At 39.9% G+C, this 72,089-nt stretch overlaps 2 protein-coding genes and 1 pseudogene across 2 annotated transcripts; 1 reads left to right on the top strand and 2 right to left on the bottom strand.

Moving 5' to 3' along the window:
• Positions 1-19,725: 19,725 nt before the first annotated feature.
• On the bottom strand, positions 19,726-21,098 carry LOC148865271 (dynamin-related protein 4C pseudogene; annotated as a pseudogene).
• Positions 21,099-33,477: 12,379 nt separating this feature from the next.
• LOC148865270 (obscurin-like protein) lies at positions 33,478-38,070 on the top strand. Its single transcript, XM_088980639.1, has 6 exons — positions 33,478-34,320; positions 34,455-36,459; positions 36,599-36,749; positions 36,847-36,994; positions 37,068-37,313; positions 37,696-38,070. Exons 2-6 carry the CDS (start codon positions 34,809-34,811, stop codon positions 37,969-37,971), a joined length of 2,472 nt encoding a protein of 823 aa, XP_088836765.1. The 5' UTR covers positions 33,478-34,320; positions 34,455-34,808; the 3' UTR covers positions 37,972-38,070.
• Positions 38,071-68,540: 30,470 nt separating this feature from the next.
• Positions 68,541-71,304, bottom strand: LOC148865269 (uncharacterized). The gene is made up of 3 exons (XM_088976373.1): positions 71,125-71,304; positions 69,126-69,368; positions 68,541-69,020 (listed from the first exon to the last, which is right to left on the bottom strand). Exons 1-3 carry the CDS (start codon positions 71,302-71,304, stop codon positions 68,541-68,543), a joined length of 903 nt encoding a protein of 300 aa, XP_088832499.1.
• Positions 71,305-72,089: the final 785 nt, after the last annotated feature.

Raw genomic sequence — 72,089 nt, 5'->3', positions numbered from 1 at the left:
TCATCAGCCACCTTGGGTTTTCCCTTGAGGGCGGCGACGTAACATTTGCGAGACTCAAGCTGGTCAGGTGCCGACCTACTATGGCGTTGTACGGGGAGGGGTTGCGACCACCAAGAAGTCATGGTTGAGCCTCACTATGCTAGGCCAGGTGTCGACTTCCACAGGTACTGTCACCCTTCCTAGGGGCCGAACTTCCTCTCCGTTGAAGCCTACTAGGGGAGTGTTCGTGGGCTTTAGGTCGCTCTCCTGAAGCTGGAGTTTGTCGAAGGCCACTTTGAAGAGGATATCCGCCGAGCTGCCTGAATCGACAATCACTCGCTTGACTTCAAATTCATTAATCTTCACCTTTATGACGAGCGCGTTGTCATGGGGGTAGTGGACCCCACGTGCATCATCCTTTGTGAAGAAGATGGGGTCTTTCGTCCTTGGCCGTTTTGGAGGGTTCTGCCCTTCCCTACCGGTCTCGTGATCTGATGCGCGAGTTGCTGCTGAGGTGCAGCCCACCACAATCGAACCACCGACTATAACATGGATGATCCCCCAAACTGGTCTCTCTTCAGGGGGCTGCTTCTGTGGTTGTTCCGCTTGCCTGCTGGACTCCGGGGCATATCTACTTTGCTCCCCTTGTTGACCTACTTTTTTATTATTATTATTATGTACAAAATTTCTCAATTATCCGCGACAAATGAGTTCTTCTATCTCATCGCGGAGGTTTTTACAACTTTTGGTACTATGACCGTGATCTTTATGAAAGCTACAATACAAATTTTTATTCCTAGTGTTAGGGTCGGCCTTCAGCCGAGGTGGCCACTTCACGTATGGAGCGTCCTTGATCGCCACGAGGATCTCGATCCACTTTGTGTTGAGGGGCGTGTAGTCCCTTTCTGTTGCTGGAGCTCGAAAGGGCTGGACTAGCCTTGCCCCCCGAGCTGTGTCATTCTTCTTCCTGTTGTCACCTTGAGATGGGGGCTCTGGCTCCCTCTTTCTTTTTTCTAGGGCCTGCTCGCCCTTCTGGTTGATTTCCTCCTCTATCCCTATGAACCGATTTGCGAGCTTAAGAAACTCGGTCACGGTTTTGGGTTGGTTGACAACTACGTGCTACTTGAACTCTTTGTGGGTGATACCTCGCTTGGCTTCTGTGAGGCGAACAGAGGGATCTAGGTCGGGTATCTACAAACAAGCATCATTGAACCGCTTGATGTAGCTTCGGATAGACTCTCCTTCCTTTTGCACTATGCTGAGGAGGCTCTCCTGAGTTCGTAGGCACCTTTTGCTAGTGACGAAGTGAGCGGTGAAAACTTGCACGAACTGCGCCCAACTTCTTATTGAGCCGGATGCGAGGTTTCGGTACAAGGTGCGGGCTACTCCTTTGAAGGTTGTGGAAAAGGCCATGCATATGCATGACTCGCTGGCTCTTGCCAGGTGCATCTGGGACTGAAAGACATCCACATGGTCATTTGGATCGAAAGACCCATCATACTTATCCAGAGGAGGGAGCTTGAAGTCCCTTGGCATGGGGACAGCAAGGAGTTCTGGAGCTTGAAATCCCTTAGCCCGAACTAAAGGACTATGGGTAGACGAGCTGCCCAGTGTACTATGGGCTTACCGAACTACTAGAAAGACTGCCACGGGTGAAACTCCCTTCAACCTCACCTATGGCACGGAGGCAGTAATCCCAATCGAGATCGAGGTACCCACGCTACGCCTAGAGGCATACGGTGAATAAACAAATGATGACGAGCTATGCACCAACCTTGATCTAGTAGAAGAGGTACGAGACCTCGCATACGTCCAGACCACGACCTACCAACAGAAAGTGGCTCAGTACTACAATGCCCAGGTCAAGAAGCGGAACTTCCGCGTTGGAGACCTGGTTCTTCACAAAGTTATGGTGCCTGAGCCCAGGGTTGGTACGCTCGGACCAAATTGGGAAAGACCTTACCGAGTAAAGTGGGTGCTCGGGGAAGGTACATACGAGCTCGAGACCTTAGAAAGAAAACAGGTATGTCGAGCATGGAACGTTGGCAATCTGAGACGATATTATCTGTGATCGTCTAACTAGAGAGTGGACTGCGAATCATCTCCAAAAATCTAAGGACTAAAGGCATCGAGCTAGTAAAAGACTTCGGTATTGTATAAGCCCCAGTCACCTCTTCGGCATGGGCAAGATCAAAGAGGGTGGACTATAAGTCGCCCCCAAGGCCTAAGGGCCAAAGTATCAAATTGGCAAACTTGTTGCCCTATAAGTCCCAGTCGCCTCTTCAGCATGGGCACCCAAGACCCAGTTGCCTCCTTGGCATGGGCACATAAGTCCTATCTGCCTCTTCAGCGTAGGAGAAGCACTACTAACGCCCAAAGTGTAGATAGCTCGGGTGTAAGCCCTACGATATGTAACTCACTTCAGCATAAATTAATAGGTTGGATCCATTGGGAACAACTGACATTTAAGTGAAGAGCTCATGCACGGAGAGGTTGGGTATATACCCTACGGCATCACTCACCTCAGCCTTCATTATCTAAGTTGCCCCTACCGAAAGTTTAAGAAGATAGTTCGGGGTAACAAACACTTAGGCAAATTTTTATCATCTTTACTGGTTATCCTACTTGGTAGCTCGACAATTTGGGTAACCTATATATTGAATTGTGTAGATCAGGGCTCACTCACACTTAGAACTACTCTACACACAAGTCACTTAAAAACACCGTATTTCATTCATGAAAGAAAAAAGTAAGTACAAAAATCTTGTCAAGACCCGAGCTCAGTGGCTTCGGGTGTACATTCAAGATTCAACGAAAGAAGAGAAGCAAAAGAAAGAAGCTATCACGCAAGAGGACTAACAGCCATATCTGAAGGATCCACTACTTCGACCTCATTGTCGCTCTCCTCCTCTGACGAGTTGGGCTCCTCGTCTGCTGCCTTGGCCACCTCGGAGGGTAAGCCCGACATCGTAATGGCACCGGGTTCGAGATTGGGGAACTTCTACCGAATCAGGTACCTACACAGCTTGAACCCAGAGCGATAGAAGCTAGAGCCGTACTCAATTTGCAGAGTGCGAAACTCTAGGGACATCTTGAAGCGCTCCACGACCTGTTTTCCTTCCTCTATCCACGCCTCCTGGACGATGGTCTCAAGGATTTGAGTTCGCTCCTGAACCAGGGCCTCGAGGTATTCGACCTCTCGCTGGAGTCGTGCCTTCTCTTCAGTCAGCGCGGGGATCTACCCTTCCTGGACCAAGATCAGCTGCTTCTGGCCCTCAGCTCCCTTCTTGACTTAGAGCACTTCGCCCCGAACTAGGTCCAGCTCGTGGTGAAGCTTCCACATTTCCGCCTTGGCATCCTGAGCATCCTTGGAACGAATCGCAAATTGCCAAGCCAGTGCATGGATAGCAGAGTTGGCCAAGCAAAAGAAGACCAAGGTTAGTAAAAAAAAAAAAACAGGGAGACAGAATGATAGGCAGGACACTTACCACCATATAGTGGCTAGCAGCTAGTCCCAAGAGCCAAGTGGAAGGCATGTCAGCCCATTTCGCAACCTCGTAATGAAAGACGGCATCCCGGCTCTTGCGCACCGCAAGCATGTGGTCCATTATGCTCTCCTGTACGCTTGCAGGAATGCTCTCCGGTTCGACGTCTGCCTCCTCAGACGTGGACAAGCCTCCCGACTCCTGGGAGCGAGCTTCCCCCTCGCGGTCCTCGCCCATGACCACTTCGGGAGCCGCTACTCGGGCCTCTTCCATGGGGGGCTCAATGGAGATCGGCTCCATGGTTAGGGCCTCAATTGGTTCAGAAGGCCCGACTTCCTAGTGAAGTCTCTTTGCAGCCTTCCGCTTCTTCCCCTTTTGGGAGCTTCTCAGGAGGCTCTCCACATCAACCTCTGGCCTTATAACTACAAAAAACTACGACCGTTAGCCAAAACGTTTAAAAGATATTTAAATAAGTACCCAAAAAAGAAACCTCCCGAGAGGGCTCAAACCAGCTCGCACCATCGCCTCCTTAGCCAATAATCTTTTCATCTTGAGGCTGAGGTCCCTCCAAGAATTAATCGCCGCCTTGGTCTCTGCATCCAAGTTCACCCCGGGGTCCTAAGTAGCCACCCTCTAGTGGGTTGGAAAAGACCACCCTTCCAGGTTACGGGCGATAAGATATCGTCTTTTCCAAGCCAGAACCTTGTTCGGGCAACCGAGCAGGATTTTGAATTCGGGCCTGGGAGAGATGTAGTAGCTCTGTCTTACATCCCTGTGCAGACAGGCTGAGTTTCGCTTGATCGCGCAGATCGAGCTGAAGATGTCGAGGGTTAAAGGTCGGTTATAGGCGTGGAACAAAGAAATGTACTAACGATGTTTCGAATAGAGTTTAGATGAAGCTGGTCAATAGTAATGCTATAAAACCTAACTGTTTCTACTATGAAAGGGTGAAGTGGGAAGCGCAGCCCTACCGCGAGCTGCTCCTCAAAAACAACGAGCTCATGGTGATCATGAGCCCAAGGTTATTGACCTAACGGTAGGCTAAAAACCAAGCTATCGGGGAGACAATAGCGGGACACTAAGTATAATAATCTGTCTGAAGATAGTTTGGAAGGACCGAAGTCATCGGGATCCCGACCTCGAGAAGAAGACGGGGCCTCTGATCTGGAGGACGGAGCCTCTTCCTGAGCTTCGGTCTCCCTGAGCCGAGATGGCTCGACTTCAGGGTTAGAGGTTCCCTCTAAAGGCAGAAGAGGGGAGGCACCCTGCCACGAGCTGACTTCCCCGGCAAGAGTAGCAGCCCCTTCCACCTCGCTAACACTATCTAAGAGCCTATCTACACTAGAACTCAGCATGATTGAAAAGCAGGAAAAACTAAAGAACAAGGACTCATCGAAAAGAAAGGGTGGAGTGGGAAACAGAAAGAAGATTGAGCTGGAAGGCTTCGATGCGACCTCAAGAGAGCTCAATCACAGAGATCACAACGAGAAGAATGAGTCACGAGCCCCCACTATATATAGTCGCAATGTTTGAAAACTAATGGTCGAGATTGAATTGATCTGACGGCTCCTATAAAACCGGCTACGCGATCTCTGAGGCCCAAATCGGTTTAGCGTGCCTTTTGACGTCCACGGAATTTATAGACCCCGTGATGTCCGCGCATATACAGACGTGATTTGGGTTTTTTTCTGGTTGAGCCACGTGGTCGAATAAGTCCGACCGATGACTCATCTGACTGGCTGCTTGAACTTCGGACCAAATCCACTTGGCTCGTCATGAACTCCCCACACCAGGTCAAGACCCCTGGCCCGAGGAGTGGGGGGGAATTGATGAAGGGTGATTTGGCCCGACCTCGTAATGGGGAGACACGTGGACGTGACTCGACACAAGTGACAACTCGACACAATCAGATCGGCAGGTGGACGTGACTCGACACGAGTGACCGATCGGCGTGATCAGTTTGCTACAGAGCGAGCTCAGGTACCCTGATACCCCGAACCGAAGCTACTTTGAGTTACCAGATCGCGACCAAGATAGAAATGAAGTTCGTTACACATCAAGCCCAGATAAGTGAACCACCTCAGGATCAACCTACCTCAGTGCAAGATCACCTCGGTACTAAGGCACTTCGGCATTCAGAGCAGATCAGGTCTATGGAACACGAGCTCAGGCAGCTCGCTGCTAGGCAGCTCGCCACTAAGTAGCCCGACACTTCACAGGCAGCTCACTATCCAGTTAGGTTGACCTTCACATGATAACCCCGAGGATCTCACCCCCGGATCCCGCACTTTTTGGGATCACGCCTCGTAACGGCTAGCACTATCTCCTCGTCCTATTCGGGCGGTAGTGATAAGCCTTATCAGTTAAGCAGTGTTATCTCCTGTTAATCCGAAAACGGACCTCATCATGGCAAGGATCCCAGAATCACTCCGAAGAACCCGCAAGGACTCCAATATATAAAGACCCCAATCCTCGAAGGGCGAAGGTACACGTAATCTCTGCTCTCTAGCTCTCTCACTTTCTTAAAGCTCTCATCAGCTCGCAACCATATATTGACTTACGCATTGGAGTGATCTCACCAAGCAAGCCCCCCGGGTTCTTTGATTCCCCTTGTGCAGATCAATAAGTCTATTGTTTACTACAAGCCAAGTCATCCCCAGCAGGGAATAGTCGGATTGCGACGCATCACAAACAAACACTGTTTGAAGTGATATATAGGCGCCCACCACCTCTAATTACATCATATACTCATGAGTCCAGCAAAATGCATCAAGTTGATTGCGACTTACGCTAGGGATCGTGTTTTGCAACTTTGAAAGGAGAATTTGCATGGAGCTCACAGGCCCGGACAACAAGAGATAAACATCGATCTAAACGAGTTTTTTCTATGGGACATGGAAGAGTTCAAGACTGTCCGTGCCCCGGAAGAGGAAAAGGTCACCATCACCAGCATGTATCTTACCGATGATGCGAAGGAGAACCCGGATGGTGCCGGACAGACGACCTAGAATCCAAAGCTCAAAAAGGAGTGTATATGGTCGATCGTGAAATATGATGATATGTGGGTCCGGTCGTCAAAGCAATGAGTCTGATGCAAAGTCAAAGCAGGGGGTGATGTCTGGCGAGCATATGGGTAGGGTTAGTAGGTACAAGGCCGGCCCTCGAATAGGCCACCCGCCGGGCAGTGATATTTGTGTTATGGGGTTCAAAGCGAGGGTGCCGATCAGAAGTAGCAAAAAAGGACTCTGTTTTCGATGAATTTCTGAGAATAGTTGAAAAGTGGGTGAAATTAGTCTGTTATCGAGCTGGGTGAGAAACAAAGATACCGGCAAGCACGGAGCAGTCGTCCAAAGGGGTTCCGTAGAGTGGTCTAACCCCGGGGTCAATCCCTGTAGCTTTCTCCATGCCCGACAGAGAAAACTTGGTGCGAATCGGGCTGATAAAATCCACTGCTCGTCTAACTAATGTACTGAAGTAATTCCATGCAAATATGGCTGTCCGGAGAATCCGTAACCCCTTTACGAAAGTTCTTTTCTCATCGCATCCACACGAGTGGTTGTGATTCTTCACCGAAGCTAGAGGAGTTCGAGAAAGAGCCGAGACAAGAATCGGCACCGAAGATCAAACTCTTGTTCCCTCCCCGCCCTCCAAAGGTGCCTGGGGAACGGGCCAGACGGAGCAGAGACACGGGAATAGGAACCCCCCAACGGAGGGAACAACAGACGGCCATCAGGTCATTAGCGCTCCCTTGTTAACAAGCACAGTACCCGAGGGTCCCTCCCTCCATTCCCTGTCCTTCCCAGTTAGGAGTGAACTTTCCATGCACCGGGCCTTTACTTGATAGGGAAGATTTTTTTGATAACGTACTCCCACTTCTCTTTACTTTTTTTTGTATGCTCTCGCACAATTCGTGCCTGAGTTTAAGTGAATCCAGTGCCTACGCAAGGGTAACACCCATGGACAGAGAGAAGGTTGCAGAAGTGCTTCTAGATCTCATGGAATAAGGCAAAATTTAGAACAACACTTTCCATCTCTTGCTTTCATAAATAAATTTAGGAGATGAAATCCCGATTACATTACCGCAGGCCAAAATTTTATTTTGGAGAGCAAGCCAGAGAAAAGGAGCATTCAGATAATACCTTTCATCCTAATCTCATCTACTGAAAAAGGGGGGCCTCTTGATCACCTAAAGAGATTTTTAGGCAGAATTGTCATAATTATTACCGTGAGGATTGAGCTGTCAGCTTCCTGGCGAGATGCCTACGGTTAAAAACCACCGACATGTCAAGATCCAAATTCGAATTGGTTCCTGGTCCTGGTCAGAGACCACAGTGTTCGCGCCGGCGGTCCAACAAAGAGGCGAAGTAGTGAGTGGTATCTTTCTTTTCATTACGAACGACACGCTTTGCCTGCTCCCTCCCCGTGTCCCTGCACTGAGGTCACCTTAGGTCCGTCCTTCATTATCTCTTTTTTCACAAGGAATGATCCACCCAAAGGGCCTCCGCATTTGGAAGAGAGTATATATGAACGAGCTTACAGCGACCCGGGGAAGGGTGACTCGACTAGTAGGTGTAGTGCGATCCAAAGGTCAATTCGTTAAGGGACTCTTTTAACGTAACGAAATCTATACCAAAAAGTGAAGCCTGGAATGGAATGAGCTGATCCCTTTAATGAATCCCCTTTAGGGCAAGCGAGCAAGCAACGGCCCGATTCACGTAAAGGGAACGCGAAAGCCGTTGCGCTAACTAAAGCCTACGGTTTTCTTGCTCCCTTTGCTAGTTCTTTCGAGCCAACGAAGGAGGGCTATTTTTCTCTAGCCGTGAGAGCCTAGACCAGTAGTCAAGGCGAACAGCCCCCCTTGCAACTATGATAGAAAGCCGTTTGTTTGTTGCTTAACCGTTCGCCTTTCTTCTGAACCCTTATGGTAGGGAACCCTTTGAATCAAAGTAGGTCGCGACTATTGTATTGTAATCGGTCGGGGACTTCTACGACAGCTCCGCTTCCTCGTTTTGCTTCTGGCTAAGCTTCGAAGCGTGTGGAATGGCCGAGAGCGGACCTTTTTGGATATATAATCCAAGTCGAGAGTGGAGTTACGGGAACAGCCGTCTGATGGAAAACAACTTTCACGTTCTGTTCAGAGAGAACATTTTTCGTTGAGAACTCCTCGTTCCCTATAGTGTGAATTCCCCAGCGCCGAATTAACAACTTGTGGGGCCCATCTATTCCATCTCTAGAGCCCTGAAGAAAACCCTCCTCCCCTTCGGACTCCATATCTCTTTTGACTCTATATATGTGGGCACCTAATATCTACGAGGGTTCACACACCCCGCTTACAACATTCCTTTCTATTACGCCTAAAATATCTATTTCTGCAAATATGTCACGTGTTTCTTTTTATGGTTCCTACGTGACACTCTCGCGTCATACGGCTCCGTCCCGGAGTCAGGACCTCCCCTTTCCTTTGACCAACAGGTCCTCGAACCAACTGTCCTCGCATGGAGGTTCCTTTTCATTCATTCATTGATTCAAGGTAGCTTTAGCTTGCTTCCAGGTCCAAGCGCTAGCGGTAGAAGCTAGTCGCCAGAAACAAACTTCCGGGCTGGGAAGTAGCGAAGAAAACGTAAGGATCGGTATCCAGCTGAAAAACGTGAGCGTGCTAGCGCGATACGGCTTTTCAGCCGCATCTTGCGCGGAAGCTACGGCTTGAGCGCAACGGCTTGAGCGCAAGGCGCGAAAGAATGCAAAGAAAGCCCCTAACCTAGGTTGGGCGCTAGCGCGGCCTTATGTTTTCTCGCTTGTTGGCTTCGCCGTATCTTTCTTGCGCGGAAGCTACCTACTTCTAACTAAAGGCGAACAACCGGCATTGCAAGCAAATAGAGAGCCCCCGCCCGTTTAAGTCGTTGCGAGCCAGAAAGCGTACCCGCAGTTTGAGTCGCGAAAGGGTCGGGGCACAGTTGAATGTAGATATCATGAACGCGAGGTGCAGGATACTAGGCCGAGAAACCCGGGCAACCACTCCCCTGTGTGCCGATCGCTAGCGCATCCAGGGCCATGGCGCCCAGCTCAGCTGGAGAGGCCAAGCCTGATTTGAGAAGTGCTAATTCGGTTTGGATAGACTTCATTCTTTTTTGTATAAGTTGGCTTAGAGAAATACAAAGACAGAAGGAAGGTCAAGGTCAGCTAGTTTGGTGCCGAAGTGTAACAAGTGTTCTCTCTGCCGCGCCATCAAGTGCCATCCGTCGTGCCTATAACAGCCACTTCAGTGTCCAAGTGTGTGTCATGGGTGGGCTATGCATGTACTTTTGCATGGGGGATTGCCAATGCACTATTGTAATATTGTAGTATGCTTTTTCACATTTTTGATGTTTCATAATGTCACTCCCCCGAAAGCTTACGTACTCTTTGAGGGGAGGTAGGTAGTTGAGTGAGCTCATAAGCGTGTAAAGGTTAAGCACGAGATCCCCTCGACACTGTACTGTGTGCTTGTGCTTACCACAGATTAATGCAATACAAGTTGCCTCTTGTCTAATTTGTGTGCCTTCTTGTTGCCTTTTGTGTGTTGTTGCTTGCATTTATAGGCTTTCTCGACCCCATCGAGCGCCGCACGGGGCCTCATCGAGTAGCCCCGTGACAGTTGGTATCAGAGCAGGAGCTCCTACACACACTCTGGACCTTGTCTTCGTCCCTACATCAACACAATGAAGAGCAACCGTGGCATCACCGATGACACACCACATGGGCGGCCTCAAGCCCACGACACTGAGGAAGCTCCACTTGACGAACCTACCAAGTCACAAGCCCCAAAGGGCCGTATAACCAAAGCTAGCAAGCACGACAAATCAGTCGACCAACTAGCTACCGTGGACATGCGCCTCCTATGTTGCGAAGTGATAGTGGGAGAAACCCGAGATCGGGTTGATGAACTCCACCTCAACCTAGAGACGGTTGAGAATGCAGTGGTAGAACTAGAAGGACGTTTCAATGGTGCCTTCAGAGACATGCACACCACCATACAGAATTCGAGAGCTGGGCCTTCCCAAAGCAGCCTACAGGGCTTGCTAGACAAATTTCAAGCGCAATTGGATGAGATGAGAGATGAGATGACTCTCCTAAAGAGGGCAGTGGCCAATGCACCTAGCACTCCCTCCACCCTAGCTTCCATGAACATCAAGATTCGAGAGCCAACACCTTACTCGGGTCCTCGGGATGCTAGGGAGCTTGACAACTTCTTGTGGCAACTGGAGCAATATTTCTCTGCCACTGGCATCATTGACAACCAAACTCAGGTACGTACAGCTGCTATGTATTTGACTAATATCGCAATGTTATGGTGGCATAGGTGTTGCCAAGACATTGAACGTGGAACCCGCACTATCGACACCTGGGTTGGATTCAAGCGTGAGATCAAGCAGCAATTCTACCTAGAAAATGTTGAGTACCTGGCGCGCCGGAGAATGAAGAATCTCAGACATCAAGAATCACTACATGACTATGTCAAGGAGTTTTCGGCCTTGACATTGGAGATCACTGACATGTCAGACAAGGATCTTCTGTTCAATTTTATGGATGGTCTCAAGCCATGGTCCGAGCTCGAACTCTAGCGACGCGGGGTTGAGGACCTCGCCACTGTCATGGTCGTAGCTGAGTAGCTTGTTGATCTAAGAACACCTAAGGAAGATGTGCAAAGACCATCCAGCCCACGTACCACGACTTTGAGTGGGGGTGATGAACAATCAACCTCTACAAAGGAGAAGCTAGTGCCTGCGGATAAGCCCTATAATTACCAACAAGGGAAGAAGCCACAAGGGGGCCCAAGCCATCAGGGCCACCAAGCCACTAGGAGACCTCCTCCTGCGCCTTGTTACCTTTGCAACGGGAAGCATTGGACGAGTGACTGTCCAACCCGAAAGAAAATAACTGCCCTCATTGCCAAACTAAGTGATAGTGAAGAGAGCGATGAGGAGAAACCCACCGTGGCGCCAAGAGTAGGCGCCCTCCAACTCATCAACGCCATGGTCAAGAAAGAGGCCACATCCAAGCGGCCCACCAAAGCCCACAAGGGGCTGAGTTATGTAGATATCACCCTCGGCGGGAGGCCGACCCAACCCTTGGTGGACACTGGGGCCACCTACAACTTCATTTCGCTTGCAGAGGCCAAGCGACTCGGCTTGACCACCACCAAACAAACGGGGTGGGTCAAGGCTGTCAACTCCGGGGCCAAAGCAGTAGAGGGCACGGCCCGTGGAGTAGAACTCCGAGTCAGACCATGGAAAGGACCCATCAATCTATCAGTGGTTCCCTTGGATGATTTTCAGGTTGTTCTTGGAGTGGAGTTCCTCAAGCAAGCGGAAGCAGCACTTATGCCACACATCAACAGCTTGCTTATTCTGGACGAACACTCCCCTTGCATGGTTCCTGTCTCATCAGCCATGCATATACTCGGGAAACAGCTTTCAGCCTTACAGTTGTACCAAGAAACCAGCAACCATGAAGACAGCGCCACGCCAACAAGGAAAAACCCCTGTCAAGTACCTCACCTCGACACTGGAACTGGTTGGGAAGTCGTCACCAGGAAGAAGTCACCCCCAAGACAGTTCCATTTTCAGCGCCAACGCCAATGCCAGCGCCCAAGTCTGCACCAATATCGGCATCAGCATCAGCTTCAACACCAACGACATCAACGGAAGCTGACTTTGCAGCAGAAGCCGCAAGCGCCTGCAACTGATGGGACCAACAAAAAACCCAAGGCCGTGTCAAACCTAGACCGCATCTACTACCACAACCAACGGGGAGAGCGAGTGCCACCCAAGCCATTTAGGGACCACCTTTACATCATCCCTCATGCTAAATCCAGTAGTAGCGTTGTGAGTCAACCTTGGGGAAAAATAAATGGGAACCAACACCCTAACAATCCAAAATATCATTTTGACCTAGCCCTGGCCACAAGCCTTCCAAACACCAAGCTAGAGCAACCAAAATCCTACCTTGAAGCAGCCAGGCAAGGACTAACTGTAGAGACTAGCCATAGGCTTTCCTGCCATCCAAAACACATTGAAGACTTCCACCCATCATCATGCCCGGGCCTTGGAAAAGATGAACTTCATGGAGCAGCCGAAGAACCTTCCTTCATCAACAGCGGCAGATTGGAGCCTCAAGTAAAAGCTAGTCTTCGAGGGCGAAGACTGAATTGAGTGGGGGAGATTGTAACAAGTGTTCTCTCTACCGCGCCATCAAGTGCCATCCGTTGTGCCTATAACAGCCACTTCAATGTCCAAGTGTGTGTCATGGGTGGGCTATGCATGTACTTTTGTATGGGGGATTGCCAATGGCACTATTGTAATATTATAGTATGCTTTTTCACCTTTTTGATGTTTCCTAATGTCACTCCCCCAAAAGCTTAACGTACTCTTTGAGGGGAGGTAGGTAGTCGAGTGAGCTCATAAGCGTGTAAAGGTTAAGCACGAGATCCCCTCGACACTGTACAGTGTGCTTGTGCTTACCACAGATTAACGCAATACAAGTTGCCTTTGTCTAATTTGTGTGCCTTCTTGTTGCCTTTTGTGTGTTGTTGCTTGCATTTGTAACCTTTCTCGACCCCATCGAGCGCCGCACGGGGCCTCATCGAGTAGTCCCGTGACAGAAGTGCACTTGGGAAAAAAGAGAAGCTTGTTTTAAGAAGAAATCTGTCTTTCTTCCATCACGGTAAGCGGGTTCTTTCTAGGACTGATAGTTCAGTTCAAGCGTATCATAGATCAAACTCTTTCAAGCCTTTTAAGTCAAGCTTATTGTAAGGCTAAAGCCCCTTTACTAGTAGAGGCAGAACGAAAACTCGAAAAGCAGTAAGTCTTTTCTGATGAAGTGGAATTTGGCCCGACCCCGCAGCAAGGAGGCATGTGGACGTGACTCGGCATAAGTGACAACTCAACATGATCAAATCGGCACGTGGGCATGACTCAACACAGGTGACAGCTCAGCATAAATTAGCTCGTTACAAAGCGACATCGGGTACCCTGGTACCCCGAATTAAAGTTACTTCATTCTAAAATTAGCCTAGTACCCGTTCGGGACTAGGACAACAGTACCAAGTCCGGGACAGGTCGAGCTCGGAGAGATGAGCCACCTCGGAATAGGCTACCTCGGTGCAAGATCACCTCGGTACTAAGGCACTTTGGCATTCAGAGTAGATCGAGCCTGAAGAATGCGAGCTCAGATAGCTCACTACCAGGCAGCTCGGTATCCCGCAGGAGCTCACTAACTAAGCAGGTCATTCCACCTGGCTACCCCAAGGATTGTACTTCCATATCCCATGCCTTGCGAGACCATACTTTACAACGGTTGTATTAGTTCACCCACTCCCTGGTTCAGATGGAGATGGCCAATCGCATTGCAAAAAGACGTTACACCCAACTAACATGATAACGGGTCATGCCACAGTAGGGATTCAAGACCAACCCCACCAAACCCATCAGAGCACCAGTATATAAAGACCTCAACCCCCAAGGGCCAAGATACATGTGTAACCACTGCTTTCTAGCTCTCTCTCATTCTCTTGCAATCTAAAGTTAATATCTAGCTCGCAACCAAGTGCTAACTTAAGCATCGGAGCCACCCCGCCGAGGGAACCACCACGGACTCTCTAATTCTCTTCGTGCAGGTCACTCAAGCCCGTCGTCAGATAAGAGCTAAGTCACTTCCAGCTAGGAGTGGTCGGATTGCGCTTCATCAATTGGCGTCATCTATGGGAATGCTTCAAAAAACCTTCTTTGCTAAGCATCCATCAATGTTAATGGCATCTTCTAGCAACGTCTGGCAGAACAACGAGATGAACACCTCCGGGGGGAAACCTCAGGCCTCCACCGTATGTATCGGCCAGTTCACTATGCATCTCAATGCATTCGGGGTCCCCACACTGAGCCTACCCCAGGTCGTGAATGCTGCCTTCACCGAACCCTCCATGGTTCCTCTAGCGGCTGGGCAAAACCAACTGAGTGACCTGATACAATGCGTGTGAGCCATTCAGGCCCAAATGCAACAAGTCCAGCAGCTTCAGCACTACCAATAGCAAGTCCTACATCACTTCTACCAGCAGTAATTCCCACCGCTGCAACAAAACCAACAGCCAACTCCACCACGATGTCCGATAACGCCGCAGAACCAACAGCAGCTCAATCACCGTCAGAGCAACCGTCCTGCCCTTCGAGGAGAGACGTCCCAGGCCTCATCCCGCAATAGAAGGGGAAAACAAGTAGCCCTCCCCACCTCACAGCAACAGGACATGTCGGAAGACACTCGACCCACCAAAGTCGGTCTGCCCCAGCTCGCACAACCGGAAACTTCACTTACAGGGAATCGGTTTGGAGTCCTGGTCGTGGACTCTGGGCAAGACCCCTTAGCTCGTGGAAGCCAGTATCAACAGTCAGATTCTCTTGGTTGGAGATAAGTTGTACATATGATAAGGAAACCCAAATTTTCTACTCAGTTTCTCTATCTGCACCTTACTCACAATACACTCTAGCTACATATCTTACAATACAAGATGGTGAGGTATTTAAGGCTATAAATAGATCAAATTGAATTCGATAAAGGGTACATTCAATCCAATCCAATAAAAATCATATTGATCTGAATTCGATTAGAATCTATTGGATTTTTAAGAACATGATTCAAATTTGAATATCTTTTTGGATATTTGATTCGATTAGAATTGTAATAAAAAATTTATGATATTTTTTTATATAAGCTAATAATATATTGTAATATAAAGCATACAATTATATAAATAATATATAGAATATATATAATATATAATATTTCATAACTAATAAATCGGATCAGGTCATGGTAGAGTATATTTGAATTCGTTCCATTAACTAAACAGATTGACTTTTCCGATCCAATCCAATTTTTAGGATCAAGGGAGATATACTAATTGGACTCTTAACGGACAAAATTCAGATTCGAAGTGGATCAGATCTGATCTGACTTATTTGCAGCCCTAGATGTGTGGCTGCTGCAATTCAAGGCGGGTAGAGTGTGGTTTAAACACTCAAACAACTGTAAATCACTTTAACAACAACAAAAAATTGATGAAAGTCTTTGTACCTAGGAATGGCAATGGGTGGGGTACCTATGTAAATTGCCCTACCCATTCCTGAACCCACCTATATTCTTGATTCCAAACCCGTTCCAAATCCATCTAACTTTCCCTCTCAATTTCCCAATTCTGTTCTGTCCCAAACCCATTAAACCCGTACCCACCCATCCCACCCGTTAAAGCCCCTAACCCAACGGTTTCCACAAAAAAAGTTTATTAATGCTTACAGCATGATTTGAACCCAGATCAATTAATGATACCGCCAAATCTCTTAGCACTACTTTTAAGCCACTAAGACATCTTACCTTTTGTATTACTAGTATACATGTGTATGCATTTGCGTGTGGCAGTATCTCTAAGACAACTATTTATAATTAATGGATAACTTTTTGAACAGTTATAAGTGGATAGTTTCTGAACTGTTATAAGTGGTCAGTTTTTGAATTGAGAGTAAAAGGCATTTATGCCCTCCTTATGCCCATTCTATGATGCTTAGACAAGGAGTAGAAAATGTCCAACGAAAATTCCAGAAAGAAGGGACATTCGCTCTTTTATAGGTAGTATAGATTTAATGAAATAAAATAGGTTGTACTAACTTTTACGTTCATCCAAACAATCAATACATATATATGATTAACAATTCCAACTAAAATTAAAAGAAATAATATTTAAAATTAGCATTTTATAACTAAATGAAATAAATAATCAATAAATTCCAAATTTACATCAAATGATGATTTTAATCCCAAGAAATTTATAAAAATAAAATATTAATAATAGAATAATTATCTTAGTACTTAAAAAGTATAAATTTGTGCATGATATATATCTTACAATTTTTTATATTTTTTTTATAATTATCAGTTAATATTTTAATCTATATTAAATAACATTATATTTGTCCTTTACAAAAAAGTAAAAATTTTGTTTACAAAATATTCAAGAATATAATATTAAATTGAATATATCAAATCCACTAATTTACATTTACATGAAAAAAATGATTTTTAGTTTCAAAAAATTTATAGATGTTCAAATTTTAAAAACAAATTAATTATTTAGTAATTAAAAATTATAAATTTGCATATTATATATATAATATATATTTTTATAAACCGTTAAATCATAATTGAATTTATATTTAAGAATTTAATATTTGGTTAACCTCTTTGTTAATGTTAAAAGTAAAAATAATAAACTAGAAAATAATTGATATAATAATTAGGATAAATATTATAGTTTCATACCTTTTGTGTCTTTGACTCTTAATTAATGTATTATTTGATATTTATGCAACCCGCAAAATATAATAGGTTCATATTTATGCATCCCCGGTATTGGATATGAATACCCTAAAGTCAAAACCCAAACCTATCCCAAACCCTATAGGCTTTTAGTCTAAAATGAAAACTGTCCCAAACCCTATAGGGTTTTGATAAACATGTCCTATTAGGGTCGAGACGAAACTTCCCACAAAATTACCATCCCTATTTGTACCAAAGACCTAGAAACCATAAGTCCAGAAGTTAATGATTTTTTGTTCCCGCCTTGTTATTAAAAATATTGACTTAGTCAAATTTACTCCATTTGCATGTGTTTAATTAACACATATATCATACCCTCTAATATTAATTATTTTAATTAAGTTTGTTTTGATTTAGAATTAAGGTCATTTACTCTATTTTTTGTGAAAAACAAGGTCATTTACTATTACACACCCCCTATAATTTGCAACTGCTTGATAAGACCTTCGCTCATATATTTGATTTTTCATATGGGAATAGTATGACCTCTTAAAATGAGTGCAAAATGTCAAAGGGCATGAATACATTGTTTTTTATTCCAAAAATACCTCTGACAATTAAAAGATACATTGTTTTTTGAGATGAGAATTATTAGGGGTATTTTTTAAATAAAAAAACTAAGACTACTCATGGCCTTTCACAGTTTCCACTCGTTTAGAAAAAGGTCAGTTGACCATATTCCTATATAAGGTCAATTATGTGAATTAGGGTCTATTATTCACAGAGCATACTTCACACCAAGGATTAAAGTATCGATATCGGATATCGTATCGAACGACTCGGATATGGATATAGATACGAATACACTTTGGGAATGCATGGATATAGATGAAAAATATAAAAATGCATGGATACACTAGGAAAAATACATACAAATTCCATAAATGCAATAATATCATTAAATTTAATATCGAAATAATCACGAATAGTATATAAATACATAGGAAATGTATATTTTAGTGATATATATGAAGAATTATATTAAAACTAATATATTAGGATGCATAGATATCATATAATTTTATTTATAATGCATCAATCAAGAGTCCAAAGCACTCAACATATGGACCTATTATATTTTAATTATTATATAAATTGTTTTTATTTTATTTTTTTAACATTAACAAAAATTCAACTAAATATTAAATTCTCAAATACAATATAAAATATTAATTAATATTTTATAAAAATCTAATCTTAACTTAAAGTATGCCAAATTTGTTAAAATTTATAATATACATATCATATAAAAATTCATAATTTTTAACTACTAAAATAATTATTCCTTTATTAATATTTTATTTATATGATTTTCTAATATGAAAAATATTTTTTGAAATAAATGCAGATTAATGGATTTGATAAATTTAATTTAATGTTATATTATCAAATATTTTATAAACAATATTTTTCTTTTTTATAAATAGAAGATATGTTGTTATTACTTATAAATATTAATTAAAATATTAATTAATAATTTGTAAAAATGTATAATAATTTTAATATGCATATCATTTGCAAATTTATAGACTTTAAGTATTGAAATAATTATTCTATTCTTAATATAAACATGGATTTGATAGATTATTTTTTGTATTAGTATATAAAATACTGTTGAATATTATTCTTCTTAAATTTTAGTTTTTTTTTTTTTTTTTTTGTATTCGTTTTGAAATTTTAGTTAGAGATTTTTTTTTTCGGTAATAGAAATTGAAAAAATCGAATGTAGAGATGGAAATTAATAAAGTTTACTTTATTTTATTTATTATCACAACGATAATCACGGACTAGTGGCTTGGAATTGCACTTAAGCTGTAAGGCTCTGGGTGCGCTCTAGTGATCTGAGATCAAATCACCATGCTTACACTTTTTAATAGAGAAACACTACATATTGATATGTAATGACACATACAATGCAATACAAGCCGGTATGGATCTAAATTGCTACAATACATATAACTCACGTGATACGTTTCTATTCATAGCGTATCTGGTACTACCATAGACTGATACTGATACGATACCTAAGGGCGTGAGACAACTCTAAGGAACTGGCAAAATTGCCCCGTAACTTTCAATCTGATAGATACTTCCCACAATCCATTAGAAACATCTTCCATGATATTCCCAATACATGATATGATGTGCCTGTGAGGTTGTTGTGAAAAAACACTTTGGAAGGAGCAAATCGGTCTCCAATTGTGTAAAACCGCTGGAAAGGAAACTTCATTGAAAAGTGTTAAAATTTGGAAACTACTTGCAAAAGAGCAAGTGAAACCAAATACCGAGGAGGAAACTTGCAAGATGTTTGCCAATAAAGCGAACAGATTTGGAACACCAGAAAGGAGGACGAACTACCTCCAATACAGAGATCTGACAGCAAACTCCTACACCGAAGAAACCCAGCCAAGATGCCATCGTACTATTCACTCACCATAACAAGCGGTGTTTATACATGTGAGAAATTAATTGTCAAGATAACCCTTTCATTGGCGATAAAACCTCCAATATCCACGTCTAAGTGGAGATAAGACGAGTTCAAATCAGATAAGAGGACTGGGCCCTCCACTTATGATAATTAGCAATGCTCGTAAAGAAACAAAAAATCAAATGCGTTGCCAGCTCAGCCAATCAAAAAGAGATTTGAACATATAAAGCAACCAATACCATCACTCATTCACCCCCACCCCATGCATAACGTGCCCTTTGTTAGTATTACTTATAAATGACCACCAACCATACATATCATATCAATTATCAACATAATATTGATAATACATAGAGAGGTTACTTAATTAGGTCCCATTCCCATATATATCCTCTACATTACAGAACAGTCAACAGAGAAAGAGACTAGAAGAACTCAGCTGATATGGTCCATAATCTTGGCCACAATCTCCTTGGATTCCTTGAGTACCTTAATGCTCCTATTGAGCCGATCTCGCTTCTGGGTAACAGATGGGGATTCGTCAAGCAACCGTTCAACCCAACCAACATGAGGCCCCATCAGCTCAATCACAATCTCCTTCTCCAGCTCTTTGTTTACCAAGTTCTGAACACTGAAGAGAAGGTGGAGCGCCAAACTGTCCACCAACCTCTGTAGCACAATCTTCCAGTAAGCCCCGATTCTCATTCTTACGTCGAATGCTTGCTGCACTCTCCCAGTGTAGGCCCTCAGATGTTCTACCTCAACAGTCCCATAACCTTGAATCGTCGTATACTGATACAGGGAGATGATGCTTAACTGCTTCATGAACGCTTCTCGTTGCGCCATGAGACTGTGCCAGGTTGACATATAATCTGGGTTGCAGGTATAATCCGTCATCTTCTCCATCTCCACGATCTCCACCACTCGATCAACAGAGTGGTTCTTCATCTTGGCGATTAGATTCTGTGCTGCCTTTCTTGTGCAAGATTGAAGCTGTGGGTAGCCTCGGAGTGGTGCATCAGGACTCGGACGACCACGTCTTCTATGTAAGCCCACACATCTTGAACGAAATTGACGGGAGTGTCTGATATTTCTTTCACTTTTCTCTGTAAAATGGTGAGGAAAGCTGTGCGAGGAAGGAAATTCGGAAGCTCAATGCCTTTCGCTTCTTCGAGGACTCGAATTTCCTCCATTAAAAACTTATCCTTGACGACTTCGGACCTCAGTTTGAGCTTTTCGGAATACTCGTTGAGCTTCTCGGCCAATCTAGCGGTGCAATGCATGTATTTGTCATCTGGGAACTCATCAAACTCCGCTCTCACAAGGATTTTCCTGAGAGATTCTTTCGCAGACCCAATAATCCGCATGAATGCAGCCATGGCTTCACCCGCGCTGGATAGATTCTGTGGCAGTTTGTTGAACTCAGAAACGTTTAGATTGAGTTTCTCGTCGATCTTCTTTACGATGTCCGGGAGGCATTTTGCGAGACTGGCTGCTTGGAGTTCCACTAGTTTCTGAGCCAAAACAGGAATACCCACGATGGATTTGTCAATCTGAGAGAGCAGAGAATGGGATTGAAACAACCTTGCCTCCTCGGCCCTGGCTTCCTCGTAGGACTCGTCGTTAATGCGATTCCTCACGCAAACATAGCCAAGGCCAATGTGAACATCGTCCGAGGTCACCTTCTCTTTAAGACCTTCAGGAGCCTTATCGCACTTGGTGACCACAGCCAGAGTCCTCTCGCCGGTGGTGTCGACACGTTGAGACATTCTGATCGAACATTTTGGTACTGTGAAGATTTTGTTCATTTTAATATTATTAATAGCATTATAGTGATTTCTTTGATTTGAAAAGCTTTCCCATATTGCCATTAGGCTATTATCGTGTTATTTATCTCTCTCCGGTAAAGTTGAGGATTCATACAACCCTACTATTAGTAGATTCATACATCCATGATAAGGATTGTACAAATCCTGACGTAGTAGCAAATAATATCACATTCACCATCAACTTAATTTTCATTAATACCTAATTATTTGACCCCAAAATGATCTCACTAATTCTTATATCAAATATGATGCCAATGTCGAGTCTAAGGATTAAAAACATCTACTTTTTCTACCATTTACAATGTCCAATACACACTAGATAAAGTGTACTTCAATGTTTCTAGCAAACATGCACCATCACACCCGACTTAAGCAACTAAGATTCACTGCTCCACTACTTTGGGCAGTGCAACAATACAATTTTTAATACTAAAGGGGCGGAGCTAGGATTCTTTATTGAGGGGGCCGAAGTATAATACAATGGATAGCGGGGTCAAAAGATAAAAAAAACATAGGTAAAAGAGCGAAATATATGTGAAATTTAAATAACTATTTTGAGGATTTTTAAGGCATGGGGGGTGCCATGTCTGTCACCCCTGAGTCCGTTTAACCCAAGAACCGGAAGCCAATATGATTTTTTAACACCGGATTTTCACTAAAATTCGTCAGCAAAGTGCTGAACCGGTTGGTTAATCGTTTGAACTGTTTTGACCATTTTTCAAGTTTTTTATTTATTTTTTTATTTTTTATTTTTTGTTAGAACAGGTCGGCCATTCGGATCGAACAGTCGGACCGTTCTAACCAGTAACCAGACACCTGACTGATTCGGTCACTAGTTCGGTTTTAAAAACCATGGTACTTAGGGATTTAAATGGGCCTGATGCCTTTGATATAACTCTAGGGCAAAGAGGGAGATTCTGGGTTTGTTTTCATTGGAGAAGAAGATAGCAACCTTCGATGAACAGGGGAATGAGGGTTGATGTGGTTGTGAAGGACAGGGATAAGCAATTGATCCCTTTTTCGGCCTAAAGCGCCACCAAGAGTTGAGGGTTGTATTGTATCTTCAGGCTTTAGGGGAGATTCCCTTTAATGCTCATGGTGACTTGCAGCAGGGAGGAGGGCTTGAGTTAAATTTGAATTTAATATTGACAAAGGTTTAATGAATCAGTGGGATTGGCCTTTCGAGCTTGGGCTCTTCGTTTCTTTGAACTTTCAAGCCTAATTGTGCTACTAAACATGGTAAGTACTATTGGGCCCGGGCCCAAGTCTTAGGCTCTTGTCCCCTTGTCTTCCATGTAGGACAGGGTTAAGGCTGATATGGGGCCCAGAAAAGCCCAAGCATGTAAATTTAAATGTACTATTCGGCTTCAAAAAGGTCCACAAGCCTCACAATTTGAACGTTTGGAATAAGAAGTTGCAGCTTGCCTAGAAGGGTGGCAGATGGTTTAAGAAAAAGTGTAGGTAAGAGTCCTAATTGTTCCTTGCCTATTAGTTATGAATAAGTAGCAAGAAAAATCGAAAAATCGAATCACACTGGAAATCGACTAAAATCGAACCGAAAATTAGGTTAACCACGTCGGTTGAGATTCGGTTTGGTATTAAAAAAAAAATGAAGGTATCAGTTTGGTTTTGGTTAAACAAAATAAAAAACCAACAATTAATCCAACCGACTGATATACATATATTTATGTATATTATAATTATATATATTATATATTAGACATTTTATATTTTATATACATTATAAATTAATAAATTAATAAATATGCATTATATATAAATATATATAATATTTATTATTTAAAATATAATATTATATATATATATATATATATATTTATAATGTTTTATTATCTATTTATATATTTTTCTATAATATATTGTAAATAATAAAAAACCAAAAACCAAAAAACCAAACTTATCGGTTTTAATTCGGTTTTGATTACAGGTTTTCCAAAAATTGGTACCCCAGTTCGGTTTCAAAAATATGCCCACGACTCGGTGAGCACCCCTAGTCATCGGTAGTGTTGCTTTGCCATAGGTGCAGCTTTGAATTTGCACTTGTAATCAAAAACCTCAATTAGTGTTGTAAACACTAGAGTAGAAACTTTAATCGGTCCCTCCCCCATCTCTTGATCTCATCTATTTCTCTTCAATCCTCCCTTAAAAAAATTAAATAATTTTCATTAAATCATGAATCATGGTCTAGGTCAAACGGTTCAACAATTCAATCATTTAGGTCAGCAGATCTCTAACCAAATCAACACTTTTTTTTTTCCAAAAAAGCAATTCAGTCTAAAACCGGACCCAAAGATATGATCAGTTCTCATGTTAAACGGTCCGATCATCCGATCCAATCTTGTTTTCAAAACAGTGCATACAATATATGGTTGCGAGTTAAATGGGTCATTCAAAACCATTTTCCAATTATCTCTAACTATACTATTTTTGGGTTAATTATAATCATTATATTTAATTAATTAATTATTAATGTTATGATTTCATAATAATATTATAATAAAAATTTAAGACTTAATAATAAGTTATTGGTAATAATATTATAATAATTCTAATTAACAAATTATAAAATTAATTATTTAATAATAATTGTTAAAACTTGGGCATTTTTTAAATTCCATATAATATTAGGGCTCAATTAATAATATTATAATTAATTAAAACTAATTAAAACATGGATAAATTTTAATTGACCTTAATTATTTGAAACAAATTCCATTTAAGAACATTTTAATGTTCATTTTAAATTCCATATAAGAATAATTACATTATTTTGATTCTAAAATTATTGAATGAAAATAAAAAATAATTTGTATTTATTTATGATTTAAAATCCATTAAAAATCAACTACATTAATAAAATTGTAAAATTATAAATTAATTAATGAACATAAAATTTTATTTTGCATGTCTCCATAGTTGTCTTTTATAATACATGTTTTCGGCCATGTTGTATCAATACTTTGGACCTTAGTAGAACTAGGATTATTAGTTTTATACCTCTCCTAATTCATGTATCAATACTCCCTTTCTCTTGCTGATAAACTAACTCTAGTGAACTTTGCAACTTATATGGTGCCCAAAGATTAAGGTATTGATATGATACTCTCGATATGGGGCATATTGTATCTGTATCCATGATCATGGATACAGGATACACTACGACTAGATAGTATTCTACGAGTTGTGTGTATCAATACGGTACGCCTCTGTATCGGGTCGTATCGCAAGATATCATTGGATACAGTCCGATACACACCGATATGGAGGTATATCTGTGTCTAGTTTGACAAAATTGTACATTGAGTACTTTTGGATTGCTTTTCATCTTTAATACAAGTTAAAAAAAGTATTATGAAAACTAAAATAAATAATTTAAGGTATAATTTTCCAAAAAAATTAATAAAATTTATAAATTATAAAAATAATATATTTCATCTACCTTAGATGATTTATATATTTTATTTTACACATAATTATATGTTAAAAATGAAAACATAGTAATTATTTGAAAAAATAGAGCTATTATATAAAAATACTAAATAAATAAGTTCCCAACAAAATTAGTGGAAAACAGAAAATTATAATTATAAAAATTGAAACGAATGATTTAAGATTTAGTTTTCCCAAAAAATTTAACAAAAATTGAAAGTTAAATATAATTTATTTTATCTACCTTAAATGATTTATTTGTTTTATTTTACAATTATGTGTAAAATAAAAACATTATATGTTAAAAATGAAAACATATTTATTATTTAAAAAATGGTTGTTATTTAAATAAAATACTAAACTAATAAATATTCCCAAAATTTAATAAAAATTGAAAACTATAATTATAAAATCGATACAGTGATAATTATTTTACAATGTTTGAATGTTCTAGAGTCTTGGTATCATTCATTACAATATGTCTCTTCATATAACCTATTAAAGTATGCATTTCTCATGAGTTTGTATCTTATTCATAGACAATTCAACTTTTGGTTTATTATGATTAACGTATTTATGCGATTTGTATGCATTTCACTAGCGTATCCAAGTGTTTCTATATCTTTCATTCGTATCCATGCGTTTCCAAAGCGTATCTGTATCCAAGTTATCTGATACAATACCCGATACTAATACTTTGATCTTTGATGGTGCCTCAATTTGTAATGCAATACTTCAAAATCCCCACAAATGTTATTAATGATCTTGAGAAAGCACAAAGGAATTTTATTTGGTCAAATTAAAGAAATCAAAACCCCATTTATCTGGTGAATTGGACGGAGATTTGTACACCCAAAGTCAATGGGGTTTGGGTTAAAAAATCTACAGTGGATCAATAACGCCCTCCTTTCCAAGTTGGGATGAAAAATTATTACCAACAAAGGAAACCTTTGGGTGAAAGTGGTGAGTTGCAAATACTTAGCTAAATATAATTTTTGGGATGTTAACCCAAAAACTGGTATCTCTTGGTCATGAAGAGGTATTCTTGCGTCAAGGGATTGAGAATAGGATTGGGTTGGAAGATTGGTAAAGGAAATTTAGTCAATTTCTAGAGGGACACATAGGCAAGATATTCCCCTGTTTTGGATTATGTTAACCCCGAAAGTATCTCAAATTTAGAAATGTTGGTTAGTAGTGTCATTGATCATGCTATAAAGGTTTGGAAGGAAGACCTCATTCGATCTTTGGTGCCTAATCTTGTATGGAGTTGTATTAAACCTATAATAATTCCCTTGAATAATATCAAAGATGAAATAGTTTGGAAGTTGTCTATGGATGGGAAATTCTCTATTAGTTCAGCCTATAATGAGGAGTGCCAAATTAGTGGAAGCTTTGGAAATTCAGATGGAGGTCTGAAAAGTATATGGAAACTGAAAGTCCCTCCAAAGATTAAAGTTTTTCTCTTCCTTCTTTTTAGTGGCAAACTTCCCATGAAGGGTAAGCTTATTGTGAAAGGTCTCAATATTAACCCTAATTGTGGATTTTGTGGCTAAGATGAGAATATTGATCATCTATTCATTAAATGCAACTTATCTAAGAAAATATGGATGATTGTTAAAACCATGCTTCTAGTGCCTATTGAGAGTGGTACCTCATTTAATTTATGATGGACCAAAATTGCTAGAGATCTAGGTCCAAATAATGATCAATTTGTTAGAGAGAAACTTGCAATTTTTCTTTGGTTTATGTGGAAAAATAGAAATGAGAAATGCTTTAGTAATAAGGCCTCTCACCCTCAAATTATTATTGACAGACGTTTGAACCATTGGAATGAGATCAACAATTATACTCCTGCTGAAGTCAAGGATTGTTCTGCAGAATGGAAGTCAATTGTGTGGTCTCCCCCCAACCCCAAGATGATTAAAGTTAATTTTGACGCTTCCGGTAGACAAGATGGTTGGTGCTCCATTGCATGTATTGCCAAGAACCACTTAGGAGCTATTCTTGATCTTATGGCTTGCTGCATTGGTTACAAATCGATTAATTTAGCTAAAGCTTGGGTGGCATGGGAAGTGGTTAACATGGTCACTAACTACAAGGATTCCCCAATCATCATAGAAGGAGAATCCAAGCTTGTGGTTAATTGTCTAAGGAAGATGCAGCACTCATGGAATCTGGATAACATCATCAAAGAGTGCCTCAATGTAGCAACACAGATCAATGCAAGCATCTCATTCAGACATGTGTACCGTGAAGCAAATCAAGTTGTAGACTGGCTCGCTAGGAATGGTCAATCTATCTCTCCAGTCAGTGCTAATTGTATCCCATATGATCTTAATTTGTTTTTCTGATTCTTGGGGAAGAGATACCCTCTGTCTTGTGTAACTCATCTTTTGCCTAAAAAAACACATGCATATTTAATTTGTAAATTTCATTCCCTTACTATGTATCTGATTGGGGTGGCAAATTGGTGGTTCGGGTTGGGTTGGGTTGTGTGAGGGTTAATTACCAACCCGCCCATATTGACCAATTAACCCATTTGCCACCCATGTTAGTGGGCCAGAATGGGTCACAATCCACACTGAGTCGGACCCACCCATTTGACCCTCTCATTCAATTATTCAAATCAAACCTTTTTTTTCTTACCTTTTTCTCTATTCTAAATGCATAAAAATTGAACTACAAAAACAAAAAAAAAAATCATTTTTTTCAAATAATAATAAAAATGCATAAAAACACAATAAATGGTGAAAAATATATTTTATATGAGTCATCGAAAATTGTAGAAAACATTTAGAAAATAATAAAAATAAATAAATAAAAGTATAAAAGAGAAATTGTAAAAAGACATAGAAAATTGAAGAAAATACAAAAAATAGCATTGGAGTATAAAAATTTGCAACAAAATGCAAAAAATTACAAAAAAAAGTTGTAGGGAAACGCCAAAATTGTAGAAAATGTAGGACAGGGTTAAGGCTGATGTGGGGCCCAGAAAAGCCCAAGCATATAAATTTAAATGTACTATTTGGCTTCAAGAAGATCCACAAGCCTCACAATTTGAACGTTTGGAATAAAGGGTGGCAGATGGGTTAAGAAAAAGTGTAGGTAAGATTCCTACTTGTTCCTTGCCTATTAGTTATGAATAAGTAGCAAGAAAAACCGAAAAATCAAACCAGACTAGAAATCGACTGATGTCTAACCGAAAATTAGGCTAATCAGTTTTGATTTGGTATTTAAAAAAAAAAAAAAACAAAGGTACCAGTTTGGTTTTGGTTAACTAAAATAAAAAACCGGCGATTAACCGAACCGACCGGTATACATATATTTATGTATATTATAATATATATTATATTTTATATACATTATAAATTAATAAATATGCATTATATATAAATACATATATATAATATAGTATTTATTATTTAAAATATAATATTTTATATATTTATAATGTTTTAATTTGTTTAGAACCTATACCCTCATACACCCCTCAAGAGAATGGATAGTGCAAGCATATGAAGCTTGGTTAAGAGTTGAGTGAAGTGAGAGGAAGGCAACAACTTGGTAAGTATATTAGCAAGCTAGCCTTTGATAGACAAGTAATGTACAAGAAGCAATTGCTAGAGGAAGAGGTCACGAAGGAAGTGGAAATCAACCTTGATATGATTCATTCAGGCATGAAAAATGGGGTGCGCAGCCATGTATGTAGCTCCTGCATTATCATCATGAATAATTGGCAGAGAAGGAAAAGAAACACCAATGTCCCACAAGAGTGGACAAAACCAAGGAATTTCAATAGTTGCATTGGCAAGATTTTCACCAGTCGAATTTGGGTTTGAATAACCAATCAAGACTATCATGAGATTCAAGCTCAATTGAAATCGGTTAGCTTCGAACTCAAACTAGGCCTAACCAAACTCGAACCCAAATAATTCGACTAAAGCTCGGTTTAATTGTAGCCCTAGGCAAGAGCTCTAAACTCAGCCTTAGTGCTAGAGTGTGCAATGGTAGTATGGCTGATCATGGGCCAACCTCTGGCCGAGCTTAGCGCCAATGATAAGGGTTTTAAGCTGGGTCCAAACCCGGCCCAACCTATACCTCAGGCCAATATTGCAAGACCAAGCCCAGCCACATACGAGCCTAGGCTGGGCTTACGGGCTTTCTGGGCCTAACAAGTAAAGACTATAAGCCCATGAAATCAAATAATAAAATTTAGGTTATTTAAAATTTTAAACAAAGTAATATGTAAATGTAATACATACAAAAAAAAAATACACAAGCCAAAGTTAAATTGGCTTGGCTAGGCTTTAGGCCTATGGCACAAAAAAAAAAAAAACAAGGTATGAGCCTCATTTAATTGTTAGACTTGAATTGGCTTGGGCTATCTATCCTTTTATAGAAGAAGGGAAGGCCTTCATTCTCATTCTTGAGAATGAGAATAACAAGGTATGATCCTCATTTAATTTTCAAACCCGTTTCATTAACTCGGGTCATGCTATGAAGTGATGCAGAATCAACACCGGGTGAGGAAAACTAACATATCAATTGACCCGATTGACTATTCTCATCAAAATAAGAAAGATGAATGTCTCATCCAGTATTAAATTGAGAATAAAGGCAAAGATATGCGTATTGGGATTGAGGAGGACGTTGATGATGAAGCTAATGTTACAGAGGTTGAAGGGATAGCAATGAAGCTATGGATGATGAGTGGAACGATCAAGAAGGGAATGAGGAGTGGGAGGATCACTACAACATTAAAGTTGCTAATGCTTTGGCCCCCAATGAGGAAGTTGGCCCAATCACATTTGAGGACGAGTAGGGTCCTATTAATATTAACAAGAATTAATGAAATTTCTAAGTGGAATGTAAGAGGAGCAGATAAGCTCTAACTTAGATGGCAAGTTTAGGAACTAATTAGAATCTATAATCCCGGTATATGTTTTTTGATGGAGATTCGAGTTAACCCTATTAGAGCAAGGGAAATTGTCAATTCATTTAGGTTTGATAAAAATCATTTAGTTGAGTTTATTGGTTTTGATGGGGGTCTTTGGGTGATGTGGGGCTCATCTTTGTGCTTTGTTAATGTTATATCCAATGATCATTTAGTGCATACCTTTATCATTGATTTGAATTCCAATAAGTCTTGGTTTAATACGTTCATTTATGTCCCCCCTTGTAAAACTGAACAGAATATGGTCTGGAATTGGCTAAAGGATATTTTTTATAATACCAATGGGACGTGGTACCTAAAAGGCGACTTTAACTCCATTAGGAGTAATGAAAACAAAAAAAAAAATGTGGTTGGAAAGTTTACCCTCACCATATTAGAGAATTTAATCAAATGATAGATTATTGTAATTTAATCGATATGGAGATGGAGGGTTCTCAATTTACTTGGAAAAACAGTTCAACCAAAGTGAGAATTGATTGGGTTCTTATTAATGCTGATTGGAGATGTGAATTTACATCAAGTAGATTGTTAAACCTCCCGTTCTTGGCATTGGATCATACTCTTCTTGTCCTTCACACCACCTCCAATGGGCCCAAGGGCCTGAAACCTTTTCATTTTGAGGCCATGTGGTGTTTAGATCCTAGTATTGATGAAGTGATAAGGAAAGCTTGGAACATTGAGGTTAGTGGTACTAGAGCATTCCAAGTTAATAAAAAGAGAGAGAATCTTGTTAAAGAATTGAAACAATGGAATATATATCATTTTGGGAATATTAAAAAGGAAAAAGAGGAAATTATCAAAAATCTTCAAAATGTCCAAGAGCAGTTGGAGGGTGATCCAAACAATGTGGCACTTATCAATAAAGAAAAAGCTCTCCCAAAACTCCTGAACATCACCCTCTCGTGTGAAGAGGTTTTTTGGGCCCAAAAATCGAGAGTCGATTAGCCCAAGCTTGGGGACAAGAATAACAATTTATTCATACTATTGCTACCATTAGAAGGAATAGAAATAAAATTAGAAAAATAAAGGATGAGAACAACGATTGGATGAAAAAGGAGGAAGACATTAAAGATTTTTTTTGTAGGAATTTTGAAGAGAGATTTAAATCTAAATGAACTAGTGAGGTGGGTAGCTTCATTTCCAATATTAATCATTGTGCTTCTGAGGAAATTAATAATAAATTATGTCAGGAAGTTACAAACAGGAAATGTATAATACCCTCCTCTCTATGAAAGAGTTGAAGGCCCCTAGTCCAGATGGTCTTAATGTCTTATTTTTTAAGAAATTTTGGACTATTATTGGGGACTTGGTGTGTAAAACTATAAAGGCCTTCTTCCATTATGGGAAAATGAATCAGAATTTAAATAAAACATTTATCACCCTTATCCCTAAATGTGAGAATCCTGAAGGTGTCAACAATTACAGACCCATTAGTTTATGCAATGTGGTCTTCAAAATCATTTCAAAGATTTTAGTGAACTGTATCAAGCCATTTCTAGATGGTATAGTTTCCCCTTACCAGAGTTCCTTTGTGCCCACCAGGAAAATTACTGACAATATTATTATAGCTCACGAGATGTTACATACCATGAAAAAGAAGAAAGGTAAGATGGGCATTATGACTTGCAAGAATGATATGGATAAAGCCTATGATAGATTAGAATGAGATTTTATTGAAAAAGTATTAAATAAATTTTATTTTCACAAAAAGATTGATTAATTGGGTAATGGAATGTATAAAATATGTTTCATTTCAAATTCTAATTAATGGATCACCCACTAGATTAGTAAAAGCCAGTAGGGGCATTAGATAGGGTGGCCCTCTTTCTCTGTATATTTTTGTGCTATGTACTGAAGCACTCTCTAAGAAATTAGAGGGGGAATCCTTAAATGGGGAAAAGCTAATTAGTTGTAAGGCTTCTCGGGGTGGTCTAACCATCCCTATCCTCTACTTTGCTGATGATTGCATTATCTTTGCCAAAGGCTCAATTGATGAATTTCTCAAGATTAAAGAAATCCTTGGCAAATTAGCCATTACTTCGGGTCAAATCCCAAATTTCTCAAAATCAGTTATTAGGTTCTCTAAAAATATTCCTAATAGACACCCAAATATTATGTCTGGAATTCTCAAAAATCCCCTTGAGATTAAAAACAAAAAGTATCTGGGTGCTCCAATTATTTCGGGCAGGGTGTCTAAGGAGGACTTTAAATTCCTTTGTGAGAAAATGACTAGGAAACTTGCAAGATGGAAAAAGAACACTCTTTCACTTGCAGGTAAGCTAACCCTAATTAACACTTCAACTTACATGATCCCTTAATTTGTGATGCAATCTTTAATTTAAAATCCCCGTTAATGTTATCAATGATTTAGAGAAAGCTTAGAGAGAGTTTATTTGGTCAAAGTCAAGATCTCAAAGTCCTATCCACCTTGTGAACTGGAAGAAAGTGTGTACTTCCAAAGATCAAGGGGGTTTAGGTTTAAAAAATCTTCAATGGATCAATAAGGCCAAGTTGGGGTGGAAAATTATTAACAACCCACAATCTTTGGGTAAGAAAAATGAGGTGCAAATACTTGTCCACTTGCAATTTTTGGGAAGTTGAATTAAAAAATGGTATCTCTTAGGCTTGGAGAGGAATTCTTGATTCAAGGGATTTGATTAAAAGAGGAATGAGGTGGCATATATATCGGCTAGAAATACTTCTATTTTAGATGATGTCAACCCAGATAGTATCCCAAATTTGGAGATGCTGGTTAGTAGTGTGATTGATCAGGATAGAAAGGTTTGGAAGGAATATCTCATTAGATCTTTGGTGTCCGATTCTGTGGCACCGTATTAAACCCATCTTAATGTCCTCTAATAATTTGGAGGATAAGATAATTTGGAAGTTTACTCTGGATGGCAAATTCTCTGTTAGGACAACCTATAATGAAGAATGTAGTATTAAAATTTTTCTCTTTCTGCCCACGAAGAACAAGCTTATTGTAAGAGGTCTTAATATTAATCCGGATTGTGATCTTTGTAGTAAGTAGAAGAATACTGACCATTTGTTCATTAAATGTAATTTTACTGAATGGATTTGGATGCTTGTCAACACAGTGCTCCCAATTCCTAATGGTAATGACGAGTCGGTTAATGCCTGGTGTGATAGAATTTCTAAAGATCAAGGTTCCAATAATGATAATTTGTTTAGAGAGAAGATAGCGTTTATACTTTGGTGTTTTTGGAAAAATAGAAATGAAAAGTGCTTTAGTAATTAGTCATCTCCTCCTCAAATTATCATGATAGAGCAATTGACTATTGGAATGAGTTCAAGAATAATTCAATAACTGAAGTCAAGGAGAAGTTGAAAGTTTGGAAACTGGTTTGCATCAGAGATCAGACACGTGTATCAAGAAGCAAATCAAGCTGCAAACTGGTTTGCCAAGAATGCTCCAATTAGGGGCCCATTTAATGCTGATTGTATTTTGTTTAGTCTTGGTGTAATTTGCTTTTCTGATTCTCGGGAAAGAGTTACCCCGTCTTGTGTAACTCCTCGTCTTGTGTAACTCTTTGTAATTTATTTATTTTTAGATAAATGACAAAAACCCCCTATATTATTAGGTCTATGACAAAGACCCCTACCTTATACTATGACCGTGACACAAAGAACCCTTCCGTTAGCTTTTTCGTTGAAATCCACTTTAATCCCCATACTAATAATTATTAGTACATGAGAGAAAAAGCCATGAAATTGTGGGGGTTCAGCATCTTCGACTATTATCAGCTTAGTTGTTACGTGTTCATCTTTTGAGGACGCGTGGCCTCTCATCAACCAAGAAAGTTTTGGGAGAAAATGGTCCCATTCAAGATTTCATGGTTAATGATAAGGCCACGCCTCCTTAAGTTTTTCTTTTATTTACTTTTCAAATGTACCGACTTTGACATCCACTATATAGGATCGATTCCTCTTTCCTATTCTTGGTGGAAGTCAACTTGTTACCATACCCTCACCCATGATGTCTCGAGGGAGGATTCGAATTTTATATAGCTCAGAGGGTTTAGGGTTTAACCTCTTTCTCAACCAACAGTCAACACCATTACCAGCGGCAACACAACCCTAGCGACGACAACTACCACGATCACTAGAAACCCTAAAGAGATCAACATGGTTTCCTCTGGTACTGAAATCCTGGATAATTTATCCCTTGCAACTTCCAATGCTTCATCTGAAACCGTTAAACACAAAAATCAAGTCCCAAAACAGGTCTCAGAACCCTCTATCAACAACGAAACCCTGGAAGGTCAAAACCCATAAGTTTTGCACGTCCCTCGAAGCAAAGGAGAAGGCAAAGAGGAAGAAGAAGAAGGTGAAGATGATGAGGGAGAATGTGGTCACGCCGACTACTATGAACCGATACTTCAGGCGGAGAAGGCCATGGAGGAAGAGGCGGCCAAGGAATTGGAGCGAGAATCAGATCGAGAAACCGCACGGAAGGAGGATAAACTGGAAAGCTAGAGGGTTTTTTTTTTTAATTCATGTTTTATTCCCAAATTTTGGATATTCATAATGACAACACCTTGAGCAAGCTAAAGTGAAGAAAATTTAGGGGGAGTTTCGGCGGTGTTAGATTATTATATCTTTATTGAGGTAACTAAACCTATAGAGATCCCGAGCCTTTCAAGTTTTTGGCTTAGTGAAACAATGGAGCAGGCCTTGTAGTCTATTTTCAACAACCGAATTAGCCTCTGCAACGAGTTGCCACGGCTTTGGCTGAGAGTAATGGAAAACAGAGGAAAGCGGGAAGAATAAAGGATGGTATGGAGATTACAAAATAATTATTACAAGGATAGTATGGAGATTACAAAATATTGTAACGGCGGATTTTAACGGAAAGCTAACTGAGGGGTTTTTGTCTCACGGTTGTAATTTACCCTATTTTTTTTTTACAGGCAATCAACTATTTCTATCTTTTAGGCGAATTAATCGAAATTCGAAGTGCGAACTCAAAAATGCTGCAGGGAATCAGCAATCAGCAGATTGGTGATTTGGAGTTCGATTTATCATAGAGACGATATGGGTTTCTCGATTTCAAGTTTTCTCTCAGCCCCATATGAGTTGGGTTGCAGGCGCTGTTGAAATTCCTGCCGGAATTAGGAAGCTCAGAAAAAAAGGAAGGACCGAAGGAGAGGCCCTGGCCATTGATATCGGTGGAGTGAATGCTGGAAGTAATTATTGGACTGCTATTGATTTGTGTCTTTTCTTGTTGAACTCAACGTACTGTTTATCGTTGTCGATGAGAGGCTATGGCAAAGCAACCCCAAACCATATTTCTTGAAGAATGGCTGAAGAGCAATAGCAGTAGTGGCAGCAGTAGGCCGTCTCCTCCTTCATCTGCTCGAGCCATCATTCAAGCATGGGCTGAACTCAGAGACGCCCTTCAACACCAAACCTTCCAATCTAACCACATCTTATCACTCCAAACCCTCCTTAACTCCCAAACCTCTCTGCACGTCGCCGACCCGCAGGCAAAGCTTCTGCTCTCCATTCTCTCCTCTCCCCATATATCTCTCCCTCAGGAATCCCATCCCCTCTTTCTCAGGCTCCTCTACATCTGGGCCAGGAAGTCCTCCAAACCCTCTCCGTCTCTCGTCGAGTCAACTGTTTCTTTTCTCTCCCGTTTTCTCTCTGCCCAGTTCGATAGTGAGAAGAGTTATTCGGTCGTCTGCGAAGCTATTCTGCTTCTGGGTGCCCTGTCTTTGGTGCCTGTATTGTCTAGAAGCTCTAAAGGAGTCTGCTTGGAGCTTTTATGTAAGCTGTTGGAAGATGAATACCGAGTTATCGGGTCGAGAGAGGTACTTGTCCCTGAGGTTCTTGCTGGAATTGGGTACACTCTATCTTCTACTGATTCTGCTCATTTTGGTAAAATCTTGGATTCTCTGTTTGGCATTTGGAATAAGAATGGTGGTCCTTGTAGTCATCTTTCCCACGGTCTTATCATTCTGCATTTGATGGAATGGGTGGTTTCTGGTTCCATTAGTTCACGGAATTGGAGGAAAATTGAATTTCTTTGCCGAGAGATTTTTGGGATCTCTCACCCAAATTATGCTCCGTTTGCAGTGGTCATGGCTGCAGCTGGAGTATTGAGGGCTTTCAACAAGGCCGTTTCTAGTGGTAATAGGCTGGAGATCAGTGCGCAACACAGGGTTTCTGCTGAAGAATGCATTGAAGTTTTAGCTAGAAATTTGGTCTCTAAAACAGGGGATCTCCTAGACACGACTGTTGATCCTAACAACCGTCTCCTCATACAATGTATCTCCTTGGGATTGTCTCGAAGTGGTTCAGTTTCTTTCCGTGCCCCTCTTCTTTTGTGTCTTGCATCTGCGCTGCTGATTGAGGTATTCCCTTTACCATATTTCTATGAAAAAACCGCTGAATATCCACCTGGTTATCCTGCTGGACTAAGGTTTAGTGAGATTAAAGAACATCTGAATGGCGTTCTTTTTAAGGAAGCAGGTGCAATAACTGGTGTCTTTTGCAACCAATATTCATCTGCAGATGAAGAGACCAAGAGGGTTGTGGAGAATCTTATATGGAGCTACTGCCATGATATGTACTCAGGGCACCGACAGGTTAAGTTGGTGCTTCGAAGTAAAGGAAAGGAGTTGATTGATGATCTAGAGAAAATTGCTGAGGCCGCTTTCCTTATGGTTGTGGTCTTTGCGTCAGTAGTTACAAAACACCATTTAAAATCAAAACTTCCCCTGGAAGCACAAATAGAGGTTTCAGTCAAGATACTGGTTTCATTCTCTTGTATGGAGTACTTCAGGCGTATACGGTTAGCAGAATATACTGATACAATCCGAGCAGTTGTCAAAACTGTTCAGGAGTATGATTCTGCTTGTGCCTCTTTTGTTGGCTCAATGCCGTCTTATGTTGATTTGACAAATCAAAAAGGTATCCAATTCAACCATGCTTTAAATCTTTACTAATTCTAGCATTTCTTTGTAGGAGGATAATAAAATGAGTTCTCTCCATTCATTTCATCTTAGTAAGAGTAATAACTATCCAAGTGCTGAACCTTGTCATATTGTAGGCTCTTCTTTCTTGGGGAAAATGGAATATATTTGGTTGAAGGATGATGTGCAGACTGCTCGCATCTTATTTTATCTGCGGGTTATCCCTACGTGCATGGAACGCGTTCCTGTTCTATTGTTCAGGAAATTGGTAGCTCCAGCCATGTTCTTGTATCCTTCACTGATACCATTATAAGATTCCAAAGTAAGGAGAATCTGTTCTAAATCTTGGCTTAGTATTTTAGTTCCTTAACATGAACAAAATCAGATATATGGGACATCATAATGGAAAAGTAGCTCGGGCTTCACATTCAGTTTTTGTGGCTTTTGTATCCTCTCGGAAGGATTCTAATCAGGATGATAGAACGTCAACAAAGGAGCAGCTTGTTTTCTATTACATTCAGAGATCTCTAGAGGTATATAAAATTAGTAGTAATCCTCTTGATATTCAGAGGCCAGTTGCTGAGTCTTTTCCTTCAATGAGTGTAGGCATATCCTGCGATCACCCCTTTCGAAGGAATGGCTGCTGGTGTCGCTGCCTTAGTTCGGCATCTTCCTGGTGGAAGTCCATCGATATTTTACTGTATCCATAGTCTTGTTGAGAAAGCTTATAGTCTCTGTAGAGAAGCCATGGTTGAGGATGCTAACATATGGAAGAATTGGCAAGGAGATTCAGAGTCCTGTAAGAAGGTTCTTGAGTTGCTTCTGCGCCTCATTTCTCTAGTGGATATACAGGTATCTAATGCTTTTACTTACCAATTTATGTATGATTTCTGATGATGAACTTTAATGATTATAAATTGTCGTCATCTCCATCATCATCACTATCATCGTAAACCATGTGCCCCCATTTATATATGCATATTTTTCTTCCATGCCTTCAATTTTTTCCTTGTTAGAATAATCAATTAACTGTCTGGAGCACTGATCTAATTTCTTAACCATATGCCAAAAAAATTGTTATGATAGCAGGGATGCCTGTTGTCAACGTTAAGCTAGATTTTCAAATACCAATAAATAATTGGAAGATAACTTAAAAGTAGAAGATATAGTGGAGCTGCATATCGTTTGATTTTTTTATATGTTGCTAACAACATATTCTTCTAATTTGGCTCAGGTGCTACCGAACCTAATGAAGCTGTTATCACAGTTTATTGTCCAACTGCCAAAAGATGGACAAGACATGGTACTTGGTGAGATATATTCACAGGTTGCAGAGTCCGATGATGTTACTCGGAAACCAACTTTAGTTTCATGGCTACAGTCTCTTTCTTACCTATGTTCTGAAGCTAGTAATAGTACTGCAACCGCTAGAGGGATAAAAAGTGAAGTAAACTACACTGACAGGAACACAGACACCTTAAGCTTGAATAGGATCAGTTCACGATTGTGAAACATTTGGGTTCATTTTGCCGATAAGACATTGTACCATAAGATGACACATTGAAGAAAGATCAGTTGAATGGAAATGCTTGTAAGATTTGTGATTTTATGTGTTAATTTAGTTATACAATTGATGAATCTTATTACCTTATATAAAAGGGAAAATTTGCCTATTTCTATAAAGGCAGATTTCTTTGATAAAAAAGACGGTATTTCCCCCCTTAATTAGTAATAAAAAATATTAGGAATAAGGATAGGAGGTTTTTACTCTTTTTTCCTACCCTTGCTCCACCAATTGCTTCTAATTTTGTTTCCATATTTATTTTAGGGGATGAAAAACTCGGAAGCTACAAATCTTATTGTCTATAAAGGGAGAGTTCATATGTTTTTGCTGAGGCAGGTCCCAGTTCATACTTAACAGTTGACCAAGTTAATTGCCTTTTGCTCTACTGGTTGTTTCATATTTATTTTAAGAGATGGAAAGATCAGTAGAAAGAAAGGGGATGCTTTTTTCAAGTAAATAACTATAATTTGACCTATGTACATAAAAATTCATTTGTTTTGCAATAACTACTAATAAATTGATGTTTTTTTTTTTCCAGGCAAACTTAGGGTTGAGGGTTGTTGGAGTGATCAAACTATACTAGGTGTGTCAAATGGGGATTATTTGGGAAGAAAACACATAATCAGGGATTTCAATGTAATATTTTCTCTATGGGACTCAAACTACACATGCCCAAGATGAAAATCCATAGGTATATTTGGCTTTTATTGCTTTGACCAACACATTAACTCGTAAAACTAGCAAACTTCGTAGCATTTGAAACAACCTCATTTTCTAAAATGTAAAGTCCATTGACCATGCAGCCTCTACCAATCATTCTCCCTAAGGTGAAATCATGGGAAATATAGGAATTAGGGAGAAAAGTTGCACAACAATTTAATGATCTTGTATTGTTGCTAATAGAAAGATTGATGAGCAAGTTTCACTACTAGAAAGTACATATTCAGAGGCTATGATGTAGTGGCAGTTGAAAAAAATGCCAATATTAGAGAAAGAAGATAGCACTCTTACATCAACAATGGGGAAAGGAGGTTTTGAGGCTGCTACGAAGTAAAGATTGAGGCAAAGACTTTTCTGATCGAGGAGAATAGAATCAGAGGAAAAGGGTCTCTGAAGGTCAGAGAAGGAAGGAGAGCAAATGTCTTCTTGGAAAGCAACATGGCAAGATGGTTTAAAGGGTTGATAGATGGAGTGATCCAGTTGGTGAAAATGCCAGGGTGGAAGAACACACTGAAGATGGAAGGAAAGGCTTTTCTAGGTGGAACAGAAAAATAACCTAAAGGGCTGGTTTCTGACGTTAACAGAACAGTATGGTTATGGTTGAAGACAACTTACTTGGAGATGGATGGAATGCTATAGTAGAACTCCTATAAGAGTATCTAACATGGTATGATGTGACACTGGAAGAGGAGGAAAACCAGCAGAAATTAGGAGGAAGTGATGCAGAAAAAGGTAGAGATCAGAAGAGAGAGGAAGGAATTGGAGATACCATTGGCATGCTTATGATGGCTCCAAACCCTTGGCATGCTTATGATGGCTGACCAAGAATGAAGTAAGGGACTGGCGGGTAATCCTGGACGTGGTAGCAAGCAAACTAGAATTGAAAGAGGCAACAATCCTCATGCCTTCCAAACCAAATAGAGTGATTTTGGACACTGGGATTACCCAACCCAGTTTTTGCACACTAGAGACTAGTAAAGGCCTGGTTATGGTGGAAATCCTTCCTTTATGCTTTTTTCCTGGGTCTATTAACATTCTCACCATCAAGTATAAGAAGCCTTGACAGCACCAAAGCATAGTTGTCAAGGCGCCTAGGTGTTGGAATTTGAAAGTATAAAACAAAGATCCCTAACCCTTCTTAAGCTACTGTTTTAGTTTTTTATACTGACCAACATGCTGTATACTGGTTATTAGCAATAAATTCATTCAAATAAAACATAAAATTCCATCATATACATCATACCTGTTTCAGGCCAACAAAAAAGGAGGAATGTAGCAAAAAAAAGAGAAATATAAGGGGGCAGAGCCCCTGTTTTGTTCCCAAAAAAGATTTCTTAAAAAAGAAAAAAAAACATAGGAGTTAGAGGACATGGAGCAAAAAAGAAAAATAGGAGTAAGAGGCTTGAACTGTGTTTAAGGTGGCAGAGGCCCTGTTTCAGGCTAATAAAAAGGGAGAGTGCTGCGAAAAAAGGAGAGAAAAATAAAGGGACAGAGCCCCTGTTTCGTAAAAAAAAAAGCATTATTAAAAAATAGTGCAAAAAAATACAGGAAAGTTTTAGAAAGTTGGGGTGCAGCCCCTGTTTAAGAAGAAGAAGAAGAAGGGGGCAGAACTCCTGTTTCGTTTCCAAAAGTTTTTTTTTTTTAAATAGAAAATAAAATACTGGAGTACCAGGTTGATTTGAGGAAGGAGGGAGGAGGAGGAGGTTGAAGAGGTGAAGAAGAAAGTTTTGGAAATATCATATGGAAATATTGCAAAATTATGGTCATGGTGTAAACTGTTTTCTTTCTAGAAGAGAGAGGAGAGAGGGGAGGAGAGAAGAGAGAAGAGAAGAGAAGAGAAGAGGAGAGGAAGAAAAGTGTTTGAGAGTCAAAAGGTTGGGCTGACAGTGTCCAGATTCTTATTTATAATAACATGAAGTAAATAAAATAAAAGAAAATTACAATCATGCCCTTGGTGTCACACCCTAATAATAAAAAAATTAAACAAAGAAAAGAGCATGCTGACAGCACTCTAGACTGACAGCACTCTAACAGCAGAAACAAAAGCAACTCCAACAACATAAACATTGTAAAATATGCAAAATAAAGAATGATATTGTATGAAATGATTAAAGAAGCATAGGCACACCTTTTTAAATTATTGTTTTGTTCCAAATCATTAAACAAAGCTAAGAAACTAAGGTTATAGAGAAAAGAATATGTTTTGAAGTTGCCTTGTGAACCTTAAGTGAGCTTCATGATAGAATGAGTTAAAGCAAAATTTAAACTCATAGAAAATGTAAATGGCTGTAATATATAAACCAAATAATCTATTACACAAACAAAATCTAATATTTAACTTCATATTTGAAATGAATATTGAGCTAGCTCAAAGTGGTAAATTGATAATCATGTTAGTTAGTTGGGCAATAACATTGTAACTTCACATATCTACAATATTGTCACCATCTTACGTTATAATACTATCTCTTGTGCTCCACATAGTGCCAGTAGTGTTTACTGGGGAATATATTGATTCCAGTAAAATTTCATGCTACAACCCATGGAAGTGGAAATGGAAATATGTTGGGGAAACTATCTCTTGTACTCCACAAAGTGCTGGTAGTGTTCATTGAGGAATATGTTGATTCTGGTAAAATTTCGTGTTGCTACCCATGGAAGATGTTGGGGAAACTACCTGCCTGACAGGCATCTTTCACCAAAAAAAGGAGCCTTCTTGTTCAGATCTAAACTGCTTCAAGATGACCACAAAACCTGATGCAAATAGACAATTTGGAAGCCCTAAACACTGGTCTTATGAAAGAGAAAGAAGTCATCAAAGAAGAGAGGATTGAACCTGCTCTGATACCATGTTAGAGCAGTTCAAACGTCACAAGCTTGAATCGGGTCTGTTACCTCACACACCCAAAAAGAAAACTTTATATTAATTCAAAAGGAACCATGAAAGGACAAAAATGTCCCTTACAAAAGAGAAGAATGATACAACAAATAAAATAGAAAACTGTACACGGGAAAGAAAATATACAGCTGATATATACAACATAAACATGGTCTTACCACTGAGTCATTCAATTTCTCCAATCTCTCTACAAAAATGGTAATTTGTCTCCATTTCATTTTTGGCAGGATGGGGAGGGTTGCATATCCTTCTTTGCACCTTACCATCTTTTCTTTCCCTCTCTTCTGGAAATCATATTTTCATGGCAGACCACCAGCACACCTCTGCCACTGAAGAGTAGGTTCTTTGGAAAGGATCAACACTTTGGATCAAAAGTCACCACACAAGAGCAAACTGCCAGTAGACCATCTCTCTTCCTTCTTAGACAAGGTTTAAAATGTTGGTGTCGGTGGAAATATCGATCATCCAAGTATAAGAAACGTGTCAGAAATGTTAGAAGTGTTGTATAGAAATATTATAAAAATTATAGTCATGGTGGAAGCATTGTGAAATATGAAAAAGTATATGGTTTAAAAAAATGCAAAAATATAGAGTGCTATTTTGCATATTGTGAAGTATGCAAAATATAGTTAGACCCTTTTAAATTATTATCTTGTTCCAAATATTCAAAACTACATGATAAATTGGGTTCAACCAAAATTTAAACTCATTGAAAGTGCAAACGATTCTAAATTTCAATAGATCAACCAAATAATTTATTGTATAATGAAAATTAAGATTTAATATCATGTTTGAAAAGAATTTCAAGCTGGCTCAAAGTGGTAATCATGTCCATTAGGTGGCCAATGACACTTCTACTCCACATATTTACTGATCATTGGCTAATTTTGATTAATAAGGTGGAACCTAGGTGTTAGAGTTAGCCGAATAAGGGTAGATTAGTCATCTCACCTTGGTTAAGTTATGAGCTTATGTGGTAGTCTTATTAGAGGCTCTCTGTCCCATACTTAAGTAGGGGCAGTTTAGTCCTTGTAGAGCTGTCTTTTTCTTTGCCACGGCCTCCCCCTGAGTCACGACCACCACCACGGCCAAATATGGAACCACCACGACCTCCTCGTCCTCCCCCCTTCGTACCACGTCCACCTCCTCTGGCTGTTACAAAAGCTGATCTATCAGACTGTGTGGGATTCTCTATCTGTCCCAAAGAAATCCTGCGAAGTCGAGCAAACACTTCCTCAAGTGTAGGAAGGGTAGAGCCTCCCAATATTTGGGCTTTAACTGGTTCATACTTTGATTTCAACACCACTAAGAACCTTGTGACATCTAGTTGTTCCCTCTGTTGTTGCTGAACCTTAACATCTGGAGTGAGAGGATGATAGACATTGAGTTCATTTATGAGGTTCTTCATACTGGCATAGTACTCTTCTAGGGTTTTATTTCCTTGTTGTAGACCAAAGTACTCCTGATAGAGCTGATATACCCTTGTAGTATTATCTTGCCCATAATACAGCTTCTTGGCATGTTCCCATATGTCCTTACCTGTATCTAAGAACATGAAGTTGGCACTTATTTTGGGTTCCATACTGTTCCATAGCCATGTCATGATTTGAGCATCCTCCTATTCCCAATCATCAAACCCTAGAGAGTCAGCCGGTGGTTTTTCTTCTTTCACATGCTTCACTTTTCTCTTTGCCTTGAGAAAAACTTCCACCGACTTGGCCTATGGAACATAGTTCTCACCATTCAGTTTAATTGAGGTCATCTATACACCTAGATAGTCAGAGGAAACCACCACACTAGGTTTCTGATCACTACAACCATCTCCTATTGCTGCCATGATACTCTTTCAGTGCTGCCTCTAATCTGGATTCCCAATCACCAACTAAATGCTGCTGTCAAGAGTTTGATGTTCCAGAACCTACAGCAGTCCCTAAACACAATGATAGATACACACGCCTTTGTTCTTATCCACACCACTACTGATTTCACAAAAAAAAACGCAGACTACACCGACATTAATTCAGCACTTACTAACCACATGCAAGCTCATTTACAACTACTCAACAAAAACTCAACTAGCTGTCACACCACTACTGTTGTCAAGAGTTTGTGCATTACAAGCACCACCACACAACCATAGCTGTCACACACAATACAGACATGCTTTAACGCTTTTAAGAGGGCACCACAAGACCAACAAAAACTCAACTAGTACCATTGCATTACACCTTGCACCATTCGGCCACCTACAGTAGCAGCCCTTGCACCATTTGGTCACTGTAAACACAACCTGTTCTTGGAATTTTTCCAAGAACCAGGGCAACAACTAACCTAGTTCTCTAGGTTCTGATTAGTCCTCTCAAGTTCTTGAAGATTTTCAACCCAGAAATACCAACAACACACAGGGGAGAGATAACCAACCTTCGTTTGAGAGCTTCAGCCAACCATTCACTGCTGAAGTTGTTTTCTTAGGAAAGAAGGTTCTGTGCACCAGAAAAAAAAGAGCTGTGATGTATCAGGCCTGGGACGAATCACTTTTCTCCATTGACAGCCCAGAGAAGTAAAGGAGAGAACTGAAGCACAAACTAAAGTTGTCACGAACTGAAGTTGTCACGCTTTGATGGGGTTGATGTCAGTGATAATCAACAGGCAGACCTAACTCCTTCCACATCTACATCTGTTTCCGGAAGGAAGATGGTGAGTGTACCGCGTGATGAGTATGAGCGGTTCCTTCAGTCCACTTCACAACACACTACTGCTACTCTTGCCCACTCGGGTATAGCTTGCCTGTCATCTAAAACCTCTCATTGGATTATTGACTCTGGAGCGTCTGATCACATGACCGGGACTCCAGGTGTGTTCTCTTTTCTCTCTGAAACTTCCACATCTCAAACTGTTACCCTTGCCGATGGTTCCTCCTCTCCCATCTGTGGTGTTGGCAATGTTGACATGGCTTCTCTTTCTGTATCATCTGTTCTATATGTCTCTAAGTTTCCATTCAATCTTATGTCTGTTAGTAAATTAACCAAGACTCTTAACTGCTCTGTTACATTTTTCCCTTCCTCTTGTGTTTTTCAGAATCTCAGGACGGGGAAGAAGATTGGTGGGGGGCATGAAGCTGGTGGATTGTATTACTTTGAAGGTGGTGGATCGTCAGTTGCACTTCAGACTTCACTCACTCCTTTACAGTGGCATTGTCGATTGGGACATCCTTCTCTCAAGGCACTCAAGATACTAGTTCCGTCTTTGAGTCATTTGTTAGTGTTACAGTGTGAGTCATGTCAGTTTGGGAAACATCGTCGTGTTTCCTTCAGTCCTAGAATTGAAAGTCGTATGTTGAGTCCTTTTTCTTTGGTTCATTCAGATGTTTGGGGCCCGATCAAAATAGAGTCTTATAATGGTTACAAGTATTTTGTCACTTTTATTGATGATTGTTCAAGAATGACATGGATTTATTTAATGAAAGAAATGAGTGAATTATTTTCCATTTTTCAAAAATTCCATGCTGAAATACGTACACAATTTGGTGTTCCAATCAAAGTTCTTCGTTCAGATAATGGTCGTGAATATTTTCAAACTTCCTTTCAACAATATTTAAAACAGCATGGCATCATTCATCAAACTTTTTGTGCATCTACTCCTTAACAAAATGGGGTGGCTGAACGGAAGAACCGTCATCTCCTTGAAACAGCTCGGTCTATTTTTCATCATATGAGTGTTCCTAAACGGTTTTGGAGTGATGCTGTACTTACTGCGTGTTTCCTCATTAATCGGATGCTCTCCTTTATTCTTCATGGTCAGTCTCCCTTCTCTATCTTGTTTCCCACCTTGTCTCCCTTTCCATTAACACCTCGTAACTTTGGCTGTGTGCTTTGTTCACAATCTGAGTCCTGGAATAGACAAGTTGGATGCACGCTCCATTAAGTGTGTCTTTCTTGGCTACTCTCGGACTCAAAAAGGGTACAAGTGTTACAATCCCATTACTCGGAAGTGCTATGTCTGTCCTGATGTTGTTCCCTTGTTCTCAGGAACTGAAGCATCTTCGTCTCCACCTTTACTTCCTCTTCCTCTTCCGGTCAGTGATCCCGTTCCGGGTGTTCCTGTTGGAGTTGACTCGTCATCTCATCTAGTGCAGATTCCTACTGAACGACCACCAATTCGGAAAGTGTATACACGTCGAACGACACCGGCCCCTCCTCCAGCTTCTACCTTGTCCGCGGATCCTGTCGTTGCTTCTGTTGCTGAACCTTCAGGACTTGACCTACCCATTGCCTTACGGAAAGGTAAACGTAGTTCTACTCTCCATCCCATTTCCAATTTTGTTTCAGTATCTCGCCTTTCCGCCTCACACCGCCAGTTTGTTTCACTATTGTCATCTATTTCCATACCTAACAATGTCCAAGAGGCTCTTAGTTCACCTGGGTGGAGGCAGGCAATGGAGGAGGAACTCTCTGCTCTTCAACATACTCACACGTGGGAGCTCACTACTCTTCTCCCTGGTAAGCATGTTGTGGGTTGTAAATGGGTGTATACTGTTAAATACTTGTCAGATGGTAGTGTGGAGCGTCTGAAAGCCAGACTTGTTGCTAAAGGGTATTCACAGTTGTATGGAGTGGACTATATGGAGACCTTCTCTCCAGTGGCTAAGATTAGCTCTGTCCGTGTGTTAATTTCCCCAGCAGTTATGTATGATTGGCCCTTATTTCAACTTGACATAAAAAATGCCTTCCTTCATGGTGACCTTATAGAGGAGGTATATATGGAGCAACCACCTAGGTTTGTTGCTCAGGGGGAGGTTGGTAAGGTGTGCAGACTGAAAAAAGGCAATTTATGGGTTGAAACAATCGCCTCGTGCTTGGTTCGGGAAGTTTAGTGAAGTGGTGAAGAATTTTGGAATGAAACAATGCCAGGTTGATCACTCAGTGTTCAGCTATGACTTAGAACCTGGAAAGATTTTATTAGTGGTCTATGTGGATGATATTGTCATAACTAGCAGTGACAAATTGGGGATCGACAAACTCAAGGTCTTTTTGCAAAATCATTTTCAAACAAAAGACCTTGGGACATTGAAGTATTTCTTGGGTATAGAAGTTGCTAGATCAAGACAAGGTGTAAACCTGTGCCAAAGAAAATATGTTCTCGATCTATTGGACGAAACAGGACTGTTAGGTGCAAAACCGGCTGAGACTCCTATGGAACCAAATGTTAAGTTGAGCGGTGATACATGGGAAATATTTGATGATCCTAGAAGGTATAGATGACCAGTGGGGAAGCTGAACTATTTGACTATCACAAGACCAGACATCTCCTTTGTAGTCAGTGTGGTGAGCCAATTTATGCAGAGCCCTCGTATATCTCACTGGGATGCAGTTCTTAGAATTGTAAGATATTTGAAGGGAGCTCCAGGCCGTGGGCTATTGTATAAACCAGGAGGAAAACTTGAAGTAGTTGGGTACACGGATGCAGATTGGGCGGGCTCTGTGTTTGATTGAAGATCTACTATAGGTTACTGTACATTTCTTGGAGGAAATCTTGTGACATGGAAGAGTAAAAAGTAGATGGTTGTGGCTAGAAGCAGTGCTGAAGCCGAGTACAGAGCCATGGCACACACTACATGTGAATTAGTGTGGTTGAGGAATCTCCTATAAGAAATTGGGTTCCACATGGATAAACCTATGAAGTTGTACTGTGTCAATCAAGCTGCTCTCCATATCTCATCCAATCCTGTTTTTCATGAGAGAACAAAGCACATAAAGATTGATTGCCACTTTGTGAGGGAGAAGGTTCTTACTAGAGAGATAAGCACAGAACATGTAAGCTCAGGTGATCAATGGGCAGATTTGTTTACAAAAGCCTTAAGCTCAGGGAGAGTGAACTATATATGTAACAAGCTGGGATTATATGATATATATTCTCCAGCTTGAGGGGGAGTGTTAGAGTTAGCCGAATAGGGGTAGATTAGTCATCTCACCTTGGTTAAGTTCTGAGCTTATGTGGCAGTCTTATTAGAGGATCTCTGTCCCATACTTAAGTAGGGGCAGTTTAGTCCTTGTACATTTAATTAGAAGCCTAATCACTATTAAGAGGTCGACTGATAGGGTTTAGCAATCAAGTTCGACGGTTCTTTCATCTTCTTCTTCTTCTCTTCTCTTTCTTCTTCTCCTTACTGGTTCGGACTACTGTAGCTACTGTATACAGTAGCTACAGTAAAAACACTAGGAATAGAGGACCTATCCCATTCAGATTTGAGAACATGTGGTTATCCCATCCAGGTTTTAAGGAGAAAGTGAAACAATGGTGGGTAGCAAGTGATCCAAGGGCTAATTGGGAGGGTATGAAATTTTAGTGGAAGTTGAAAGAGTTGAAAGTCAAAATCAAAGAATGGAATATTCTTCAATTTGGGAGGCTTGAGGAAAGAAAACAACAGTTGATGAATCAGATTGAGGAGTTAGATGTAAAAGAAGAACAAGGTGAGTTTGGGGAAAGGGACAAGGAGCTTAGGTGGGAGCTGAAGAAAAACTTGGAGGATGTCCTCTTCAAAGAAGAAATTAGCTGGGGACAGATGTCTAGACATAAGTGGGTAAAGGAGGGAGATAGAAACACAAAATTTTTTCATGCTATATCCAATGGAAGGAGGAAGAAGAATTTGATCTCAAAGCTAGTGATAAATGATGCAATATTGACTCAGTAGTAAGAGATTGAAGGGGCCTTTGTGGTCCATTTTAAATCAATCTTTAGAAGGCCTATGTTTAGCAGATTACAGATTGAGGGTTTGGAGTGGCCAAGACTCCTGGAAGAGTCAAGGGTGTGGTTAGAGAGAAGCTTTGAATTGGAAGAAATATGGGTAGCCATATTTTCAATGAATAGATCTAAAGCACCTGGTCCTGATGATTTACGATGGCTTTTTATCAAGAGTAAGACTGTTGGGAGATTTTGAAGGATGACATCCAAAAAGTGTTTTTTGAATTCTTTGAAAGAGGGTTGATTAATCCAGGCCTTAATTCCACCTTCATGGCTCTGATCCCAAAAAAGGGAGACGCCTGTCACCCCAAAGAGTTTAGACCCATTAGTTTGGTACACAACCTTTATAAAATCATTGCTAAGGTGCTTTTTGGGAGGATTAGAGAGGTGCTACCCTTAATAATTTTCCCAAATTAGGGTGCCTTTGTGAAGAGTAGACAAATTGTTGATCAAATCCTAATTGCAAGCAAAGGTGTGGAAGACTTCAAAAGAAGTGGAAAGAAAGGGTTAGTGTGCAAATTGGATCTTGAAAAGGCATAAGATATGGTGGATTGGTCATTTCTACTGGAAGCCTTAGAGTCTTTTGGATTTGGGCAGAAATGGTGCAAGTGGGTGAAAGGATGTATTAGGACTTGCCACTATTCCATTTTAGTGAATGGGAGGGTGGTAGATCATTTCCAGACTACAAGGGGTATCAGGCAAGGAGACCCCCTTTCTCCTTTCTTGTTACTCTAATTGCTGAAGTCTTAGGAAAACTCATTGAGAGAGCATACTCTAGAAATTTAGTGAAAGGATGGAGGGTAGGAAGGAATAGGGTCCTAGTAACACATCTACAGTTTGTTGATGACACAATTCTTTTCTATGGTGGGGAGGAGGTGAGCTAGGTGAGTAACCTAAAGCAAGTGATCAATGTTTTTGAAAAGATAACTAATCTTAAAGTTAATTTGGACAAGAGCTGTGTGATTGGCATTAATTCGAGTGAAAGTGAGGTGGAGGATAGAGCTCGGACTTTGGGATGTGAGATTGCACAATGGCTCTATTTGGCTCTGCCACAAGGGGATAACCCAAGTAAAAAGAGCTTCTGGAACTCGGTGATTGAGAGATCACTAAGAGGTTAGCATTTTGGAAGAAAAATTACCTATCCATGGGAGGCAGAATAACTCTGATTAAATCTACATTGGCAAATATGCCAGTGTACTTTTTGCCGGTGTTTAAAATGCCTGAAGGAATTTGTGGGATTTTGGAGAAGTTAATGAAAGACTTCTTATGGGAACCAGGAGAGGAGAAAAAAGATCATAGGGTCAGGTGGGATATAGTTACCAAAACCAAAAATGATGGTGGGCTCGCTTTAGGCAATTTGTGGAAAAAAATGAAGCTCTGCCTGGGAAATGACTTTGGAGATTGACTTTGGAAAGGGATAAATTATGGGCTCAAGTTGTCTTAAGTATTCATGGGCAAGCGGTGGATGGCTAGGACTTTGGAGTTTCATCTAGGGCTACGAGAGCTTCTCCTTGGAAATCAATTCATGCCATCCTTCCTTCTTTCCTTCCTATAATCAGGTATGATATGTGCTCTGGTAACCTTGTGAAATTTTGGGGTCATGTTTGGGTGGGAGACATTCCGCTGAAGGAGCTCTTCCCTCCTTGTATTCTCCATCACATTTTAAAAATGAGCCAGTCTCCACTTTCTTGACCTCTTCTAATCCATTCATTGATTGGAATTTGGGTTTTTGAAGGGCCGTTAGAGACTCGGAATTGAACCTCATTGCTGACCTGCTAAAAATTCTTGAGGGGGTGACTATTGATCCACTTAGGAGGGATAGTAGGATCTGGACTCCTTCTCCTTTGGGTGTTTTCTCATGCTCCTCATTCTTCAAAGAATTGGCTCTTTCCCCACCTGTCTTTGGAATCCCTTTTCCAGTTTTGGAAGTCTGGGGTAGACCAATTCCTCCTAGAGTTAGTGCATTTTGTTGGGAAGTTTTCCTTGAAAAGTGTAACACTTGCGACTTACTTCAAAGAAAAAGGCCTATTTGGTGTTTATCCCCACACTAGTGCATCCTTTGTAAGAAAAATGGTGAGAATTGTTATCACTTACTGGTTTTTTGCCCATTTGTTTCAGAAATCTGGTGTTGGTTTTTCTACCCTTTTGGATACAGGTGGACCCCCCCTCAAATGTACAAAGCCTATTCCATTCTACTACTGTTAGGGGGCTGAAGAAGAGAGGGAAACTTCTATGGAGATGTGTAAGAGCAGCTGTATGTTGGACAGTTTGGGAGGAAAGGAACCAATGGACCTTTCTTGGGAAAGAAAGAAATAAAGGTGTAATTACTGAATTAATTTCCATAAGGGTGATTCAGTGGCTAAGACTTTGCAAATTTTTGAAAACTATTCAGATGGGGATATCATCAGGAAGTGGAAAGAAGTGGCTTGGTCAATTCCAAGGAAGAATTTTTTTCACCCAGCTTGGTCCCCTCCAACTTCAGGGTTCACTAAATTAAACTTTGATCGTAGCAGCGAAGGAAATCCAGGTCTGTCGGGTATAGGGGGAGCTTTCAGGGATGATGAAGGTCGAATTATCGCATTGTATTTGGGTCCTATTGGCTGGGGGGACTCTCTTAGAGCTGAAATATTGGCTGTTATGGAAGGGTTAAAAAGAGCTCAAAAATTAAATATCAGAAACCTGATCGTGGAAGGTGATTCTAAATTGACTATCAACTGGTTAACAAAAGATGATTCTAGTTTGTGGAAGTTTCTGAATGAAAAGAAGAAAATTAGATATCTCATACAAAATATGGAAGCCAAGTTTCAGTGAACTAAGAGGTGCGCCAATTCCTTGGCAGATTCATTGGCCAAACAAGGGGTGGGAAGAGATAATTTGTTCTGGGCAACATTGTAATCTGAACTGTTCTCTTGGGTGGGATAAGAGTTTTTATCCCTCCCTTTGTATTTTTCTATATTAATTTCTCTTAATAAAAGTCTTTGTTATTTATCAAAAAAAAAATATTAAAACACTGTCACCAACTTTTGTTATAATACTATCTCTTGTACTCTACATAGCACTAGTAGCTTTTTTTGGTGAATATGTTGATTCCAATAATATTTCATGTTAGCACCCATTGAAATGGAAATGTGTCATGGAAATATTAGGAAATTTATGGACACTTCAAACCATGTTCTCAGGTCAAGTTCACCATCATCTCTTCTAGGTGTATGTGAAAGAACTCTGACCTAGATCTAGATGTCAATTTTCTTTCTTTGCATACTAAATCTGGATGTATGTGACCGTTTAAAAGTTTAGTTTTGTGAATTAGGTTACGGTTCTTCATTTTCTCAATTTCATTCCCTTTCATTTTGTGACTTCAGCTGTTCTTTCCCTTTACAACTTCATCTGCTCTCTATATGCAATCTCCACTGCTTTGCAACTTCATCGTTTTCTTCCCCACCTTCTGTTCTCTGTCTGTCTCTGTCTGTCTTTGTTTCTGTCTCTCTCCACATAAAGGACTATTACTCCATTCATCACTCAACAGACCAAGATTAAGTTTGTGAATGGTTGGTGATTGCTAGATAAGCAAATAGTAAAGAATTTCTCTACAGGTATGATGGTTACATAGCCTATGAAGTTTGTTGGGTACTCTGATCAAATATCTGAAGTGGCTTTTGTAATGGAAAATTTTCCTCTTTTATCATGGTTAGACTTGTCAATCTGTTTCAACATTGGTAATGGCCGTCTGACTTTTCAATCCATTGCAAAAATGCATTCATTATAAGATACTCTGCAAATTCATTTTAATTAATATGATTTTCTTTTTATTCAAGATTTGAGTATTGAGAAACATGTAATCCAAAAACATTTTCACATTGTTTGATTTCTAACTTTCTAGTTAATTGGGAATACTCTTTTTTTTTGATCAATGACAATAAACTTTGTTAAGATTATGAAACTTTAATTACAACAGAGGGGGGAGGTAAATTGTCTTAGCTCCCCCACCAGCATATTACAAAGAAAACAGAATTAGAAATGAGCCCAAAACAAAGAATCTCTATTCACCCCTTGCTTGGCTAACCCATCGACAAGTGAGTTAGCAGTTCTCTTTACCCAACTGTATTTCACCCAACATTGTTAAGCATGGCGTAATGGTAAAAGTGTTCTTACACATGAGCTTTCTAGGTTTAAATCATGTCACAAGCATATAGTTAATTGGGAATATTCTGTTTCTAATAAATCAGTCATATCTAGGTTAACTCAAAACCCAAAAGATACCCTTGGTCAGAGATTTGGTTTGTTTTAGTACTCACTACTTTCATGTTGATTAAAAGCTTAAAGCTGAACCATGTACTTTTTTGATTAACCAGTAGCAGCAGCAGCAGCAACAACAACAATCATAATCATCATCTAAGCCTTGTTCCATCTGTATGGGGTCGATTACATGAATCCTGTTTTTCCATTCCATTCTGTTCAGTCCCATATCCATTATTAAATTTCGGGCAATTAAATCATTTCTTATTACTTGCACCCAATTCCTTTTTGGTCTGCCCCTAACTCTTCTAGCCCCTTCAATTTGTAATAGATCACTTTTTCTAGCAGGTGCTGTAGATGGTCTTCTATGTACATGACCAAACCATCTCAATCTACTCTCTCATTTTATCACCTATTGGAGCTACTCCTAGGTTCCTTCTTATGACTTCATTTTCTAGCCCTGTCCTTCCTAGTATTATCACTCATCCATCTAAGCATATTAACATTTCTGCCACACTCATTTTTTGGACATGCTTTTTCTTAACTGGTCAACACTCTACTCCATACAACATATTTGGCTTTACAAGAAACAAACTTGGTTCTGAACAGATCAGAGCAGAGTCCGGATCTGCTCCTCACATTGCACTTCTAACACCAACCTTACAGACACATCCCACCATGTATTGGGAACAACTTATGTGTTTTATTCATGGGAGATGTTCCCAATAAACGGTGGGGTGTGCCTGTGAGGTTGGTGTGAGGTGCACTTGTGAGGAGCAGATCCCAATTCAACAGATCAATGATATCCAATAATGGACAAACTTGGTCCTACTTAATTTTGGTATTTCTATAGTTTATACTTTCCATTGGATACTCTTGTGCATCCTCACTAGATTGATTAATATTTCTTTATTTAATGGCATTTTCACTTAACTAGTAGAAGGAAAAGAAGCATTCTGACTTGAAGAGAAACCATTCCATTTGGCAGATGAAAACAAGTTTTCTGATGAGTGATATCTAAAGGAAAAAAAGAGTGCCCTAAGACTGCTAATATTCCAAAGATTTGCTGCATATTGTTCCATTGCAAGCATTACAGCATCCTCCACCTTCAAAACGATTTTAAAGTTCTCTGGCTTACTGAAAGTGAACATTTCATAGAGAACAAAATTGATGCATGAATCTACTTCTGAATTTTTATCACAGCTGTCTGGTTTGTTGCTTCATAGTCAATGATCATTTTTTACAGAGACATAATACAGAGGTGGTTCAAAAAATAAAATTCCAACTCATACTGAACCTGACCCAAAAATAAATTGATTGAATATCAACTTCGGAAAATAACCACCAGCCACCTTGTTGTCCCTTGATAGAGCAGAATGGAATAACAGGGTTTGTGTAGCTATCCTCGAATAGTTGGGATTAAGGCTGAAATGAGTACCAAAAGCTTCCTTGCTGTGAAGATATTGATACCTCTTTGCTTATAAATTTATTTTCTGATCCTATGCCCCATGTGAAGTAACTTAAGTTAAAAGTAGGGGGAAATTAAAAGAAATAGGTCATGGTTATTTTTTGCTTTCTACATGGAATAAATTATAGAATCTTCTTTTGCTTGTTGTCCTGCACCTGAGGAGAAGACAGTTGCACCAATAGCTACTAAATTTCATGGATATGTGTTAACTTGGTGGACCGACTTCATGGAATGCCATATTAGGCATGAATTAGGCCCAGATCTGAACTTCCGAAGGAGTTCTTTCAAGCTACAACCAAGCTCATGGAGGTTGGGCCACTTCTTAAATGAAATAAGACTATAAGATAGACAATAATCAGTACAGCGGTGAAAATTAGATGGGTTCTAAGGAATCTGAATTCCATAGAAGATGGTGTAGTCAGATATGGGGTTGGTGAAGTTTCTTTGTATACTGATGACTTCCTTCCCAATTAAAATTTATAAGAGATGGGCTAGTTGGTCATATTTTTGTGCATTTGCAACCTGTCTCACAAAGTGTTTGGGATATAAACTAGGAAGTTTGTTTTTGTTTTCCTGGAATGCTCTCTCAGCAAATCGAACACTTTTTATTGCACAACGCCGAATAAAAATTGTGAATTCCAAAATCCTGTATTTGTTTAACATGGTGTGGTACTTAAGGTTACCTCTTTGGGATAAGTTTTTATGCTACTTGTGGAGCATATTGAAGGAATTGGGTTTGAACTCTTTTTCAAGATAAATGTTATATATCAATAAGAAGATCATGGTGCAAAGAGCTCACTTGTCTCTTGTTTCAATGGATATCATGCATTTTGCCAGGTCTCTCACATGCTTGGAATGAGGCTAAAAGTTGAACTTTTAGCTTCTTTGCTTGTGGGAATCTCAGAGCTGGAACCTAACAACATCTAAGGTGCTGTATGACTGCAACTAGTTATCAGGTTCCTTATCCATTAAATTGCCTGGCGATTAAATATCTAAACCTATTGTAACTAATCCCTATTTTCCCCATATTTGGAATTCTAACGTTTATCTTTTGACTGATGTGCGTTATTTCATTTGCATTTGTTTCTCATGATAACAACTATTTTTAAGCATCCAAGGACATGTTTTGAAGAGATCAGGGCCTTTGGGAATGTCGGATGAGGTATAAGCACCTACTTGTATGAACTCTTAGAAATAAATTGGGTTTCTTTTGGTGGTTAATTTTTCCCTTTTACCAATACAATAGTTTCATAATTGGTTGTATAAAAAGTTAAAAACTCAACCAAATGGATTTCAGTGGAAGGATGTTTTGCAAAGGATTTAAAGGTCTTTTTAGCAATTAGGAGTAATTATGGTTATTTGCAAAAGTTTCATAGTTAGGGATGTTTTGGTCTTAGGAAATTTCTTGATTAAGTATTGCTAACACATCAATGCTGGTAGCTGTATTAATCTTGGCAACGAACGTATATGAGTTTGAGCAGCACTTGGAGTTCATTACTTCATTAAAAGACATTATTTATGGGTTATCAGTTATGACACTGTTATTTATTGTCAGGTGTTTCCCATGCATTCTTAATGTGTTTATTTTTTGATAGATCAAGATTTTATTAAAATCATATCATAAGATAATACAAAGAGTCTTCCCTAGAATAGGCGTGAGATGCAGCATCAGATTTAAATAGATTACAATTGAGCCCAGAACAATGCTGCATATGCACCCCTTAGCTAAGTAGTCATCTCTCCCATTAGCTGACCTCCTTTGCCTTTGAATCCTTATTGTCATGTTGAATGTTTTTTTCTTTCTTTTATCAGCAGAAAAATTATTTGTTATATTTGGTTATAGTTGAGATTAGTACAATGAGATGCCAGGAAACCATCCCCAAAAGACCAACTAAAGTTTCCTTAGAGGCCCAAAAGAGAACAGACGAACACCTAGATACGATATACAAAGGAATGAGCGATTAATAAATGGGAGAGGATCTCTCCACTATCCCTACATACGGAGCATATATGAGGAGAAAGGAAAGAATTAGGCCTTCTTCAATGCAGCATATTACAAGTATTAATTTTCCAAGGAAATTTTCCTAGCAAAAGCTTGATTTTAAGTGGAATGGGCTTACTCCAATTTTTTTTTCACTGGGAAGTCCACCCCTTGAGGACTAAGAAAAGTGAGATTTTTGAAAAAAGAGGAATAAGTAAATAGGCCATTTGGAGAGATTGACCAAATTCTAGAATCCTCAAGGTTTAGGTCCAAGGGAACTGCCTCCAAAATGTGAAGTAGGTGTATCAGGGATGAACATTCATTCTCCCTTAGGCCTCTGTTGAAACCTAGGTCCTAGTTAATACTATGAGGAGAAGGTGTTTCCATTTTAGACATAGTTTCACCTTAAGATTTGAGAAGGCATACAGCTCAGGAAATTGATTTTTTAGTGGTGTTTTCCCTATCCAAAGGTCATCCAAGAAGCGGATTTTGTCACCCCTCTATACATCAAAACGGATGGAGTTAAGAAAAATAGGGTATACTTGATGAATTGCTTTCCAAAGAGAAGCTGAAGTGGGGGGGTGGTTAGCATCCCAGCCATTACCTTCCACCCCATGAATGCTTTCTTATTACCTTGTGCCACAACCTCTCTTTCAAAGGGAAATCTCCACAACCATTTACCTAGTAACACAGTATTTCTAAGGACAATGTTTCTTATCCCTAGGTCTCCTTTCTCCTTTGATTTACCAACCCGTTCCCATTTGGTCAAGTGATCTTTTTTTCCCTCCCCTAGTTCCCACAAAATGTCCCCTGTATCTATATATATATATATATATTTGATCAATAACAATTTCATTCATTCACCAAAGAGGTTACATAAGGAAGACAAACACACTTATCTTCCAAGTACAATCAAGAAAACAAAAGAATAGGTAGAGACAAAAAATTACAACTTAGCCCAAAACATTGAATCCCTTTTTGCCCCTTGTTTAGCTAAACCATCAGCTAGAGAATTGGCTGGTCTTTTGACCCAGCACATTTTAACTTCCATCTCCCGCACCGGCCACTTAATTTTCCTCCTTTGATTACTGTACCTCCATAAACCATTGCTGTATGCATTCAGCCACCCTATCACCACCTCTGAATCCCCTTCAATTAAGAGTTTTCTGATGTTCATCTCCTTGGTTTTCTGGACTCCTTCCATAATTGCAAAGATCTCAGCTCTAAGGGAGTCACCCACTCCAATTGGGCCTGAGAACAAGGCAAAAATGATCCCATTCTCATCCCTAAAGACACCCCCAATCCCTGATTGTCCAGGGTTCCCTCTACTACCATCAAAATTTAATTTCATGAACCTAGCAGGTGGAGGTGTCCAAGACACACTCATTACTGACTTGGTCTGTATGCACTTTGCTATTTCACCCCACTTTCTCAACATGTCATCCACTGTGTAACTTGTGAATAGTTCCAAAGATTTCAGCCATTGTACAGCCCTAAAATGAATGATAGCCTTTAGTTTTTCCACCCATCTCTCAGTCGTTGAGAATATCCTGAAGTTTCTTTCTTCCCATATTGTCCAACTTACTGCAGCCCTCAAACCTCTCCACATAGTCCTTCCCCTTTTCCTACGCCACTTGAAGACAGAAGGGGAAAAAAGGCCCTGCAGATCTGATGGAGGGTTCCATCTACACCCAAAGAGGGAAAAAACCCATTCCCAAATTGACCTCGCAAAATGGCATGACACCAGTAGGTGAAAACCAGTCTTCCCATCCGCTTTACATAGAACACACCAATGGGGTGACAAGCAAGTATTGGGTCGCTTCTTTTGGAGTAGATCACCAATGTTGAATCTTTCTAGATAGGCTTCCCAAGAAAAACTACCAACCCTAGGTGGGATTGCTCTGCACCAAACCTCATTAACAGGGAAAGGGGGGGGGGGGTTATAGGACTGGTGGACTGGCTTAGGACTTTGAAAAAGGAAGCACAAGAAAAGAAGCCAGTGGGGGTACGGGTTCAAATTCTAGAGTCCGCCCTTGTGGGGTCTAAGACAACATTATCAAGAAGTTCAAGAAGGCTCGAAATATTAGCAAAGTTTGAATCCCTCAAGGCCCTTCTGAGACCCAAATTCCACCCAAGCCCAGAATTGTAAGAGGACAGGGTAATGAAGGATGAAACTGGCTCATTTTTAAGATCAGATAGAGCATACAAAGAAGGAAACTGATCCTTTAGAGGGGCATTCCCCACCCAAGTTTGTTCCCAGAATTTTATGGAGTTACTAGAATTCAAATCATACCTGATATTGGGGGAGAATACTGGAAGCAGATCGTGAATGGCTTTCCAAGGAGAAAAGCTTGTGGTCCTAGCTTTGATTCCAGCATCCCAACCATTGTGCTCCAGCCCATGTATACTTGCCACTATTCTAGCCCATAGCTTCTCCTTCTCCAAGGGGAACCTCCACAACCACTTCCCTAGAAGTCCCTTGTATATTTCTCTAGTTGTTTTGCCATCCTAGTCGAGATGTAGAAAGTGGAAAGGAAATAAATAGGAATATTTGCCATAGCTGCCCTAATCAAGGTGATTCTTCCACCTAAAGAGATAAAATTCCTTTTCCATAAGGCAAGTTTCTTTACAAAGGCAAACCTAAAGAGAGAAAGTTCCATTGCTTCCAAAAGCCATGAGACCTAGGGTTTCCTCCCAAAGGCAAACCTAAGTAAATCACAAGCCTGTTTCTAACCTCATAGCCCAACAATTCAACAAACCCAAGGAGTTCCGCTTCTTCCAGATTAGTTCATGCAATTGTACTTTTACTCCTATTGACCCTCAATCTAGAGATATGCTCAAAATTGTCAAGAAAAGCCTACAAATTTCTCATCATTTTTAGGTCAACACCTTACAAAACATGATTGTATCATCAACAAACTGAAGATAGGAGAACAACTTGATTTCTACCAATCCTCCAACCCCTAAATCAGGTCTTGTGCATTTTCTTTCACTATCATTCCACTTAAAACAGCTACAGTTAAGGTAAAAGGGAAGGGGATAAGGGGTCTCCTTGTCTAATCCCTCTCTTGGCTAGGAAAAAGTCTTTTGCAACACCGTTAGTAAGAATTGAATAGTGCATTGAGCTAACAAATCCTTCAATCTACAACCTCCATTTTGTTCTAAACCCAAGTCTATTTAAAATCTCTAATAGAAACTTCTAATTCACTAAATCATAGACCTTTTCTAGGTCCACTTTACACACCAAACCCTGCGTGCTCTGCACTTTTTCTTTTCTCTACAACACACTCATTGAAGGTAACACCTACTTTAGCCTTTTAGACAGAACCTTTGATATGATCTTATAAAGACTCCCATCAAGCTTATTGGTCTAAAGTCCTTTGGGGTTTTTGCCTCCTTTTTTTGGCACCAATGAAATAAAAGTGGCATTTTCTCTAGGAAAGATCTCTACTTTATGGAAAAAACTCTTCAAATTCTTCCAAAAGATCTGATTTAGAAAGTCCCAACACTTTTGGTAAAAAGCCATAAATACCATCCGACCTTGGGGCTTTGGGCCTCTCCATTTGAGAAAATCATTTCCTTAATTTATCTCGTAGCAATATTCTGAAAATCATAACCATAACGTAAATTGTAGAGAAAGTTGAATCGAATTGAATCATGAATCGTATCGTAAAGCGTAAGATTATTTCTTTATTTTTAACAAACTTGTTAAAAATTAAATATAGGTATGATAAAAGACAAAATATATATATAAAGTGTTAAGTCATATCTACCACATATGTATCTAATGCATTAAAGCTTACTGCTTATATAATAGAAGTCTATGATGATATAATCGAGTTTGACTTAAAATTCAAATAATCCACGTACAATGGCTCTTTATTCAACACCTTACAAAATAAAAGTCAAATAATCCACGTACAATGGTCTTTATTCAACACATGACTTAAAGTCAACTAATCCCCTTATATAAGCCATTTACATCTTGATTTTTGTCTCTAATGTATCTCTTCTTTTCTTAGGATCTCTTCCAATTCTAGCTTTTATCTCCACCTTTGCTCTTTCCTCCTCTGACAATACTTGTAGAGCTTCTTTCTTGTCCAACTCTTCAATCCTTGAAGAAATTTTCTCTTTAATTTCTTCTACTCTTCTAAAATGATCCTTATTCTTTAACCTCTTTAATTAAATGGAAAAAGTCACAATTTTCTTTCTCCCCAGAGATCTAAAGTCTCCCCACCATTCTTTTAAGCTTTCCTTGAAAGAAGGATCTTCCAGCTACATATTCTTAAATTGAAATGGTGAAGGACTTCTACTAGAGACTTCTTTCTCAATACAAATGGGATAGTGATCTGAGGTAACTCTAGGTAAGGCACTTGAAGTTAAGGTCCCCAACATTTCTTTCCATTCAATTGAAAAAAAGGAATCTATCCTGTTTGGAACAAGTTGGAAGAAATTAAATGTTTGATCGAGTAAAATCTGCTTGCATTAGAGGGAGTTCTTTCAATTCAAGGAAATCAATTAATCCATTAAATTTTCTCAAGCTATTAGTACTGCCTTGGTTTGGATTGTTTGTTTCCTCTGTGAATCTAATGACATTAAAATCACCTCCCAAACACTAGGGGCCCTCCCATAATCCTTTAATAGCAGACAATTCCTCCCAAAACAAAGTCCTATCTCTATATGAGTTGGGTCCATAGACATTTGTTAAGGCCTACTCTCTCCCATATGAAGATCTTTTAATTTTTAAAGAGACTAAGAATTGGTCAATCAACTCCTCCATTCAATTCATTTCCTCATTTCTCCAAATTGTAAGAATTCCCCTTGAGGCTCCCCATAAAGGGGCAAAATCCAACTAAATCCCCTAACACCCCAAATACTCTTAGTCAATTTTCTGTCTACCTCTGAGAACATGGTCTCTTGAATCATGACCATATCTGACCTTTCTTTTTTGAGGACATTTCTTATTACTCTCCTCTTTTTTGCACTTCCTAAACCTCTCATATCCCAACTTAGTATCTTCATTTCATTTATTTTAAGGTTCCAGAAAGATTGCCTAAATTCACGATCCCCCTTTTCTTTCCTTTTTCCTGCTTTCCTCATAAATTATGCCACAGTAGGCGATCAAGACTGCAATTAGCCTTGAACCCTAATAGATTTCAGATTAGGAAAGGTAGAAGAAAAGTAAGAGAAATAAAGAAAAGAGAGGAGAAGAACTGGAGAACACAAAGGTTTGAAAGAAGGGACAGATTCTAATTGATCTGCTGCCGCCACTCTCTTAGTATTTATAGGTTATGTTCAGTACATAAGAGAAAAGGACAGATCTTCCCTTAGTACTTACATGATAAATAAAGCAAATAAAAAGCTGAAATAAATAACAACTGAAATAACAAATTGACCACCAACTAACACTAACATGACTGAAACAAATAATTACACATATTGTCCTACGAACACAGTGGGGACCACAACTGTGGGGACCACATCAGTGCTTATCATTCCCAACTTGGATAGGTTTGCCTCTAACTTCTTCCTTGGTATAGCCTTGGTGAGGATATCTGCGAGTTGCATGTTGGATGTGAAATACGGGAGACACTTCTTGTGATGAGACCCTCTCTCGCACAAAATGTCGATCAACTTCAGTATGCTTAGTACTGTCATGCTGCACCGGATTGTGGGCTATATTAATAGCCGCCTGATTATCACAATACAACATCAATGGCTTCTCATAATCAATACCCAACTCTTCAAGTAGTGATCTCAGCCATAGGATTTCAACCACTCCGTTAGCCATTGACCTATTCAGCTTCAACACTAGAACGGGATACAACACTCTGTTTCTTACTTCTTCAAGAGACATGGTTACCTCCCACAAGGGCACAATATCCAGAGGTAGACCTCCTGTCATCAGCACTCCCAGCCCAATCGACATCTGTATAGACCTCCACCTTCATGTGATTATTGTTCTTGAATAGTATACCTCTACCCAGGCATCTCTTCAAGTATGCTAATATTCTCTCTACCGCAAGAAGATGAGTAGTTCTAGGGGAATGCATGTACTGGCTGACAACACTGACTGCATAACTGATATCTGGCCGAGTGAGGCAGAGATATAGGAGCTTTCCAACCAACTGTTGGAACATAATCTTATCTTCAAGAGGCTCCCTGCCCTCTACACTAATCTTGTGATTCTGTTCAATGGGTGTATTAGCAAGCTTAACACCTAACTTTCCAGTTTCCGCTAACAGATCTAGAACATATTTTCTCTGAGAGATAAAGACCCCTTGTTTAGATCTAGCAACTTCAATACCCAAAAAGTATCGTAATGCACCAAGATCTTTCACCTCAAACTCTTGATGAAGGAGTTGTTTGAGGGATTCAATCTCACTACTATTATTTCCTGTCACTACAATATCATCCACATATACAGCAAGCAGGGTCAGAGAGGAGTCCACCCTTTTAATGAATAGTGTATGATCTGATTGGGCCTGTACATAACCGAATTTTCCAAGGGCTAGTCTGAATCTATCAAACCAGGCTCTAGGTGACTGCTTCAAATCATACAATGCCTTATTCAGTCGGCATACCTTCTTACTTGTCTCTGTATCATAGAATCCAGGAGGCAACTGCATGTAGACCTCTTCTTGTAAGTCTCCATTCAGAAAAGCATTTTTACCATCCATTTGGAACAAGGACCAAGAATGATTTGCTGCAAGGTATAATAGAACTCGAATGGTGGTCATCTTGGCTACTGGGGCAAAGGTCTCCAAGTAGTTTATACCATAAGTCTGGGTGAACCCCTTTGCAACCAGCCGGGCTTTGTACCTTTCAATGGAGTCATCAGCATTATGCTTCATAGTAAATACCCATCTACATCCAACTGGTTTCTTTCCTTTGGGTAGGTCAACTAGCTCCCAAGTATTATTTTTCAACAGGGCATCCATTTCAACTTGCATTGCATCTTTCCACTTTGGAGCTGATAAGGCTTCTTGCACTGTTCTTGGAATAGGGACATTGGTAATGGAAGTGAGATAGGACTGGTAAGAGGGAGATAGGCAATCATAGGATAAAAACTGGGAAATGCAGTGAGCTGTAGATGTGGTGCAATGCCGTTTCCCTTTACGGACGACAATAGGGAGGTCAAGGTCATCTGCAGGAGGGGGAGTGGCAACAATGGAAGGTGTTTCAGTGGGCCTTGGGACTGTAATACCTGGATCTGGAGCCACAGAAGGAACTGGAGCTGGCCTGGACTATCGATGACTAGGATCAACCTGCCTGCATCGCTTGTGATAGACTCAACTCCTGATCCCTTTGACCACCCTCACCATTACAGCCTTCATCACCCAATGGAATAGGTAAAGGAACAACCCCACTCCCACTACGCTCCCCTCGAGGAAAAAGACCCAAATCCCCACTCTCACTGCTCTCCCCCGGAGGAGAAACCCTAGGATAATAGGGTGTCTCCTCAAAGAAGGTGACATCCATGGAGACAAACTTCTTCCCTGAAACAGGATCATAGCAACAATAACCCTTTGGAGTTTGTGCATAACCGAGGAAAATGCATTTGGAGGGGACCCTCTAAATATTTCACTCTAAATCTTTTCCCTTTCTTTTATAAACTGTCTTAATATGATTCACAAAGCAAATCTCCTCTTGATTTGTCATTGTTTCCCCATTAACAATCACATGGAAGAACTTCGTATTACCGCCCCCCTATTTAATCCATTTTTATCTTGATTTTTGTCTCCAACATGTGCTTTTTATTAATAGTCTTTCTTTTAGCTCCTTATTAAGGTTTCATCTCATTCTCCTATCCTCATTTAAAAAACCTCGAGTCTTCTTATTGTCCAATTGCTTGATTAGTGAAGTCACAACAAGCTGCTTCTCCTCCAATCTTCCAAAATGATCTCTATTCCACTCCTCAACTCTTTTTTTTTTTGTTTTGAAGAGTAAGGAAAAAATTATTAAAATAAAAAGGAGAGTACAAGCTGATTGGGTGTCAGGGTGACACACACCAACATAGTTAATCAAAATGAAAAAGGTTCACATTACAATCTTGAATTTCAAGAACATCCCATAAGTTTTCTATCAAGTTTGAGTTGTTAACTTGCTCAAAATCTAGAAGAACTAGAACCTAGTTTTTAACAAGCTTTCCCACCAAAGCCATTGACACTTCAATGCACTTTGCCTTATTCTCAAAGAGCCTTCTATTTCTTCCATTCCGTATTACCCAACAAACTACAAAGGGAATACAATTCCAAATGATCCTAGCTTTCTTAATTCCTCTAAACCTTGGCCAAGAAGAGAAGATTTCTATTGGCGAGGAAGGTTGGAATATCGGAATACCAAAAAGGAATAAGTAGAACTTCCAAATGAAATTTGCCACTTTGCAGGAAAAGAACAAGTGACAAACAGTTTCCTCATCCATATTACACAAGTAGCAGTAGCTAGCCATGCTAAACCCTTTGCATTTCAAATGATCAGTTGTTAGGATACTATCTATGTTAGATAGTGTGTATGCCCTCAGCTCGAACTGATGTATTGTACATACTTTTGTTATGATAAAAAGGATATTCATTTCATATGTCATCAAGATGTTTTTCTAAATACCCTTCGTTCATATAAGTATTATGTATAAGACCACATGGTTGTAATAGTATAGACTTAAAACTTCACAACCAATGGATACACTTGGGGAAGTCTATCTTAACAAGGGTGTTATCCTCATACTGCCCAAGGTAGTGGAGCAGTGGGTCTTAGCTGCTCAGGTTGTGACCTAAGGTGTGGGGATAAATGTTTACAAGAAAATGGTGTTGCTCTTAATTCCTAGACTATATATTGATATTGGATTGAGTATTACACTTGTATGTTTTTGATATACTATCTAGTGAGATCCTTTTGGGTCAAATATTTGGGTATGTTGGGGCATTTAAGGATGGTATGCTGGTTGATGATCAATGTGATAGGATCTACTATTATGTCAGGACATAGAGAATACTTTGTACAATTTCCTACTTGGAGTCTTGGATGTGTTAGCAGTAGGATTGTTTGAATCTTTAATGAAGGATCCAATGGTGTTGGAAGTTGGACATCATGTCATAACGACAAAGAGAGAAAAAGTCTTTCCCTAAATGTGGCGTCAAGTTTTTATGGTAGAGAGATTTAATGCAAGTGATTAATTGTGTTGCATTGACTTGATTATTACATAATGGGTTGAACCAATAGACTTGGAATTTTTAGGATGGTAAGATTCCAAGTGCTTTTAAGTGTTTAGATGGTCCTGATCACTTAAGCCCATAACAGCTATGGTCGAATTGGCCTATAATGATTAATTAAAACTTAAGTGTCCGACCCCACTAGCTTGTATAAAGCATGTGACATGTTGGATCTCCCATTAAGTTGAGGGTTCCACACCATACAAACTGTAATATCTTAAATAGAGATTTGTTGTTGTAGTTTCTGGAGAAGAAATCCAAGACTGCAAACATAGAGTTGCGCCATCTTCAACTTGCTGCAGTATTACCACGAGGATTCAAGCTTGGATGTGAACATCACTTTGGAATCTGCATTTATGGACTTCAATATCAGGTAATGCACTCATTGTTCATCCAAAAAGATCTGATCTTTCATGGTCCAAGAACCTAATCAATCCTATGAGAAAAATCAGTTTTCTCATATTTGTGATTTCAACACTAGGGTTTTATGAATTTTTGAAATTCCACCTCTCTTGTTGCTGGGATTTTTCGCACAATATGATCATTGGATGATCATCTTTCTGTGGTATCAGAGCATGGTTTAATTTAAGATGTTGAACCATAGTGGATTAAATCTTTTTGGACGCCCAAAATGTAATTTTCCATGCATATCAGTTTGGGTGATTTCATTCTTTTGAAAGTTTTTGGTGGTTGTGAGTGTTCAACTGTCTTGGGGCGTGTGATCTTAGAAAATAGAAGATAATAAACTCTGATTATAATAAGATTATAATGTGTGATCATTGGATGATTGTAGGAATTCTCTCTCTTGTTCTTGGGTCGAAATTGGGATTGATTATCATTTTTGAATGGTTAGAATGCTAGAAACCTAATAAATTGTTTTCTACGATTGCTGTGTTTCTGATTGGGCCTACACTATGCTGTCCACGTTTTGGGCTGAATTGCATTATGACATCAACCTAATTGATGGGCCCATTATGTTATGATGTTAGTTGAGTTGAGCATATATATATATATTGAAAAAGGTAAGGTAACTTTATTTATGAAAATAATAGTCATAAAAAGAGGGAGGAAACATAAGCCAATTCACTCTCAGTAGTCAGAGATCCCACAAACTAATGGAATTAAACATCAGAAACATGTTTTGATTACAAAAATCAGGCAGGATAGATAACCAAAATGCTAATCTGACCACAATACATTGGATCAACACCTCATGACTCTTATCTTTTCTAAAAATTCTGTCATTTCTCTCTGACCATAAAGTGTTGATTACTGCTACTGTAATAGATCTCCAGATGTATTTGCCTTTTCTTTGATAAGCCTGGAAGATGTCAACTTTGTAAAAGATCCTTTACTGTGCCTGGCATTTTTCAGCAAACACCAATAACATGAAGGAAATGAGACCTTATTCGCCAAGAAAGCTTGCAATGAATTCAGAGATGGTCAATGGATTCCTTGTCAAGACCACAAATTCCACAACTTAGGTCTTCTAACATAATTCCTCTCTTTGTCAGGTTGCTTCCTGTTAGGCATTTTCCTAGCGCTGAGGCCCAGACCAAGAAATTGATTTTGGATGGAAATGAAGTGGTTTAGATTTGTTTACAAGGGAAACCATTAGCCCTACTAACAGTCAGTTCATCAGCAAAAGATCTAACTGAGAACTTTCCATCAGTTGTCCAAGTCCGGTCCCTTGACTGGGGGTGAAATGAGAAAGTATTTAGACTGCTCAACAAATTCACAGCTTCCTTTACTTCCCAATCTTGGAAACCTCTTGGAAATTTGGACCTCCACACCATTTCATCTTGAACTAGCTCGAAAGAGTTAGTAACAATTGCCCTCAGCTATCGAGAATAAAAGGGGAAACTCCTCTTCCAAGTACCATCATTTAGCCATTTATCCTTCCAGAAATGAATTCTACCCTTATCTCCTAACTGGAATCCCAATCCTTTTAGGAAGTTATGAAGTGTTCTCATTATAGCTTTCCATAGAGAGAATTCGTAGGATGGAAGATTCATAGCAGCCATTCATCCCTCGACTGAAGACCATACTTAGATGCAATGAGTTTCCTCCTCCAGCAATTTTCTTCCACTCCAAATCTCCAAATCCATTTTCCCATTAAGGTTGTATTGAAAGTTTTTATTCGTCTTAGCCCCAAGCTATCATATGGATCTTCTCATCTTCCCATCATTTCCATAGGAACTTTCTTTGCAGCTTTTCTATTCTCTTAGCTACTGAGCTTGGAATAGGGAAAAGGGAGAGAGAATATACTGGCAGATTTGCAAGAGTACTCGTGATCAAAGTCACTGATATTTTGCCTTCAAAGACGCAAGTTTCCTTTCTAGCCTTTCTAACACCAACTCCCAAATTGTTGCAGATGAGCACTTTGCACCTAGCGGAAGACAAAGATAGGTAGTAGGAAGCCTATCCACTTTACATCCTAGAGTTTCGGCCCACAAAACTATGCCTTTGACTCTGCCCGCCGGAATGAGAGAAGATTTTCGCAAGTTCAACTTCAACCCTGTTACTACTTCAAACCAAGAGAAAATTCCCACTAACGTTTCTAATTAAGAGAAAGAAGCATCAATGAAACAAAGTGTATCATCAGCAAAGTGGAGAACATTGACCCTCTCACCCCTTGGAATAATTTTAAAGCCCTTCCAAAGTTCAGCCTGATCTGCACTACTGATGAATTGGATTAGGACCTCCATTACAAAAGGAAAAGTAGAGGTGACAAGGGATCACCTTGGCAAATGCCTCTTGAACTTTTGAAGAAACCAGGGGATTTTCCATTTATTATAACAGAAAATTTAGGAAAAAAAAACCTACCTTCATCCAGTTCCTCCACTTCTGGCTAAAGTTCATTTTTTTAAGAATGAAATTTAGGCATTGCCAATTAACATGGTCCTATGCTTTTTCAAGATCCACTTTACACAACATTCCTGGCTTTCTTGCCCTTCTTCTTGAGTCAACTACTTCATTGGCAAGTAAAGCACTACCCAAGATCTGTTTTGCACTAACAAAAGCACATTGGTTTTCTTATATTATACGTCCTAGACTCTTCTTCAATCTCTCGGCCAACACCTTTGCAAGAAGCTTATAGAAATTATTCAACAAGCTTATTGACCTAAAATCTTTGAGATTTATTGCCCTTTCTACTTTCGGAATTAATGTAATAAAAGTGGCATTCAAACTTCTTACCAAAGATGCAGAGTCATGAAATTCTTGAAAGGCCTTTAAGATGTCAGTTCGGATAACATTCTAGCATTTCTTGTAGAAAAGATTTGTTACTCCATCAGGTCTTGGAGGTTTATCCATATCCATTTTCTTAACAGCTTCCCAAATTTCTTCTGAAAAAGGATTTTTCAAATCCTCTTTTTGAGCTTCATTTAAGTTCTTAAATTGTACCCCTTCAGGTAGAGGCTGATTTCTCCATGGCTCCATAAACAAGGATTTGTAAAAGTTGGTGGCAATGGTTTGGATTTCACTTGGCTGCACCTCTATCTGACCATCAAATTCCAACCTGTTTATATTGTTTGTTCTGTGGTGTGCATTAGCCATCTTGTGAAAGAATTTGGAGTTTTTATCCCCCACCTTTAGCCACCTCACTTTTGCTTTTTGATGGCAGCTTATTTCATCCTTATAGGCTAGTTTCTCGAAAGTGATCTTTGCTTCATCTCTCTTTCTTCTCTCCTCTTCAGACAACACTCTTTGTTCCTCTAGCTTGTCCAAATCCTTGATCTGCTCCAGGCATTTTAACTTGTTCTGTTGAAAGGTATTTTCCTAATTTCCAGTTTTTTATGACAACTTTAATTGCTCCCAATTTCTTGGCCAGTACAAATGAACTTTTTCCCTCCAACTGAGCTTCATTCCATTTTCTGCAATTAAGTTCCTCAAATCCTCCTCTTCAAGCCAGTTGTTGTCCAGCCAAAATGGTGCTTGTTTATGAATCTTTCTGCTAGAAGTCAGCTGAATAGGGCAGTAATTTGAGAGGGGACACAGTAAAGCTTCTTGCTTTGTACCTGGAAAGCTATCCTCCCAATTAGCTGAAATTAAGAATCTATCAAGCTTCACCAATACCGGATCGTCCTGATTGTTTGACCAGGTAAATTGTGCACCTAAGAGAGGTAGATCTACCAACTCAAATTTGTTTATAAATCTGAGAAGTCACGCATTGCTCTTGTTCTTCGCTGTCCTCCTTTCTTTTCTTCAATAAATATAGTAACGCTGAAGTCACCACCAATTACCCAAGGTAATGTTGAGTTACCTCTCATCTCAGCCAGTTCCTCCTAGAAAGATTGCCTCTCCGTATCAACATTTGGACTGTAGACATTTGTAACATAGCAACACTGATCCCCTTATAGTTCAAAAACTACTATAACTGAGAAATCCCCCATTTTTTGAGAAATTTTCTTGAATTTTAAAGGACCCCACAAGGTTAGGATTCCCCTTGCATTTCCCACTGCTGGTTTTCCTACCCACTTCAACTACCCCTCTTCCCAAACACTTCGAATTAGTTGAGCATCCACTTTTTCAATTTTTGATTCTTGGATGAGCACCACCCCTGCCTTCCATCTTTTCAACGCCTCACCACCACTCTCCTTCGTCTTAACCCTAATCCTCTCACATTCCACGAAAGAAAACTCGTATCCATCTAAAATGAAGGAAAAAACTCCTATTGCTTCCTCCCCTCCTTCCCCTCTGTCCCCTCCATCTGCAGGCCCCATGAGAGACGTTGTGATGCTTTGATGTTCTTCCTCTGCCCACCCCCCTTTCTTTACATCTCTTCCCTTTCTCCTCTTGAATCCTTCGCTTAGTCCCTTCTAGATACTCTATAGTTTCCAGTTCCAGTCCTATTGAGACACCTAGAAACTTACCCAAGCCCAGCAACTTCGACATTACCTAGACGGATGATGACTCAAACGTTTGTTTTTATCATCCACCGAAGTGTTAGCCTCTCTCTGTGCACTCCTCTCCTTTTCACTTGATTGATCTCCTTCCGCTCCACCTAATCCCGAGTTTGCTTCCCCTTCTTGTTGATCTCTTAAGGGTGAACTCTCCTCTCTATCAATGCTATTCTACTGGTTCCTATTTCCCATTCTTGACTCAGGTGTTTCTGTAATAGGGCTTGCCACAAATTCATGGATGATTTCTTTCCTTATCGGCATTTCCTTTAAAACTTCTTTTTTGTTTCTTTCTTGTAGGGATTCTTTGCTACTTAAGTTTACCCTCCTTGACTTACCACTTCCAAGATTGTGACTCATGTGTGGGTTAGGTTGATTTTTTATATTCATTGATTTGTTTGGATCGCCCAAAAGGCTCTTTGGTTCAGTAACCCAATTGGGCCCCTCCAACACAGGCGATTTTTTCTCTTTGTTTCCCCCACCATGAAAGCCACTACCCACTAAAACCGAATCACCCAGGTTTGGGGAATGGATCAAAACCCACCTATCCATATTTTGTGTGGTTTGAGGATAATAATTAGAGATTTAGAGGAGCCTTGACCTAACAACGCTTTAGTAGTATTTCCCATTAAAGGCTTTCTTGGGGATGGCTTATTTGTGACACTTGGCCCCTAGCAGACCCCACACCTAATTCTTTTAGACAGTCTTTAATAAGACTTTTCAGAGCCAACACAGTATTCCCTTTGTCGGTCCCCAAATTTAAATTTTGAAAAAGTTGTTTTTTTGAGAATCATGTTCACCATTGGATGAACCAAAAGGCTGTTGAGATTGCTGCACATCTTGGTTCTTGTGATCCATCTATTGGGTTTGTCGGTATTCCCTCCATGCCGTATCTGACATAGTCTCTAGCACTACTCTCTTCCCTTCGGCAGCGCTCTGACCTTGAAAATTGTAACCTCAGACTTGGTTAAAATTTTTGACATTTCTGGTCCTCTGAGATCATTCTTAAACTCCTGGTTGTCGAGAAACTCCTTTTGCAGATTCTTCTGCAAGCTAACACTGGGCCTTCTCTCTTGCCAGATCCCGATCTTGAAAATTGCATCGCCTACTGCCAGCTCCATGGTATCTGGTATGTTGCCCCCTCTTTTACTCTGATTCTCACCCACTCACACGTTAGGAGTTCCTCCGACATATCATCTGTTTCAAGAATCCCCCACATAGGTCCCCTATTTTCTTCATAACATGGGTACCACAACGTCAGTGGTAAGCCAAAAGCCTTGATCCATACTTCTTCTGGTTGATCTTCTTTATCCTCTGTTTCTGGGAGAAAACATCTGGCATTTGCTCTAAGAGAAGAGGTATCTCCCCCATTTTCCAAGGTACTCATTCCAGTATCAAAGTTGCTTCTCATCTTGAGGGAAGGATAAACAAAAAAAAGGCCTTGGACCAACTTCTTTACGCAAACCCCATTCATCAGTGCCCAAACACGATGCACCCAGGTCTCAACCTCTTCTAAACCCACCAATCTTCCAAATATCCCCAACAAACAACCTTAGAGAAACTCCTTCCTTGCCTCCACTCCTCTCTTCTATTTTCCAGGAAACACTTTCCTCCCTCTTTTCGAATTATTGTCTCTCCAAATCCAGCCAAGCTCTATCAGCAACAACACTGCTAAGGTTGAAGTTCTCTCTCACCTTTGAATGGGACTTCGGTTTGTCATACCAAGATTCTGCCCCCATCGATTACTTCCCCTATGAGTTCCCCAACCTCCTCTACCTCTCGAAGATTTCAGACCTCCTCTAATCTTCAGCTTCTTCTACCTACCCTCAAACTCTTTTTAGTTGCCATTCTCTCCCCAAGACGGTTCAGTCACTATTCTTTGTGACCAACATTCATCAACACAGCT

Source organism: Nelumbo lutea, chromosome 3 (assembly GCF_056320005.1).
Source record: "Nelumbo lutea isolate HS-2025 chromosome 3, American lotus-T2T, whole genome shotgun sequence".
Lineage (NCBI taxonomy): Eukaryota > Viridiplantae > Streptophyta > Magnoliopsida > Proteales > Nelumbonaceae > Nelumbo > Nelumbo lutea.
Note: the sequence above shows the minus strand (reverse complement) of the source record. Positions and strands in the feature narration are given on the sequence as shown.

Excerpts from the sequence above, each read along its gene's own strand:
- LOC148865270 (XM_088980639.1), top strand. The coding sequence starts at position 34,809 with ATGGCAAAGCAACCCCAAACCATATTTCTTGAAGAATGGCTGAAGAGC. Across the intron at positions 36,750-36,846 it reads GTAGCTCCAGCCATGTTCTT|ATATATGGGACATCATAATG; the intron begins GTATCCTTCACT and ends GAACAAAATCAG. Across the intron at positions 37,314-37,695 it reads TTTCTCTAGTGGATATACAG|GTGCTACCGAACCTAATGAA; the intron begins GTATCTAATGCT and ends AATTTGGCTCAG.
- LOC148865269 (XM_088976373.1), bottom strand. The coding sequence starts at position 71,304 with ATGGAGCTGGCAGTAGGCGATGCAATTTTCAAGATCGGGATCTGGCAA. Across the intron at positions 69,369-71,124 it reads CTGAGGTTACAATTTTCAAG|GACGATCCGGTATTGGTGAA; the intron begins GTCAGAGCGCTG and ends TCAAACAATCAG. Across the intron at positions 69,021-69,125 it reads AGCTCAGTTGGAGGGAAAAA|ATCAAGGATTTGGACAAGCT; the intron begins GTTCATTTGTAC and ends TGCCTGGAGCAG.